General features: G+C 42.7%; 3 protein-coding genes and 12 non-coding genes across 16 annotated transcripts; 3 read left to right on the top strand and 12 right to left on the bottom strand.

The window, feature by feature from the left end:
• Positions 1-406: 406 nt before the first annotated feature.
• ABT1 (activator of basal transcription 1) lies at positions 407-4882 on the bottom strand. The gene is made up of 3 exons (XM_032649297.1): positions 4506-4882; positions 3620-3825; positions 407-3465 (listed from the first exon to the last, which is right to left on the bottom strand). Exons 1-3 carry the CDS (start codon positions 4744-4746, stop codon positions 3085-3087), a joined length of 828 nt encoding a protein of 275 aa, XP_032505188.1. The 5' UTR covers positions 4747-4882; the 3' UTR covers positions 407-3084.
• Positions 4883-5890: 1008 nt separating this feature from the next.
• On the bottom strand, positions 5891-5980 carry TRNAY-GUA. Its single transcript is given in 2 exon segments — positions 5891-5926; positions 5944-5980. It is a non-coding gene; the product is annotated as a tRNA-Tyr (tRNA).
• Positions 5981-6428: 448 nt separating this feature from the next.
• Positions 6429-6516, bottom strand: TRNAY-GUA. The gene is given in 2 exon segments: positions 6429-6464; positions 6480-6516. It is a non-coding gene; the product is annotated as a tRNA-Tyr (tRNA).
• Positions 6517-9857: 3341 nt separating this feature from the next.
• On the top strand, positions 9858-9930 carry TRNAA-AGC. The gene has a single exon. It is a non-coding gene; the product is annotated as a tRNA-Ala (tRNA).
• A 1408-nt stretch (positions 9931-11338) lies between these two features.
• On the bottom strand, positions 11339-11433 carry TRNAY-GUA. The gene is made up of 2 exons: positions 11397-11433; positions 11339-11374 (listed from the first exon to the last, which is right to left on the bottom strand). It is a non-coding gene; the product is annotated as a tRNA-Tyr (tRNA).
• Positions 11434-17229: 5796 nt separating this feature from the next.
• On the bottom strand, positions 17230-17302 carry TRNAK-CUU. Its single transcript has one exon. It is a non-coding gene; the product is annotated as a tRNA-Lys (tRNA).
• Positions 17303-18581: 1279 nt separating this feature from the next.
• On the bottom strand, positions 18582-18653 carry TRNAP-AGG. The gene has a single exon. It is a non-coding gene; the product is annotated as a tRNA-Pro (tRNA).
• Positions 18654-19774: 1121 nt separating this feature from the next.
• On the bottom strand, positions 19775-19848 carry TRNAI-AAU. Its single transcript has one exon. It is a non-coding gene; the product is annotated as a tRNA-Ile (tRNA).
• Positions 19849-20323: 475 nt separating this feature from the next.
• Positions 20324-20395, bottom strand: TRNAA-CGC. The gene has a single exon. It is a non-coding gene; the product is annotated as a tRNA-Ala (tRNA).
• An 832-nt stretch (positions 20396-21227) lies between these two features.
• TRNAK-UUU lies at positions 21228-21300 on the top strand. Its single transcript has one exon. It is a non-coding gene; the product is annotated as a tRNA-Lys (tRNA).
• Positions 21301-29501: 8201 nt separating this feature from the next.
• HMGN4 (high mobility group nucleosomal binding domain 4) lies at positions 29502-38117 on the bottom strand. 2 transcript variants are annotated; one of them, XM_032649354.1, is made up of 3 exons: positions 37979-38116; positions 31832-31924; positions 29502-31289 (listed from the first exon to the last, which is right to left on the bottom strand). In XM_032649354.1, exon 3 carries the CDS (start codon positions 31209-31211, stop codon positions 30939-30941), a length of 273 nt encoding a protein of 90 aa, XP_032505245.1. In that variant the 5' UTR covers positions 31212-31289; positions 31832-31924; positions 37979-38116; the 3' UTR covers positions 29502-30938. The 2 variants fall into 2 exon arrangements, with proteins under 2 accessions (XP_032505245.1, XP_032505246.1); XM_032649355.1 differs by lacking the exon at positions 31832-31924 and having other exon boundaries at positions 37979-38117.
• Positions 38118-38384: 267 nt separating this feature from the next.
• Positions 38385-38457, bottom strand: TRNAV-CAC. The gene has a single exon. It is a non-coding gene; the product is annotated as a tRNA-Val (tRNA).
• A 622-nt stretch (positions 38458-39079) lies between these two features.
• TRNAR-ACG lies at positions 39080-39152 on the bottom strand. The gene has a single exon. It is a non-coding gene; the product is annotated as a tRNA-Arg (tRNA).
• A 4603-nt stretch (positions 39153-43755) lies between these two features.
• On the top strand, positions 43756-43829 carry TRNAT-AGU. Its single transcript has one exon. It is a non-coding gene; the product is annotated as a tRNA-Thr (tRNA).
• A 9109-nt stretch (positions 43830-52938) lies between these two features.
• Positions 52939-58789, bottom strand: BTN1A1 (butyrophilin subfamily 1 member A1). Its single transcript, XM_032649264.1, has 7 exons — positions 58519-58789; positions 57913-58260; positions 55802-56083; positions 54824-54973; positions 54308-54328; positions 54183-54209; positions 52939-53761 (listed from the first exon to the last, which is right to left on the bottom strand). Exons 1-7 carry the CDS (start codon positions 58595-58597, stop codon positions 53088-53090), a joined length of 1581 nt encoding a protein of 526 aa, XP_032505155.1. The 5' UTR covers positions 58598-58789; the 3' UTR covers positions 52939-53087.
• Positions 58790-69680: the final 10891 nt, after the last annotated feature.

The raw sequence follows: 69680 nt of genomic DNA on the forward strand, positions 1-69680 counted from the left end.
CTTTTAAAAAATAAAAGTTAAAACAGATAATATGGGAGAATAGCAGAAAACTCTAGAGATAGTTGAAATACCCTGATTAATAAAAACCAAGAATCTGAAATTTGTATCTTCATTGATTGTATTAAGATGAGAACTCCATATTTTTGGTAACACTTATAAAACACAAGTTTTATAAACTTGTCTTTTTCTAATAACTTATTTAGAAAATAATTTTGCATAGATATCTGAAAAGTAAAACTTGTTAGCTAATGCTATCATTAGTAAATAGGGATATTGATTATTTGATGTTTCCAAAATAATTTTCTGAACATGGTAACAGTTTTATTAAGTATTAGCTGAGTGAATACTGATTGAATTAATTTAATCAAGACATATTTGTGTATTTTTATTGAAATAATCTGCACAGTTGATTTTATTTGAATTTTATTCAGCATAAAATACTACAGTAAAATTGAAGTGTTATTAGGTTAAAAGTAAATATACCATCACGTTATTATCATGAAGGCTCTGGATCTAAAACCTAGTGTATTCCAGAAAAAGCAAAAGGCTAAATATGGATTTGATCAGTGTTCTTAATTAGTACTAGTATCCAAGTAGACTAGATCAAAGCACATTATAGCCCTCATAGTCTCCTCCCACAAACCACACACACAGATGCTAATTTCACCACAAAATTTGGAGGAAGGGCAGTCTAGAGTGGACATGAATCTCCAGAGCAGGGAGGACGAGAGTAGGAGAAAACAGGAAAGATACTGTTTGCAAACGATACCCACAGTGCAATGATGGGTCACTTGCCACAGCCCAACATTAAGGCAGGAGATGCAGTCTCTGGATGGTAGAATCGCATAGGCCTTCTACCAGTAAAGGGATGAGAGCAAGGATAGGCCAGTTCTGGCTGGGCTTGAAACTTCTAAAACATTGAGGGGCCCTCTTTAAGAAAAAAAGAATATACAATGGTGAATAAAAAACTGCTGGGTCCTTCTAATGGACTTAAGCTTCAGTTAAATCCTCCTCTGGGTAGGGAAATCTCAAGAACTGCCCTTTCAGACTGAAATAATAATTTTGATTTTTTTACTTCCTCATCCACAATTAAATCATCTCTTCATGACGTATAAATTACGTGCAGTTATTTACCAATTATTCTGAACTGGAAGTTCATCATCTATGTAATTGTATAAGTAGTAGTCCTGTTTAGTCTCTAAGTTTGGTGCACAGATAAGATTACATAAATGCAAAAGTTAGTATCTCTTGGAAACAACAGAATATTAGTTATTTTACTTTACTATATAGGCAATGACATTCAAAATGCTCTCTTCATCTGTTACAGAATTCACTACATACTGACATATGATAAATTTATGGATATAATCCTAATAAGAGGTTATATGTTTCTTGAGAAGTCAGATGCCCTGTCCTGATGCTGTGGTTTGCATTGATATCTTGTTTAATAATCACAACTTAAAAAGTTATTTCTACTATGTAAAGGAAATAAAATGAAGCACGTAGAAATAACTTGTCAGAGGACATGCACGTTGGTAGTGGTAGAGCTTGAGTGTGATTAATGCCACCTGACTGCAAAGTCTCTGCTCATCCTTTTCCAGTCCTGACCGTATCGTGTATGTTGGTTTACCAGGGTACCACACATAGAGTGGACAGTGAATAAGTAACTGTCCCAGATATTTAACATTTATAACTTATTGTACTTCTAGATAAAGAAAATACTTATCATGGAAACTGTTTCAAATACAGGTTAACCCTTTCTCTTGTGGCCAATTTCTTGAGAAAGAGATTTTTCTCTTTTGGTATTTTGAGTCTAGTCACCCTGAGGCAGGAGACAGATGGGCCCCCAGGGCAAACGGTTTGAGTTCGTTCCTTGTGGACGGATACTCCAGCCGGGAGTAACAGGACAATTGAGAGAGGAGTCTGGGCCCTGCCCAGATAGACAATAAGAGTCCACATATTCCTCATTCTTGAAGTCAGGAGACCTCCCCGACTACACATGCAGATGGAGTCACCCGTGTCTTCCCATGGCCCCACTCTACCCCTTAGACACATCTACCATGATGCCTGTAGTACTTCTGTGCATTTATTTCTTAAACATTTATCTTTTTTTAAGTGGTCTGTAACAGCGGTCCCCAACCCTTTTGGCATCAGGGACCGGTTCCGTGAAAGACAATTTTCCCATGGACAGGGGCCGGGTGGGGTGCAGGAATGGTTCAGGCGGCAATGCGCGTGATGGGGAGCGCCAGATGAAGCTCTGCTCTCTTGCCCACCGCTCACCTCCTGCTGTGCTGCCAATACCAGTCCGAGGCCCAAGGGTTGGGGACCCCTGGTCTATAAGACTTACACCAAGGGCCATGTGAACCACTGTCACTCTATGTCCTCATACAGCGACTTAGTAAATGCTGCATTAGATAACTATTAATAACATGGCCTAAGAAATTGATTAGATACATAGAAAAGGGTCCAGGTTGAATTCGGGGGGAGTGGGAGGGTCTGAGACCAGGAGATGGAATGAAGGTGAGTGAATGGGACACAGACAGAAGTTGGAACTTATCCAATGACCATCCCCACCCCCCATAAACTACAAAGGCATATAAAATATATATATATATTTTTTCTTTTCTATAAATACATTTGGAAGGTGGCTCCCAAGCCACTCTAACCCATTAAGCCCTGTCCTTATTAATCTTTTCTAAATAAAAAGGATGTTGCTGATGCCCAGTAATGTGGTGGGTAAACAGCTGTCTGGACTAGCCATTATCAGTCTAGTTCAAAATAAAGGCTCTTCCTGGGGCCAGAAAGCAGGACTTTTAGAGGGCCCCAGTGGGCAGGAGGCAGGTCGCCAAGAATCAAACAAGGCAAAACAGACATGTGCAGTAGTCATAATCATGCTAGTAAGAACTAAGTGCCTCAGCGAGGCATGTACAGGAATTGGAGGGGGAAGGAGAGGCCTTCAAAACTTTTATGTCTGAGCACTCACTCCTGGTTTGAGAAACACAATAAAATGTCTGCCTGGGTAGTCATTATCAGGTAGATAGGACGCTGGGCTGGGCTAGGAGGTGGAAGGGGCCTCCCTGCCCCTCAAGAGTTCCTGACCAGTGAGGAGTCCTCCATGCTCTCTGAGGGGGTGGGGGATCCAAAGATCTTGGCAAGAAGCCCTCTGTTGGAGCGGGCCTGGTCCTGAGCGTTGGCCAGGCGAGCCCGTTCACGTCCTCCTGGCCGAGCTGCCTTCCGGGCCCTCAGCTCCTGTTCAGTAGGACGCTGGGCAAAGGCCCAGGAGACGTTCGGGCGGGTAGAGTCCCCATCAGCGGCAAGGAAACGCTGTCCGCGCTCCACGCTTCGAAGATAGAAGTCAGTCTCACGCTTTGCCTGGGCAACCTCAGCCCTCAGGCGCTGCCTGCGTACCTGGCGCTCAAAAGCAAGATGCTCGCTGAGGTGGGACCAGGTAAAACGGTGCAGGTACTGCGGAAGGGAAAACAAGAAAAGATCTGAGGAGGGCAGATCTGGGATGGAGAGGAGATGGGGGGCGGGGCCAACAAGAGGTGACAGGGGTGTGCCGGCTGGGGCTGGGTAGACGGAAGGCTGAGCGGTGCGGCAGACAAGCCGATCCCCTCACCCTGAGGTTCCACAGGTCATAACGGAAGGGGCTGCGCCTGCGGGAGCCCATGGGCGTGTTGTGAAGACTGGCCGCCACACGCTTGGCTACTCGCTTGTCCCGGAACTCCACCCAGCCCTCGGTGTAGTCCTTGCTGTACTTGGACCGCTTTTTTCCTCCCGCAGCGGAGGCTGCCGCTGCCTTCTTCTTGCGCCTCACGAACCCGTCTGCGAAGCAAAGAACAGTGGTCAACGAGGCCAATACAGCACCCGCTCAACTGCACCTCCCATTCGCCGAATTCTCCAAACCTTCCCTCAGGCCAGAGTCCCACCTCAACGTCTTTGCCCGGAAGCGGATAACTGCGAAGTCCACCCTTTTCCCCTTGTCTAACTCAATCCTTTCCTCAAATGTTAACTCCTTTATCAGGTCTGCCCTAAACGCTCTCTTTAAAACCCGCACAGGCCCCCAACCCCAATTCCAATTAGTGTCTGTCTGTATGCGAGCTGGGGACGGCCGATCATAAACCTTCTCTTGACCTGGGCCGCGATGACAAAGAGATACGTTCAGTTTTGTGGGAAAACCACTGAGATTTAAATTCAGGCTGTACCCATTTAACAAACTGGTAAATTCGGCTCAGGAAAGATGGGCGGGCGGAGCCGAAGTTAAAATCCAAAAATTAGCTATCCGAGAACTAAGGCTCAGCGAGGTATATACTGCGCTATCCACATCCCATCGCCGCCTCCTAAAAGACATGCGCGCTACCGATTTACCAAAGAAGCCGGACGCGGGTCCCCGGCTCCGTCAGCGCCTCGGACCAGGGCAAGCTGAGGCAACAGGACCTGCATTGCGTGCTCACTGCCAGCGAGCATCACCCTCCTACCCTCACCGCCAAGGCCTGAGCACTTACCTTCCGGCTGGAAAAAAACGCGCCCGACCTCGCCGTAGGCGCTGAGAAGGTTCCGTACGTGCAAAGGCCTAAAGCGGGGCGGTATGTGGCCCAGGTAGACAATACCTGGTACTACCCGTTTCTTGCTGCCGCCAGCCGCCCCTTCGGATTCCTCCTGTTCCTCCTCTGCCTCTGATTTCTGATCACTCCCTTCCAGAGGTTCCAGCTCAGCGCCTCCCTTCTCGGATTCCTCTGCCTCCATGCTTGCGGGTAGGTAAAGCAGGGCAGCCGTAAAGCGCCGCGCCTCTGACGCACACCTTGTGCGACTGCCTGTGTCGAGGGGGCGGGGTCGGTCCGGGTGACGACAAAGGAAAGGACAAGATTGGGCGGTGCCCGCAAGTCTAGGCCTAGAGGAGAGAGCGGAAGTGGGTCCCGGGTCCGCCGGGAGATTCAAAGCGTGAGAGAACTTGAGCTGTTGAGGCAGAACCGGAGAGGTAGAGCTCCAAGTGTAACTTACCCTATGGCACTCCTCGGTGAGATGCAAAAGGACGGGATGAAGCAGGCTCTTCCGGAAATTTTGGAGAACTATTTTGGGAGTGAGGGGAGGTTTCTTTGTATTCTGCAGGTCAAAATAGCATTTTACCCAAGGGACTCGGGTGAGACTCAAGGTTGGGGGATGGCTCAACTTTTAAAGGTTACTTAAATTTCAATTTTTAAATTAAGTTTGAAATTTTAATTATTTTTCAAAATTTAACTTAGAGATTTGAATATTTTAAATCTAAGTTTTGAAAATGTAATTTAACTTTGCAAACATAAGTGTTGGAAATTTAGTTGAGATTTAATTTTTGAAAATTTCATCTGTAACCTTTTCATTTAGTTAAAAAAATTTTAGTTTAAAATATTAATTTAAAATTTGATTTTGTGAATAAAATGTCTAAAAAATTTTAATGTTTGACAATTATTTCTTTTAAAAACTTATTTGGCGCCTGTTTTACATTTGTGTTGATGCATGGATTCGTATTTATACTTATGTTACAAATACCTATTGTCAAATGTATACGTGGCCCTGCTTTAGGCGACTGCCTGTACCGCGAGCTTTATTCTCTCCAGGACTTGTTTTCACAGTGTTGGGGTCCAGGGTAGGCCACCCAAAAATATGCCTCAATGGCGTACTCGTTATTTTGAATTAAAGGTACCGAAGAAATGGTCACCACAAGAGGACACTCTGACTCACCTTCTGTCTCGCTGAAGCAACCTTTGTTGACAGGCTCTTGGGCGTACCTGAGGATCGCTTGTGTGTTTATACACTCATTCCTGCAAGATCTGAGCACAAATGACTGTTCACTGTTCAATTTTTCTATCGTGTTCAGGCCTGCAGTGTCAATGACAACCTTTCAAAAACGGACTCCTTCGAGCCGGATTCGAACCAGCGACCTAAGGATAACCAACGATCGAACACCTACAGTCCTCCGCTCTACCAACTGAGCTATCGAAGGGCCTTTGAGGGAAAGGTCTTAGAATACTTTAAATAATCTTTACCTCAATCTTGTAGTTTTGTTTTGACTATAAGTTTATTTCAAAAGTAGAAGCAAACATGAAGGGTGCTAGAAATATTCTAAAACTGATATGGGTAGTGATTATAGGAGTATACTAAAAAATTAATGCCCTTGAACAATAAAGAGTTGTGCTTTAATTCATTATCTTGCGCTCTTCGATACATGACAGGACCATCACCCTTGACACTCCTGCTGTCTCATCAGCTTAGCGCCTCCTCTCTCAATCAGAAATGAGCCATAAATGAAAGGGTTTTCCTAAATAGGTTGAAGAGGGAACTATTATCTTGAAGCGGAGTTACTGTCCAGTTTATTCTTTTGGACCGGAAGGAGTTCACTCACTTTATGTGTATGTTTGATTTGTTTCGGCCTACAATTTTCAAAATTCTTATCCTTCGAGCCGGATTCGAACCAGCGACCTGAGGATATCTAAGTGTTGTATCTACAGTCCCCCGCTCTACCAGCTGAGCTATCGAAGGACCACTTATAGCTATTATTTTAGAATCCCAATCCTAATGTCTATCCAGATGGTTTCCGCTTTGATAATATTCATATTCACTTTTGAAAGTATAATCAAATTTAAGCAGTTTTAAGGCACTGAACGGGTTCTATGTCATGATCTGAGTAGTTGGTTTCCTGGGTTTAATAAACATGCAAAATCCATTGAGTTGTACATTTAAGACGTTAGGATATTGTTCTGTGTATATCTCAAAACAAAAACCCTACCGGTATCGCATGCCCTCCTCCCTAAGTATTATATACCTAGGGTGAATTCCCTGGATTACGCCCTATTTCCTGCTGTCCCCTCTAATTACTTTCTCCTTTTTCTCTCAAAAGTGTCTAGGTTGGCTCGATAAATGATATAATTACGTAAACACAGACATTTGGGTTGAAGAGGATCCCAAAGTTGTGAGCAGAGCAATATCCAGTGCATTTTGGTATCATTGTGATTCTCCTTTCTGAAAATCTAATGGGAAATCGTGTGTATTCATAGCTCTAATGATGAAATGTGTGGAGTGTGTGTGTGAGTTTTCTTACTTGGACAAATAATTTGGGTGGTTCATATTATATTGCATAATTATTGTGGAGCAATTAAAATGAAACAAAAACCCCTAAAAAATTTAAATGCAAATATATTCTTTTTTCAAAGAAAATCATCAAACATCGAGGTTCAACAGAGATTGCCTTACACTTGTGCCTAAAGCAGAAATAGACACAAATGGAGAATACACTAAATTATCTGGAGAGAAAAGGCTTTCTTTGGAAATATGCTTAAGGAAAAGATTAAGTGTATTTCTCTATAAAATATCTGTGCTTATTTCTACAAATTTATACAAAACTATTATTTCTACAAAATGATATTATTAAAAAGAATTCCAAAAATTTTTTTTCAAATGGCAATTGCCAATGCATTCTATTAGGGGTACTGAGAGGACGTAGTCCATATTGAACTCAGTAATTAAATCCCTTTCCATGACAAACCAAGAAAATATCATTTAGCAACTTTCAGTGTTCCTGACCTAATAGAGAATTAGCAGCGGGAGAAGAGAGACTGTAGGACGTGGAGTTTCTCTTTCATTGTCAAGTGTCCTCCTATCTGTGCCTTGAATACAAGGTGGAAAATAGCAGAGATGCCAACAAGTGTAAAATTTCAGCATGGTGCTGGATTCAGTTGCTGCTACAGAATTGTCGTCTCTTGGGATGCAGAAGTCTTCCTGGGATGATACTTAGAGGAACAGGAAGCTCTCCGAAAGGAAACAGAAAAGACAAGTCCACCTTTCCTCTTCCTCCTCCAACCTTGCATTCTCCCTCTAGCTTCCGTTTTGGCAAAGCCTAATATGGAGCCATGTAGTAAGTCAGCAGTGTGGTTTACCTCCTTTATCACAAGGCAGATTAAAGAAGGATGAGTGTCTTAGTCTGCCCTGGCTGATGTGACAAAATACCACAGACTAGGTGGCTTAAATAACAGAAATTTATTTTCTCACAGTTCTGGAGGCTGGGATGTCCAAGATCAAGATGACAGCCTTTTAATTCCCAGTGAGAGCTCTCTTCCTGACTTGAGAGAACTCTCTGGTGTTTCCCATTATGAGAATAGTAATCCTATGGGATCAGGACCCCACCCTAAGGACTGCATTAACCTTAATTACTTTCCAATTTTGAATACAGTCACATTTGGATTTTGGAAGAACACAGTGCAGTCCAGAACAGTGAGCTTAAAGTTGAGTCAGTAGTTTAACAACTGGGAAAACTTCCATGTGAATTTTAAGATATTATTTTTGATCTTCATTTTACCTCTGTGCAAGCTAAGCTGTTGAAATTTTAATACCTAATCCAATGTATTGGAAACTAGAACTCCCAGCTCATGGTTGAAAGCCCCCAGTTGCTCCCAGTTCACAGTCAGTCATCCCAAAGCTTAATCCATGGATCTGAGCTATGGAATTAGTCCACTTTCTTTCACTCCAGTTCCACACTTGCACCCCTAATAGAATCATGGAAAATAAATGGAGAAAAAAAATGAGTGGAGGCCAAATTGACTTCTGTAACTGGGTAAATTCTGTCCAAGGAGAAGTGAGGAGAGAATACCCAGATGGTGGAGCGAATCAAGGCAAGGCTGACCTTGAGCCAAGTTTTGAGATGAATGGTGGGTTTCTACACACCCACTTAGAACATCTGAGTTTTGAACTCTTTTGTCTCAAATGGAGGGGGTGCAGGAAGGTGGAGGATTTCTTCCCACAGAAAGTTATTCACTTTTTTTGTCAGCCCTGACCGCAATGAAAAAGAAAAGAGAAGAGCAAGCATTAAGGGCATTAAAAGGGTCCTGGAAAGGCCTGTGCAGCGTGCCTGCACAGCATAGGGACATAGAGTCACTTTCTTAAGTAAAATGTTTCATCTCCATTTCATCACTTTTTCCCAATTTCATTGAGACTAGAAAATAACATTAAACCAAAAAGAAAAAATGTTTCTAATGATGGAATTTCAGACAAAGAACCAGTTGACGGGAAGGGTCTTCACGTGGCTTTCCTGCAAGTGATGGGTCTCCGGCAATGCTCAAGAGTTCTCCTCTGAAGAACTAGCTCTGTGAAGTACCGAGCACCTAAGCACAGTACCTGGTACCTAGTACTCCACAGGCCCAGAAGAAAAAGAGGCAACTACTACTTTCGGTTTTTTGCAAGGAATCCAGATCTAAGCATGCAGCCATGATTATATTCACTTCTATTAGTGTTTACCTTAGAAAAATAACTTGTACACCCTTGATCGAAATCGGGACTACGAAGCCAGAATGAAGGGAGAAAATAACTGGGACGCACACCCCCTCGTGACCTTGTGTCCACCGACGGTGATTTTTATCTATAAAAAAAGCCATACAGAAAGCAGATTAGGGGACATTTGTAGGAACTCTGCAGAATCGGTTTCTGGTACTAGCAGAATCAATTGGTGGAAAATTTAGGAGTGCGGGGATTGGCAGGAACTATTGGGATGGCCAAAAGCCTAGTCTCATTGCCTGAGAAACTTGATTTGCCCTCCTGGATGTACCTACAATTTCCTTCCGGTCCCCGGAGATATGATTCCAGTGTTAAACTCTTGCCCAATTTCGAAGACAGGTGTTTCTATGGATTCCACGCCCTGGTCCACCTGCACCCTGCAGTCTTCTCTCAACAGGATCCAGTACCGTAGAACAGATTATAGGTGGCGCCCCAGGGGCTGTTTGATAACCCGTACTTTGTCCTATTGTCTAACGCCAACTAGATACCAAGGTGGCCACGCGTTCTGAATTACATTCGGATATTAAAGTATGGGAGGCAGGAGAGCGTAATGGGGAGGGGAATTAGCTCAAGTGGTAGAGCGCTCGCTTAGCATGCGAGAGGTAGCGGGATCGATGCCCGCATTCTCCAGCTTTATGTTCCGCCTACTCTTTGGCCTTTATTTCCATGCTTCTGTAAATAAACACCTCGCTACAACGTTACCACGTAAGGGCCCAACTCCTAATTGATGGCCTCTCCCTTCTCTCCAGTGACAGGATAGGGAAGGTTGGATTCTTTGAGATTTCTCTCGCCTTTCGAAGATTTGAATATTGGTCTCTGCCAGGTGGATTTACAAGTCTACACTTAAATTATTTATGCATTAATATTACATTTTTATTCTCAGAATCTATTTCCCACATGTATGACCTATTGAGGGCCACCTCAAGTTCTTACAACTGGAACAAATAATTTCTATTTCTTAATGAAATTTTGAAGAGCCAAAAATATGTAGGTATGTTTGAGGTTTGGTTTTTTTACATTCACTCGTCCTCTTTTGGAGTCATCTGGCTGTTTCTACGGGGGTGGTGGGGCCACTACTGCCAATTGATACTGGAATATTGCAGAATATGGCCCAATTATGGGAGGGAAATTGCGGTGGAGAACTTGTTTGGGTTGGAATCTATGGTGCGTTGATGAGACGCTCAGTCCAGGACTATCTAATAAAATTTGCAACCAAGGCCCATGTTATCTTTGAAAACTGGACAATTTTTCTTGTTTACTCTTTTGCCCTCGAGTCGCTTTCAAAGAGCAAGGGAGCTACCAGTTTAGACCAAAGTGGGTAGAAAATTCTATCAATTTTCCCCTTGTCTATTATTTTTAATTCTAAAATTTTTCTCTTCTGCAGTGGTTCTCAAACCTTGCAACACATTAAAATCACCTGGGAGCTTTTAAAACTACCAATGCCTGGGTCCCACCTTCAAAGTGCCGCAACTAAAGGCGCTTTGTAAAATAGTCCCAGGTGATACTGACATCCACCCACTTTTCTGCGCCAGGGTTGAGAATCACTTTTACATAATTAAACGGAGAAGTGGGAGTAGTGCCCCAGGGTCTGTGGGCGACTGCCAGTAGTTGAGCGTCCACCTGGGAAAAAAACAAACAAAACCTTCGGAGAGACTCAGGACTCTAATACCACGAGAGGGCGCCCGTGCCCAACCAGTTACTAACCTTTGGTCAGCTATGTTCCTAGCAGGCCGCCCCTCCCCTAGTCTTGGGATGCCGGGTAGGGTGGCGGAGACTTGTCACTGGATCCTTTGCTTAGGGGGCCCACCTCTGATCCGCCTGGTTGGGGCTCGGGACTTTTTTGCGGCACGGGCCCTTTATGAACTATGAGCCTGAAGTTTGATCGCGTATTAGTAATTATTACGGAGAATAATAATTAAACAAATTAGATTCGTTGCACACTGAGATTACTCTTAAAAAGATGCACAGCAAGGATATATATAGCTGAGATAAACCTTTTTAAGGGTGAGGGTGAAAAAAGCAGACGCAAAACGTGAACTCCTTCGAGCCGGATTCGAACCAGCGACCTAAGGATGCCCGGTTAGAAATACACTCAACTACAGTCCTCCGCTCTACCAACTGAGCTATCGAAGGAAGCACAGTAACTGTCTTCCCCGCAGAGCATGCCATCTCTGCATGAGGTTGGAGAGCCATTGGTGCTTATTGTTTTACTCACCAGTGCGGTTGATTAGGTCTGCTCTAGTGGCCTCCACGTTTTTTTTGTAACCCAGCACTCCTTCACAGGACCGCTGCCCTGGACCAAGGAGAAAACGCTAGCACCCACTGGTTTGCAAGAAGAAAATAAAATAATGAGGTATGAGGAACTGACAAAAATTTAGCAATGAGTGTCTTTTACTATGATAAATGAATTTAAATAACCAATCTTAGAATTTGAAGTACTTTAATCTGCAATTTTAACAGATAATTAACAGAAGGAGGAGGAGGAAGAAAACAAGCACAGGGTTAAACTCTTCAAAACCATACTAAGACGTTCTTAATTGACATTAACTCCCTGTAGATAAACCGGACGAACACACTAATTCTAAACTCAGAAAAAACCTGTCGATGGGAAGCTAAAATATTTTTAAAATTATCTTAACAAGGTAGAAAGTAATGTCATTCAAACACTAATTTTACAAAGTGTGAGTCTAGTCTAATTTTCTGTGACAGTCTGAAGCTCAGAATGGCTATTACTCTCATGTAAGTGAAATCCACATGAGGTGGCAACAGATATCAGGAATCTTTGTTCTTCACGTTCCACTAAAAATCATTACATTGTCATACAGTGGAGCCATACACATAGGACAAACGATGCCCCTTGTGAAAGTGGAACATTGAGACCAGTGTTCACTCCTCTATGGCTCAAGATTTTTTTTTTTCTGAATTGGAATTAAAAGCAAGTTGCTAATCACTTAATTTAGCCATTTAGCTCAAGTCTTCATGAAACATCTGTTTTGAGGGGGCTAGTCTGAATAAATTAAATATAAAATTTTATCTCCTCTCCAACCCCAATTGACTGAATAAGTTATCCTATTTTATAAATGTATTTAGTACTATCCATTTTGTAAAAATACGCTTTTACAAAAAGGATCCATTCCTTCCTTCCTTTTCTCCCACTCCACATTATAGAAGATTCAGACAGAGAAAGCTAGACAGGCCTTTAAGGAGCCTTGAGAAAAGAACAAGCAGATTTGAGGGATTCTGAGGAGTGTCTGTGTGTATGTAAATAACTTGAATTCTCATAGGTCAAGAATCACGTCTGGTTCTTCCATATATATCTAGCCTTCTTTTCCATATATTTACACAATAAAATATAACTGAAAATATAAGAAGCAGGAAAGTTTTGGTGTTCCTTTCTTTTTCGCCTTCCTCAGTATTCTTAGAGGCAGGTGGGAGATGAATTTCGAATCCCACCACAATAGGGAAGAACAAATATGACTCTATACTGGATATGTTTCTTTTTCTTTAACCTTTGCATTCTATTAGTTTTGCTATAAATTAATCACTAGAGGGACGTTGCCTAAGGCTTAAAGTATACATAATGGCCCGTCTCAAGGAACCCTGCCTCCCATGCCTGAGGGGTTAAGCTAAAAATACCTTTGCTTAGCTCCCAGGGAAACATCCTGACCTAGCCTCCCTGTGAATGGCTGCAGGAAAGAAGAAATTAACATATCCCCTCCCGAGTCTAGCCAGAACCAGGAAATATTTGCAACAACTTATCGCCTTTTTTACTTTATCTCCTCACCTCCCCCTCTTTTTTCCATAAAAGGAACTAGCATCCAAAGCCAGGCAAGATGGTTCTTGAGGACGTTTGTCTTCTATCTTCTCGGTCCGCCGCCCTTGCCCCAGTACTGCAACAGGGAAGAGCAAAATCTGACTGCAATGTTGGATCTGTTTCTTTTACTTTGACCTGTGCTTTCCATTGCTTTTGTTCGGTCTATAGCTGCAGGCATACATAATGGCCTGCCTCCGGGAACCCTGCCCCTCTGCCTGAATGTTAAATTAAAGTGCCTTTGTTCAGCCCACAGGGAAACACCCTGACCCTGCCCACCTGTGAATGGCTGCAGAAAAGCAGAAATTAACGCATCCCCCTCCCCGAGGATGGCCAAAACCAGGAGGTCTTTTGTAAGACTTAAGGCCTTTTTACTTCACTTCCTCATCCCCTCCCTCTCTCTGTTCTATAAAAGAAACTAGCGTCCAGCCCCTGATAAGATGGTACTCCGGGACGCTAGATCACTAAGTTATCTGACGCCTGGCTTTCCGAATAAAGTCACTATTCCGTGCCCCCAAAACTTGTCTCTCAATTTATTGACCTGTCATGCGGCAAGCAGTGTGAACTTGAACTAGGTAACTATACACAACAGTAACCTTTAATATTCACAAACATGCAATGAGCACTGACTATTCCAGGTACCATGCTAAGTGCTGGGAACACACAGAGGCAAATAAGATAAACTCTGTCCCCAAAAGGTGTCAAATTGAAAAGCTCAAACAGTAAGTTTGAGTCAATCATGGAGGTAAAGATTTTCAGCTTTGAAGGCTCTGACTCAAAACGCTTGGTAGTTAAGTTAGTGGGACCTCTCTTGTTGGTAGTTTAGACCATATATATAATAAAAGTGTATTCTGCTGATGTAAACATTTATCTTTTAGAAAAAGTCCTAGGACTCTGAACTCTGGAATCCAGCTGATTATGAAAATATGTTCTGGCATACATATATTTTCCTCTTTATTTCATGTTCAAAAAATAATACTGGCTTGTTTCTGGAATGCCTGAGATATTGTCACCTTGGGCTGCTGGCTCAGATAATACTCTTGTGTAGAATACTTCCTTTTCCCTTTACCTATGACCCCAGCTTTCCAAGTCTGCTCTGGAACAGGATTAAGGCCCTGACTTCTGTCTCTTGTTTACTCTTCTCAACTACCAAGACTTCCTGAAGCACACCTGACTATACAATTTGCTGTTGATAACCTTCTCTGAACAGACCTGTGTATTCACAAAATTGTAGATGTGTCTGCCTTTGCTTTTCTTCCAGAGACTGTCCTCCCAAGTTCAGACCTAACTGTAGGCTAACATGTTCTTGTAGGCAGCCTCCAAATTACTGACCTCTGGCTTTTCTTTCATATCTGGCTCAGGCCAGTATCAGTCAAGCTCTAGTTAGGAATAGAGAGTCTGTGGACTCTGCTTTCAGATTATCTGTCCTAAGGAAAAGCCACTATGTTTTTTTTTAGTTAATTTGATAAGATTTATTAAACAATGTTATCTATATAAAAGATTAAGTATCCTAAAGGCAATGCAACTAAGTTATTCTTTCAACAAATATGTGAGAGGTTACTGTGTGTCAAATTCCTGAATTCCAAAATGTCATAGTGTGATTTGCTTTTTTTGTCCCCCCTACTGTAGACTGAATATTGTCCCCCACCAAACTTATATGTTGAAACCTTAACACCCACCCTCCAGTGTGGCAGTATTTGGAATAAGGAAGTAATTAAGGTTGGATTGGTGTTCTTAAAAGAAGAGACATCTGGAAGCTCACTCCCTCTTTCTTCCACTGAGGATGTGGCAGGAATGCAGCCCTCTATAAGCCAAGAAGAAAGCTCTCACCAGAAACTGAATCAGTTAGTGCCTTAATCATGGATTCTTCAGCCTCTAGAACTGCAAGAAAATTAAAATTTTTCAGTTTAAGCCACCCAGTCTGTGGTATTTTGTTCTGGTAGCCCAAGCAGACTAAGACACTAGCCCCCAACCTGTGCCCTTTTTAACCACCTTTAATCAAGGACTCCTTTGCAGTTGAAGTGTTATGTCTAAGGAGTTAGGTTAGCTTGTGCTCACGACCAAGCTCAGGATGGCCTTGGCCTTGGAGATGTTGGCACAGGCCTTGAGTTCAGAAATGCAATTTTGAAGTATGTCAACTCAATTTTAACAATATAGCCAAAGGGCCATAAGAATGGGAAAAAGCAGTCTGTTCCAAGCAACTCAAAAAATGTTTATAAACAAGAAATCCATTAAGTTAATTGACAACAGGACATGTGGCTTATTAACACCAGCAATACTTGTTCCTCTGTCTAGGACATCCCTTTATAGTTTTCATCATACCAGGAAACCGAAACATTAAGTTGATGCTGCTGGGTGATCAAGAGTTCAGGCTTTACAATAAGACTTAGGGCTTAATACCCACAACATGGAGTCTGTAAATCTTCAATGATTGTTCTCTCTAGTAAGTAGAATGTTCATATGAGTCAAATACAGGGCCTCTGTTCCCTTGATTTTACTGGATAAACGCTGGTAATTTCTTAACTCCGTTTCTGTCACCATCACCTATTTTTTAAAACAGTCACTCCGAGCACCTTCATTTCCTAATGCTAAACAGTTAAAATACAACTGAGAATTTAATTTTCACTTGAGTCAGTTACATTCACCCAGTAAGTAAATGATAGCCTTCTTGAAGGCACGGCCCATGTTATATGCATGTTTTCATGTTAAGTATCCAACAGGGAAAAGGCGCTTAATAAAAATACGTTCATCAATTAATTTGAAAGATGTCTTGAGACCTGGAGAACAGTCAAGGCTCAGTGAACTCTTCCAGGAAAGTTGTTTCTCGTCCATCCATTTTAAGTTGACTCATGATTCTCGGTTTCATCGTGTATATACTGACAATACTTCCAAACTGTAGGGAGTCTACCTAGTTTAAAACATGTGATTCCATGTGCCCAACCACAGGTGCTATTCATCTAAATAGGTAAAATACGGAATAGTTTTAAAACGGAATATAACATCACATGGAGCAAGGGATATATTAACAATATTCAGGTTCCTGAGTAAAGAAAAAAGGAAGGTTTGGATGGGGGAGGATGGAGAGTGGTAAATTGTCCTGTCTCCAGCATGCTCAGAAGTGGGCATTCTTTCAATACAATATTGATAGTACTGGGGCTCTTGGTCTCAATGGGTGTAGACAGCATTACCAGGTTTTCAAAGCGACATAAATATTTTTAACATCTAACTCGTTTTACTCTGATTATACACTAGGCAACCTTTCGTATGAGTTTTGCCTTCCCAAATTTGAGGGCCAATAAAAACACACTGGGCCACTTAGTTTTTTTTTCTTAGTATAAATTTATAAAGCTGGTGTTCTGATTTTAAGTTATTCTTGACTATCCTTCACACTCCCATTCAAGAGAGAATGGCAGAAATGCAATTTGGACTATAAAAACCAGGCTTAAGTCTTTAGATTTTATTTTGCAGGCAGTTGCAACCTGTTGTGGGTTGGTTGGTTCTTTTACTTGCCGAAGGAAGGGAAGAAAGGTTGGAAACAGCACTATCTAAAAGGAGGTCCATTGTGCTGTTTAGGTGTAGTTGATCAGGAGCTGAAAGGGTGTATGAGGTAGTGGTAATAGAAAATCTGTCTCCCGTTATTACATAATGACACTTGCTTGGGCCAGAAAGTTGTCACCATTCTCAAAACTCTCCATGGACATTGCTGCTTCTGAGCCTCTGCTCATCAAACTGTTTCCTTTGTTTGGATCGTCTCCACCTTCATACTACGTTTTCCAACATTCCTGCAACCTAAACCCTTTTCGGTGGGGATAGTGCTTCAGAATCATCCCAGGAGCCTAAATGCCCTACCAGAGACCATGTTATCTCTAGTTACCCAAACAAAAGCGCTAATAAGCCAGAGAAGTGCGTTGCCGCCAGGGGGCGATGAGGCTTAACGCTGCTGGAGTCATAGAGCTGGCCGAATAGTTCAACAGAGCCAGTAAACCACAGCTGGTCGCCGGGATTCCGCAATTCAATACTTTCTAAAATTTCTCGTTTGACAACGGTGAGGCACTTTGTTTTGGAGATTAGGGGAAGGTGCAGAAATGTAGCTGAGAGCAAAAGGTACAAAGATTATTCGCCCAACGTGGGGCTCGAACCCACGACCCTGAGATTAAGAGTCTCATGCTCTACCGACTGAGCTAGCCGGGCACTTCGCACGCGAGCTTCCTTCAGTAAATTAAGAGACTATAAAATTCTTCCTGGACTGACAGGGATTAATAGGATTCTAGATTTTTTTTACTGTTTTTGTTATATAAGATGACGTGAAACGCAAAGAATGTAAGCATTGTCTGAAATTATTGGCATGCATTCCATTCGCTTTCACGACATCTTCCCTCTTCGCCTCATTCTCACCAACATGTCTTGATAGACCACAAAATCCTTCCGGAATCCAAGAGTCGGAATCTCTGAACGCTCTAAGGGTGAGCCCAGCTCTGGCATTCCCAGAGCTCCAGGCCTGGTTGCCAATGTGGCTCCAAGCTCAGTCCCAAAGGTCAGGTCCTCGAACCAAAACACTGCACTGGGCCTTCTCCGTAACCCACTGAGACATTCCTCTCCTGTTTCTATCACCAGTCAACTCTGGCCCCTCTTGCCACGCTGTGTAAATGTAGTCCTAAAGGAATTCCCTGCGGTTTTCTCCCTCCTTTTCAGGCCGCTTGTTCTTGTTCATTTGTTGTCCTTCTCCACAATCAGGGCTTGCACACACAAAAAAGGGAGGCGGGAAGGGGTGTTGCAATTGCGTTTTAATATAAAATATTTGACAACCACTGGAATATAGGATCCAGTGATTTTTGTGTATTTTGTTTACCACAGACTGCAAAAGCTCATTGATTATAATAGATGCTAAACAAATATCTGTTTAAAGAGTGTACCAACAGTACGCTCCGGGAAAAGAGAAAAAGTGCCCCTTCTCAATAATGAAGCAGAGCCCCTATTCCTGAATGATGGAAGAATACGCAACAAGGAAAGCCGAAATAACTTGTACAAAGGTTTCCAGCATCCCAACTCTATAGGTCAATATTTGATTTTTCCATTTGAACCCATTTCTTTGATGTGATGAATGAATGATGGGTGACATTGAATTGAGATATGACCATCGTCTTCCTATACTATTTTTTTAATTTTAAAAATATAATGTTTATTACCTGGATTTTTTAAAATTAACTTTTACTGGAGTATAGTTGCTTTACAATGTTGTTTCCTATACACTTCATATGACCACAACCGTGGAGTCGAACTTCTAGAATAACCAGAAACCTTGGCCTTTGCAAGAGTCAATTTAGAGCTGATGCAAAACTGAGTAAGAGCCAAAGCTGAAAAGTACTTGTCTCTCTTAACTAGAAGAGTTATCTAGTTACTTATTTGATGTACCAATTTCTTTTGAGTGAGTTAATAAAGCATTCAATAGCGGGTGTAGGCCGCAAAACCTGGGCTCGTCCGGGATTTGAACCCGGGACCTCTCGCACCCTAAGCGAGAATCATACCCCTAGACCAACGAGCCACCTGCAAGAACAATTTTTCTAGATAGATTAAATATTTACTTCTCCTAAATATTTACTCCGTTTTTCTTTCCTACTTGGATATATAACATTTTTTTCCGTCTCTGTTTCTCTTTGTTTCTGTCTCCCTGCTACCCTCCCTTCCTAGTTTTAAAACCAGATCGACTTGGCTCAGAAGTTCCCTGGATTTCCCCGCAACTGAATCCTTCGAAGATTGGTCTGTATAAAGCCTTATTTCTCAGAGATCGCTGATCCACCCTTTGTAAGAAACAACGGTGGCGTTTATTTAAAATAAAGAAACCTGTAGTCTTCCTCAAATCTACTGAGTCAAAGTCCCTGGGGGTGAGGCCCAATAAGCTGCATTTCTGACAAGCTCCCTAACTCCTCTTGGCTTGATCTCAGTATTTTCCACGGAAAATAGTGAAAATTCACTCAACGGGATATAAAGTTCTGAGGTCGTGAATGAATAAAGAAAATTCGTTGTACAAGGATCAAGGGGATACATAATTAGTGTTCAGAAAGTCGGTTTTGGTGGGAAATGAGACTGATTCAAGAGGCGTAACATCGAGAAGTGGACGAAAGAGGGTCTGCTTGTGTCGGTCAACGTGGACCAACTGGTTGGTGACAGACGGCAAAGTAGATTCTGGAAAAGGGCTTAGTCCTTTCTTACCTAAAAAAATAAAAGTAACAAGAAAACACTTTCCCCAATATGGGAGTCCTCCCTTCATGTGAGGGATGATCTAACCGAATAGAAATCCTCAACTGAGCAATCGGATATCATGAACACTGTCTTCTCACACTTGCCCCGCATCTCAGTATGTTTTCAGACTATTTCGAGGGCAGTGTTTGGCCACTAAACAAACTGGTGACAGTTTTTCCTTCTAATGAACTTAATAACTCCTAAGGTGTCTTGCTGCTTTTCAGCAGCAAGACAAAATTCTGAGCAATCTGTCTTGCTCAAAGACGTGTGCTCTGGACTCCCTAGGATGGTTTGGACTTGTGGCAAAATGTCTTTTGTGGAGATACCACAGGTTGTCTCGTAGGACAGTCGTTGGGCAGTTTGGCTGGAAAGTAATCAAAACTATTTCACGGTTAAATCACAGTGGTGGTTAAAAGGTGATTCTGGCCCGTACGGGGATCGAACCCGCGACCTTGGCGTTATTAGCACCACGCTCTAACCAACTGAGCTAACCGGCCACGCATTATCCCACTTCTTTGGAAGCCTTTACAAGAAACTTTTCTCGTTCTTGATGTTTTGATAATAGGAACAGTATTGTGTATCTGAGCTGCTGGATTCGCCTACACCAAACAAGGATTCGTCCGTTTCCCAACATTTGTCCTTCTTTTCAGTACCATGACTCAGCAACAATACCTCCTCCTCCCCTTTGAGTGTTTTCAGGCCAGTTACCACAGCTAGCCGTTCACTAATGGATCCTGGGCAAGTTTCCAAGTTGCTCCTCTTCGGCCATCTGTCCATTGGGTGTGCTTTTCTGCGTTTTCAATTTCATTCATTACAGATATCCTAAAAAACTTCAAAGGTATCCTGTTTTCCTCTCTACGTATACAGTTCTATACGCCGTGGCTAAAAAAGTACCGAGAAAATTAGAGAAGGATACAAAGTAAGCATTGATGTTTTTAAAGGGCAATTTCTGATTATGCAGGTAAAAGGACCTGGAGATGCCGGGGATCGAACCCGGGGCCTCATACATGCGAAGCATGCGCTCTACCACTGAGCTACATCCCCATCCTGCAGCAAAAGCGTTTGTAGCACTTCCCAATTCTTTGAATCTGAATTTTTTCCCCCCCTCTGCAACTCTAAGATTTTCTGAACGCTTAAATTAAATTCTCCTTTGCTTATTCAGCAAAATCTTGAAATGGTTAATGGGGCAACGTTCATGGGTATTTCGAGTGGAGAAAGCCTTCCAGTCATTGGACCCTTGTCAAGCACTTAACTTAGAGACGGAACGAAACCTGACGAGAAAAAAGAGAGTGGGACTCTCCTTTAAAAGCTTCTTTCCTTTTTTCTTTTTCCTTTTTTCCCCTCTCCAAAGACAGCTGAGACCCAGCACGAAATCAAATCGCTCCCTCAGTCCCTAGACCTATATTCAGGTATCCAAAGAGCGACCGAAAGGTGATTTAATTATCCCTTAAAAGCATCAGCATTGGATTGGCTTCCTTTTGAAAGTGTTTGGGCCCAAATGTAGAATATTTGACTTCTCTGGGAAGCCTAGGAACTAAAGGCCAACCTGCAGTTTTTGACTGCACTGAATTCTATATGGTACTATAGAATATATCTCTATATGCTACATAGAGGTATAGTGTTTATATACATATAGTATGTATATAAACTAGAGTGAGCGAGAAAGATACAATTTGGGGAGACATTATAATTAATGCAATATGGTTTTATCGCGGCCTTAAAGACCTTCACTGTGGCTGAATTTCTATGCCAAGCATTTTCTGAATAGCCAGCTCTTAACTGGAATCACAGGCGAAATGCCTAAAATCGTTCTTCTGAATGTATGCATAAATTGACTATAGTTGATGTGGAAGGCGTTTTTTTTTTTCTTGTGTGAGCCTGGATAGCTCAGTTGGCAGAACATCAGACTTTTAATCTGAGAGTCTAGGGTTCAAGACCCTCTTTGGGCGTTGTCGTTTTCTTTTCCTATTCCTGTATATTCATCTCTAAAGAATAGTAACAGAAAGGGAGGTAAACTCAAATCACAAGCCGATTTCCCTAAAGAAAAAAAGAGGGGACCCTGAGCATGGCATAGTTATCACAACCTAGGACCTTTTCAGAAAATAGAAGGGCCTTTTAGCCGGAAGCCACAGCACAAAACATTTCATCTAGAGCTCGAGTAAAAGTTTCATTAACAATGGTAACAAATTATCAAAGGCCAAACTCTTTCTTGAAAAGCAACCAATGTGCAGAACTGCTCACTCTTCTCTACATTGGTGTGCTCCTCTCAGAGCTCAGCTCTGGGGATGCCCAGCCCAGGTAAACTGGATAGAGGAGGTGGTGCCATACTCAGAATTCATGGCCTAGGGGCAGTGCTTTCCAAACATTTTTGGCCATGACCAGTTTGTAGTTTAGTTTACATCTGGACCCATACACACATGTGTAACAGGAACAAAAGTTGCCTGAATTACCACTTACCACATGCATTGCATTCTATTTCAGATTCCATGTTATTCTCGAAAATGCTGGGTGATACCCATGCTTAAATTCATTTTATATCTCCCTCATTGAGAAACACTGGGCTGTAGGGTGATCATAAAGATGAAACGTAACATATAGTACAGAACAATGGGTACTGTGCTTGTTGCCGAGTCCAAGCTCAGACCGCTAGCAGAATCACAGGCCAATAAATTGAGAAACGAGTTGCTGGGGCAAGGAATAGCGACATTATTCAGAAAGCCAGTAGAAGGAGAAGATGGTGGACTAGTGTCCCAAAGGACCATCTCCCTGAGTTAGAATTCAGGCTTCTTTTACACTAAAAGGGGAGGGAGCAAAGTCCTGGTTCTAGGATACGTTAATTTCTTCCTTCCTGCAGCCATTCACAGGTGGGCCTGGTCAGGAGGTTTCCTGTGAGCTAAACAAAGGTATTTTAGCTTAACGCTCATTACATGGGAGGAAGGGTTCCCAGAGATGAGCCATAATGTATAAGCTAAGCTTATAGGCAACATCCCTTTAGTGACTAACTTGTAGCCAAAGCGATAGAATACAAAGGTTAAAGTAAATTATTCTTCCCCATTACATGCTGAGTAACCTGCCTATACCACCTTTTCCTCTAAATCCAAGTTCACTCTTCTAGAGGACGCAAAGCCTCAAGTCACCTGAGCACAGGGGCACCAACACCATCTCTGCCCTGCTAGGAACTACTAAAGCAGCATAACTTGGCAGCCCTTGATTGAGACCTCGTTTGGTAACTCCCCAAAGCAGAAATTTCATCCCAATGGATCCAGCAGATAACAGACAAATAAGATTTTACTTTGCTATTAAAAATTATCAAACAAGTTATAAAACCTCTAGAAAAGAATAACAGAACACTCCTGTCATTTGCCTTGTTGGCATGGTAGGCAGCATATGAGCCTCATAATGTGAGAGCCTCGAGGCCAATCCTCAGAGAGCGTAGCATTTTGCAGCAAGAAAATACTGCAGAAGAAGTAACCCAATGTGATCATCATTATTATTGCTATTAGAGTCACACAAGAAATCTTTTCTTTCAGCGTTTGTCACCTTGTAACTTTGAGAAGGCCACACACCTGTAGATGAAAGATTTTTCTGTCTGTAAGGAAGCCCATTTGGGCTGTGACCCCACAAGTTTTTTTCGTTTTGTTTTTTACAATGCTCCGAGCTTTTTGAAAAGAAAAGAAACTTCCTCGAACTTTAATTAAACTTTCCTCTTTCTCACAACATTTTAAAAATGTTTCTCACAACATTTTTAAAATAAGCGGTGAGGGGGGGTGATCACAAAATTGAATAATTCCAGATGATTCCGACCTGGTCTCAGAAAGTGTGCCAAGCAGTAAGATCATAAATGTTGAGCTGCTACACTTCTTGAGAAGATGAAGGACTTACCGATATGTCAGTATGTATACTTAGCTGAGAGTCAAAAGATTCTATTTGCAGCCTTTGGGGGAGGTTTGAGATAGAAAGAGAAGACAATCATTTGAGCTTTTACATTTTGCAGCTTGGATCTTAGTGGGCTGAAACACCAGCCTTCCTGAGCTGACTGCTATCTGTGCGCCAACGACAACTGATTGTTATCTGTGTGCAACCTGGATGCCATTGGCTGACTGACAGACTTGCCAAGAATGTTACTCCAATTCCAGGAGTCAAGCTGCTTATATAGTAGGTAGTTACAAAATGGCACTGGATTAAATTAACAGATAAATTATATCTCCAACCTACACTATTCTCTCGATCTCTAAACCTGTCCCCATTAGCCTAGATATCTTCAAACACTTAAAATCAATGAGTTCTGGGTAGGGGATTAAGAGGTGCAAACTACTACGTATAAAATAAATAAGCTACAAGGATATATTGTACAGCACAGGGAATATAACCAATGTTTTATAATAACTATAAATGGAGTGTCATCTTTAAAAATTATGAATCACTATGTTGTACACCTGAAACTTATATACTATTGTAAGTCAACTATACCTCAATTTAAAAACAAATTAAAAAAAAAGCAACTAATTCTAATAATTTGCTTTACCAGTCAAAACCTGCATCCTCCATTCAAGAAGCCTAGGTACCTTGAGGTAGTGCCTAGAGGGAAAAGCTACTAGAAGATTCCATGGGTCATTTACCCTTTTATTAGGCAGGTGACTTTAGGTAAACCTTCAGATTCCCAAGCTACACTGTCAACCACACTTCTTTTCTACTGTTTATTATAATATATATACATTAAAAAAAACAGAAAAAGCATACAAATAACTAATTAGATGTCAACAGTTCTGTGGAGGTTCTTTGGAGCTTCTGGTCTGTTAAGGTAAACTGGCCTCACTCTTTTTCACTTTTGAAATCTCACGTACCCTCCACCCAACTCATCTAGTCTTGGAAGACTTTGTTTAAAAAACAAAACTCAGCTAGTGAAAACAACTCATTGTTAGGAGGTAATTCATCATGGATCGCTCACATTTCTGCATGTATTGCTAGTGGGGCACTGACTGTCCTTTGTTCTGGATTATGTTTTCAAGGATGCTTATATAGCAAACACCGTTGGAAGACAGAGATAGTGTTTCTCTCCAGAGCAACAGGCAGGCATGTTTACTCCTCATTATTAAAGAATTGGGATCCCCAGGTTTAGGGTTTCCATCCTGTAACACAATCCACTGAATGTACAGATGTCATGTGTTGCCCTCTGGAAATTGGAGGCGGGGAATCAGAGAAAATATGCTGATAATCTGGTTATTGCTATTCCTGGAATAATAAACTGTGCATTGTCTCTGACCCAGGAGTCTCGTGAATTGAACCAGCATCCATGAAACTGTGTGTGGTAGGCTAACTTAACAAGCTGAGCTCGCAAGTTGGGTAAATTTCAGAACTTTCACGTTTCTTTACACTCATCAATCTCTCCCCTCTCCTCTTCTCTCTTGTATATTCCTTATCTCAGTTAGTTTTACAACTGTCCACATAAATGCCAAAGCTAGGAATTAGGGTCCCTTCTCAGACTCCTTTCCCTCCCTTACCTCACTCTTTCATATCCAATCCCTAACTAAGTCTACCTTTTAAATACTTAAGAGGGAGGATGCAGGGAATTTTGTGAAAATTTTTCCATTTCGGCTCCCAACCTACCACCCAAATTCAAGTTCTTGCCATCTCGTGTGAGGAGTATGGCAACTGTCTTATAACTATCTTTTTTAGCAAGGGAGGCATGTGTTCTGCCTCATCCTCCTGAAAGTCCTTTTTTTAGGCCTGAATAAAGCAGTATACTTTACAGGCGGGAAACCTCCACTTCCAATATCCTCCTTCTAATTCAACCATACAAAAGCCAAGGACACAGAGGTTTTTGTAAAATGCAAATCTGATCTGGCTTTTCCCCAGGGCTAAAACTTTCAAGATCAGCAGGATAAAATCTGAACTCCTTTGTAAGGGAAAGACCTTTCTGAACTGCTTTGTCTCTGGTGTTATTTCTCCCCACAACCTACTTCTTCGTTCTTACGCTTCATCTTACCTCAACTTAACCTGTGGCTGCAGGGTTGTGGAAGTATATGGGCACTTTCTAGGTCTTCTTATCAAAGGTCATGCCTAGAGCTAAATCCTTTGGGCAAAGCAGCCTTTGAGTCTTTCCTTGCAAGGATGGATGGTTTAGAAACGATGGAGTCAAACTTTGGAGCTGTTCACTTTTGCTTTTTTCTACTCTTCCTTCAGATGGGAGAGCTTTTTCTCAGTCTCCGGGAGCTGAGTATCATCACTCGCTGGTGAAGGCAAGGCCCTTGGGCCTGCCTTGTAGTCTTGGCGCATAATCGAAGCTCTAAAAATATTTGCTGGATAAATCAAGGAATTAATCCTTAAAAACATGTCATCCTCTCTTTCTCTTCGAGTTGCCAACCCCCCACTCCCTACAACCACCAAATTCACATTTTCCTTTCCTTTATACTTCAGCAGGAGTGTGCAGACAGCACTCTTTTAGAACTCACATATAAATAACTGAATATATATATGTATGTATATAAACAGAATGTTATATATATGTAACCTATATATAACATATTTAGTTATATATGTTATGTTATTAACTGAAATTAATATAGTTAATAATGCTGCATTACATCTTTGAAAGTTGCTAAGAAAGTAAATCTTAAAAGGTGTCATAAGAAAAATAAATTTTTGTAACTATGTAAGGTGATGGATGTTAACTAGATTTATTGTAGTGATCGTTTCACAATGTATACAAACATCGAATCATTATGTTGTACATCTGAAACGAATACAATATTATATGTCAGTTATACCTCAATAAAAAATAATTTAAAAAAAAAGAATTAATGGGTTGAACTCGATTTATCTTTGTGCTCTTTCAAGATTTCATTTGATTAACTTCATCATGGTCACCTAAAAGAAATTTGAACAGATGCGAGAAAAGTTATAATAAAATTACTAATATCTACATGTTAAGAGGGGACTTTGTGCCGGGCACCGTGTTAAGCACTTTTGGAGGTTTTCTTAACTTGGGGACTGGTGAACTTGGATAGGAAAAAGAAATGACATCTTTAATATCTCTAACCTCTAACTGAAATTTAGCATGTCCTTCACGGATGAATGTTGGCAACAAATTACAGTCAGAAGATAAGTACCCGCGGCTTTGTCACTGAGAAAAGTTACATTTTCATACCCCATATTTGAGATATGAAGTATGTTACAAATATCTCATACTTAACTGTTTCGAAGTTACAGTAGTTATAACACGGGTCTTGATGTTTAATATTTAATATATTAATGAAGAAGCACACGTGTTACTATACCGCAAATTATTTTAATTGTTTGATAACTGTTTCTGTAGTATAATTGGTTTTCTTTGTTATCCTATTTTAATGCTTTTTAAAATATAATTTCAGAAGGGCTCCATTGGCTTCGTCACGAAGCCAGAGGGCTCCCAGGCACCGAAAAGGTTAAGAAGCCCCGCGCCCGCAGCGACCGCCGGGTGCTGGCAATGACCTTGGCCCAGACTTCACTGAAGGGGACGCGGGGTTGGAGCCCGGGACCGGAAGCCCGAGCAAGGTCTGCGAAAGGTCTGAGGAGCAACCCAGGGAAAGAACTTCGTGGTCCCAGCCTCCAGCCGGGCCGGCGCGAGGCGACTCCTAGCAGCACGGACTTCGGGGCGACCTAGAAGGGCTCGGAAGTGTGTCCTGGCGCCGTGCGGCCGCAGGGGCGGGGCGTCGGGGTGCGCGTCTGGCCACGTCTGCTGACAGTTCAAGTACGGCGTTTGTAGGTCATTTGCATGACCCCGGGTGGAAGCTATCGCAGGGTCTGCAAGGGTATGACGTACATTTCCCAAGGAGCACAGTGACCACTGTTGAGACTAGAACGAAGAGGGGACAAGGGCAGATACGAAAAATGTTTCCCTCCCTCTTCTTTCCAACTCTTAGGGGACCAATGCCTCAATTCTGATGGTCAGAAATTTGATTACTGAAAACTCTGGATCACTCAGGCTGTTTCATGTCAGACACCCAAATTCTCAGAGTATTAATAAACCAGGAATGTTAATTTATGAATTTACAAATAGGAATGTAAATGCCAAATGGATCAGAAGAGTGGGCAAGAGAGATTTAAAGGCTAATTTATAATTTCCTAATTTGTTCTTGTCCACTTCATAAGTATTTGTCTAAAAAATTATCATCCTTGTACAGAAATAATATCCCTTCTAGCTTTATGTTGCTAGAGATACACTAAAATTCTAAATTCCATATGACCACTTTTCCCCTGGAATTCATTTACCTTGCATTACTAACCTTCTTCATTGGAAGTTACAACTGTTTAGCTAGTAGAATATTATTACTTACATTTGACTGTTTCCTAGTGGTATCTTGGGAAATTCCTTAATTTACTCAGAAACACCATATATATTTTTGGATGGATTACCTTTGAGGTTATACCAATGATCTTTTTAACAATGAGGAGCCTTCTTGGCCTTGGAGTTCTGGACATGGGTCTTAATCTGAATTTTACTCTCACTGTATGACCTCAGGGCAAATTATTTAATCTGTCTCAGTTTCACTAAATATAAAAATGGGAACAGTAATATGATTCAATTCATAGGGTCATGGAAATAAAATTATGCACGTATTATAAATCACTGAGCAGTGTTTGGCAAACAAATAAGCACTTAATGAGAAATACCTTATTATTTTAAAAAGCCCAATATAACTTAGTTGGTTACACATTCAAACTTTTTTTGATTCAAGAATGCTTTATGGAACACCTACTATGCACAATATTCTCTTAACATCTTTGCAAATGTTACTACTCTTACTAGAAGTCTTTTACCCACCCCTTGCTTGACCAACTTCTGTTTTCATTTTGCTGCTTAGGTGTCAATTATGCCTCAGAAAGTGCTTCCTAATACCCTTTCATGCTCTGGCATCAGAGTCAGGGCCTCCTGCAGTATTATCGCAACACCAAGCACACAGGGCTGACTTTCCTGAATTTGACTTTGGATTCTTGACAACAGGGAATGTTTATCTTTGATCCTGTTCTGTTGTTTGGCAAAGAGAAAGCACAGATAATATTTGTAATTTACCAATTAAAATGGGGTGGGAATAGTTGAGCAGAGGAAGGATGGAAACATAACAGGACAAAGTAGAATTTCCAGCAGTTCAGTTGTGACAGCCATCTAACTGGTCTTTCTCCTTCAACTCTCCCCCCCCTTACACCCTATTGCCCATGCATCAGCCATACACACACACACACACACACACACACACTGATAACTCAGATTGTGTGGTTTCTCTATTCAAAACTCTAATGGCATCCCATCATTTTCAGGAGCCACTTCTGCCTCCTTGTTCTTCCTCAGTATGCCAAACATTTTTTTTTTTTTTTTTTTTTGCGGTACGCAGGCCTCTCACTGTTGCGGCCTCTCCTGTTGCCGAGCACAGGCTCCAGCCGCGCAGGCTCAGCGGCCACGGCTCACGGGCCCAGCCGCTCCGTGGCACGTGGGATCCTCCCGGACCGGGGCACGAACCCGTATCCCCTGTATCGGCAGGCGGACTCTCAACCACTGAGCCACCAGGGAAGCCCTGCCAAACATATTTTTACCTCATCTCTGCATTTGCTTTTTCCTCTGCTGGAATGTTTTCCCCTCAGAGTCAGTCTCTTATTCCTTTACTTCATTAAGAGCTTATTCTTTTACTTCATTAAGAGCTCTGCTCAAATGTCATCTCATCAGAGAGGACTCCTCTAATCACCCTATCTAAATAGCACCCACTTATACTTGTTTATTTAAAGCACCCTGTCACATACATTTGTGCATCTTCTACACCCTCCCCCACTAGAGTATAAGCTTGGTGAAAGCAGAGACTTTGTTTTGTTCACTGTTGTACCTCCAGCACTTAGACAATGCCTAGAACTAGAAAAAGGAAAAGAAGGTTAAAAAAAAAAAGAAAAGAAGGTATAATGACTGTGAAGAAACAAAACAAAACACAAAGAATATATAGTTATCTATGTAGAAAGCCCCAAAGAATACACAGACATAAGAATTAATGAGTTTTAGCAAGGTTGTTGAATATAAAAATCAGCTGAAAACAGAAAATGTAGCAACTAAAAACATACCATATAAAGTAGCATCCAAAAGTGTACAGTCCCTCAGAAATATTAACAAAAGAAAACGTTTATGGAGAAAATTATAAAACTTTATTGAAAGACATTTAGAAAGCCTAAATAAATGGAGAATTATACCATGTTCATGGATTGGAAGACTCAATAGTATAATTAATTTATAAATTTAATACAAATCCAATAAAAATTCCACCTTTTGTTAGTTTGATTTGGAACTTGTCAATCTAATTCTAGAAGTTATATGGAAAAGCAGTTGGCTAAGAATATAGCCAAGATACTCCAACGAAGAAAAGTTTGGTGGTGATGTTAAAGGTGGAGGTGGTATTTGTCCTGAGATATCAAGACCTTTTTCTAAAGTTGTAGTACTCAGGATTGTATAGTATTGCCACAAGGTTAGACAAATTGACCAGTGAGTCAGAATCGAAACCATCAACAGACCTCTCCCAGCTCACCCCCCACCCCCCGCCCCGCGCAAAAGAAACTTGATTTATGAAAAAAGCCACTATTACAGATCAGTGGGGAAAGGATGAACTTTTCAGAAAAGTTGGGGCAACCAAGTGGTTGGGACAGCCACTTACCATATGGAAAAAATATTATATTGAATTACTATCTCATATTTTTGCAAAAATCAGTTCAGGGAAGACTAAAGACAAATGTGAAAAGCAAAACTATAAAACTTTTACAAGGCAGTAAAGGATATCTTTATGACTTGGAGTAGGAAATGATCCCTCCCCTCCCATGAAGCCAACTTGTATCCAGCTTTATAAGATACTTTTCAAAAATAGTTACTTCCAGCAGGACATGGGTGACAATCCATAACATCTTACAACTTTCAAACTCCCCTCTCCAAAAAGTCAACAAAGTCTGTTGCTGCAATGAACAGGAAAAGTTTTCAGAAAGGGTGAATATTTCACATGAGGCATATAAGAGCTTTTCACAGGTCACCTCTGACATGGAGGAAAGGAACTAAAAACTCCAGGACTATTAATGAGATGATCCACAAACTACAAACAGGAATCCTGGCTCTTTTGAGCAATACCATCTTGATGTCATCACTAGAAATCCTGAGTATTGTTACCTGACGCAGCTGATTCTAGGGGTGCCAAGGCCGCATCATGACTCTTGGTTTCAGGAAGTCAAGGATGTGTTTTTGATGGCATCAGGAAAGGAGAAGACATGAAGTTTTGCTTCCCCACATGGTAAGGCTTCTGAGCCATAGTGGCTGTCATGTGTGAATGTCGGAGAATCTCTCCTGGGAACCAAGAATAATCTTCAAATACGATAGAAAATTCTGTTTTCCCCCATTTCAATCCAGCTTCTGAAACGTTCTACTAGTGGTTATTTTGCCCTTTCCACAAAAGATAACAACAAAGCGTCTTGTGTGCTAACAACATAACTTAAAAAAAAAAACCTACGTTTTTACAAAATTTGATTTAAAAAAAATAGTATTTCAAACAGTAGAGTCACTAGAAGTACAGAGCTATCAAAAAAGTATACTTCACTTGGCATCCCCGGTGCCTTCTGCTTTCTGTGACTGGACTGTGGAGGCGTCTCGGTTTTTTGCAGGGTTGTTCCCATCTTTGTTGCCTTCTGCTTTCCCCTTTCTCCCTTTGGCCAGCTTCTCTCCCTTCTTTGCAGGGGCCTTTTTTGCCCTGGGCTCTGGTTTTGGAGGGGCAGGTTTAGCAGACAACCGTGCCGATCTCCTCTGTGGCTCATCCTTCACCTTTGCTTTGTCACCTTTAGCATCTCCTTTTGCCTTTCTCTTGGGCATGGTGGCAGTAGTGCCTGGCAGATGGTTTTACCAGCCCAAGTGGTTCTTCTGTCTTCCTCACTGCTCCTATAAAGATTTCTTTAACAAGACACAAAAAGTATAAACCGTAAAGGAAAAGTCTGACAAATTTAACTACATTAAAATTCAAATTTGACTATATTAAAATTAGTAATTTTTATATAGCAAAAATATGCATAAAAAGAAGATAAGTTACAAGCTGGGGAAAAGATATTCATAATACATATAACTGACAAACTGACAAAGGATCAGAGTCCAGAATATGTAAAGAATTCCTACAGATCTATGAGAAAAGGACAAAATGAAAATTTAAAAACAATGGGCAAAAGTGTTAATACGTACTTCTTAGAAAAAGCATGAATGGTGAATAAGCAAAAAAAAAAAAGTCAACTTCATTAGTAATATGGGAATGAATACGAAAACCACAGGATATAACATTTCACATCCATCAAATTGGTGAAAACTATATTGTCTGACAATATTAAGGGCTCAGCAGATGTGGAACAATTAAAACACATACACTGCTAGTGTATGTGTGTGTTTATATGTGTGTAAATTAGTGTGTGGCATTATTTAAAGCAATTTCACTTCTAGGTGTTTACCCGGAGGAATTCTTGGGGCTGTGCACAGGAGACCCCTACAAGAATGTTTCTATCAACCCTGTAATTTCAAAAACCTGGAAACCATTCAGTGTCCTGCAATAGAATAGATAAATACATTTTGGTAATATCTATGCAAGGGGATACTATGCAGTAGCAGAAATGAATAGATTACAGCTATATGCAAAACCATGGACGAATCTCAAGAACATAATGTTGAGCAAAAAAGAGCGAGTTACAAAATGGATCTACAGTATGGATCCATTTATAAGTGTAAAACTAAACGACTTGTTTAGGCTGCAAGTAGGTAGTCAAAAAAGCAAGAGATAAATTTAAAAATCAGGACAGTAGTCACCTCAGGGAGTTAAGAAAAGGATGGTGGTTGGACAGGGCACGGGAGTTCTCTTCCTTAAACTGGAGGCGGGTGGGGAACAACACAGGGGTAATACACCATTATTCTCTATATTTTACAGAGAGTGATTTTATGTGTCTGCTCAAGAATAAAAGCCACTTTAAGAAGGTGCGCAGCCCCGAGCACAGATTCAAGGCCACACAAATAGACGTGATTTATTTCGATTTGGGGCAATTAGGACCCACGTCCATGGCTGGCATTCAAACACTGTGGGACTTTTTTAAAGCTCTGGGACAAAACTAGCCACTCACACCTTCTGCCCTACCCCTGAAAATGTTTCCTAGGGAATTCTGTAACCCTATGCCCTGCCCTACTCCACAATGTTTTATTTTAAGAAAAAAAAATTATTATCTTTTCTCTAAATTGCTCCAGAGTTTTGTTTTGTGTTTTTGCTCGACCTCACTCACCATCTAGATAGAATGGGCAAACATGGTCCTTGAGCAAACTTAGATTTTTTTTTTTTTGAGCAAACTTAGATTTGATTTTTATGTTCTTTGGATAACAAAGGCAACCACCTGTAAATGGTGCAAAAACATCAAATTATCACTTGGTAATTTGATTATATGATAATTTCATTATCTATTTTTCTATTTTCTATCTACTTTCATTATCTATTCTTCCCCCATTTTTCCACTATGACTAGAATTTCTGGAATTTTTGCAGTTTTCCTTTCTTCTCATGGAACAGAGGGAGATGTGAGAGTTAGTATAAAGAAGAGGGAAGAAGCCAAAGTGGGAGTGCGCCTTGAATCAGTCATTATTTCCCTTGGTACCTTGTAAGGAACTTTGGGAACAGAGATTAAAAATTGAGAGGAGAAACAGTTCTAATCTCATGTTGAACAGCAGTTCACTGAAAAGCTAATAAGGAATTAGCTGGGCCCTTCTCTTCCCTTACTGTGCTCTTGCCTTGCCTCTTAATATTCTAAATTACTGGTGGGTCCAAAAGTCCCGGTTGCCACAGAGACACCCTGCAATTCTGCTGACCCAGCCAGACCCAACCTGCTCGCTCCCGAGGACATCTTTCCCTAGACATCACATGAATTTATGCCTAGTTTACTCTCTCCCAAATGCACCACTAAAGAAATGTTTGGACAATTCTTAAAGAACAAAAGTGGTTTTTTTTGTTGTTGTTGTTTTATCCAAAATCGAACACAATGAAGAAAAAAATGTGCAAAGAAAATAATTGAGAAGGATGCCAGAGATCACAAAGGTCAACTCTGGGTATGGTAATGGTGTGCCCAGAAAGGAACAGGGAGGAAAAGACAGCTGTTCTTACCATGAAGAAAGCAATATTGAGAGATTTTTTACGGCATGAAAATCATTTGGTCTAATATTGGGTGACTTGTTTTGCGCCTGTTGCCCTAGTATATTATTAATAATGCTCCCTTTTACTCTCAAAAGTGTGCCAACTTGGACAATAAATAAGGTCACCCTAAATAATCTGCATATATTCTTAAAGGTCTTTTTGTTACCAGAGAATGAGAGAGGAAACCAAAGTGAGAGCTTCTGTTCTACGATACACCTCCCTAAACAATGGACACTCCATACCATTCTCCTTCCATCTCACTCCAAAATTGTGTTTCTTAGCCCATGTCCTGTCCTGGGAATGCTCACAGTCTGTTTCCTAGGCTCAGTCTTCATGTTGGATCCCTTGCAGTCCATCCCAAGCAGGGGAACCATGATCGGCACGTGTCAAAGGCCCAAACACAGCAGGTGACAATAAAGATAAACTCAAGGAAAAGAGGCCACTAGCTGGATTCTGGATCTGAGTATATGAATATAGATTAGTTCCTTGACACTCACATTTAGGAAGCTTATCAGGAGAACAGGTGGCTGACCTTACAAATATAGGAGACAGATGCACAAATAATGAAAAAGGGCTGGTGGGATAAAAGGTTATTTCATTTTCACGAAGGCCAAGGAGGTCGGGGAGGGAGAGGCTCTCACCACACAGTGGTGTTAATTTAAAAGAAATTATTTGAGATGGAGTACAGAGAAGATTTTTAGGGCAATGAAATTATTCTGTATGCTACTGACTGTAATGGTGGATACATGACATTACGCACTGGACAAAACCCATAGAACTGTATACAAAGCATGGAACCCTAATGTAAATAATAATAATAATTAGTTAACAATAATAATTTGCTAATAATAATGTATAAATATTGGCTCTTCTATTGTAACAAAAGTACCACACCAATGCAAGTAGTTAATAATGGAGAAAATGAGGTAGAGGGAGGAGAAATATATGAGAACTCTGTACTTTCTGCTCAATTTTTCTGTAAACCTGAAACTGTTCTAAAAAAATAAGGTCTACTAACTAAAAACAAACAAATACATTTTAAGAATTAAAAAAAGAAAAAATAATTTGTTAGGTAATAAAATATATAAGTCATAGGATTACAAATATTCCATCATGCATGTGAATGAAAAGAAAAATTATTAACTGGCAGATAAATCTTTTTTTTAAAGACTTTTTTTTATTTTAAAAATTTTATAGTTTTTAAAATTGAAATATAGTTGATGTGCAATATTATTTTAGTTTCAGGAGTGGCAGATAAATCTTTTAAGTAATATAACTTTTGGGAATACAGAGATTTATCAATGAGGCAAGAAATTATCAAGATAGATACTGAGGTTATTTTCCCGAGACATGGCAACAATTTTAAAAGTTTTAGGAATCTAACAATTCCCTTTTGTTAAAATAACACTTTCCAGGGCAAAACTATATTAACAGACAATAGAACAAGTTAGTGAAGTTTTTGAATAACATGTCTTCATATTGTAAAGAACTGGACTGAAATTCTTGTGAAAGTCTCAGTTTAACTCTTCATTTAATGAACTTGCTGGTTTTAGGACGTGGAAAGGTATCCCTCTTAACAGCCTCAAGGGGAGAGGGAACACCCATTTCTTAAAGTCCTTTTCTTACCTATGAAGACTTGAATTTTTTTAATTTTAGAAAAAGACCTATATATTTAAATGTGCTGACAGAAATAGCCTAAAAAAAAAGACTAATAGAGAAATAAAAAGCAAATGATGCATTTCTTCTGCAATAAAAATATGCAAATGATTAGTAAGTTGAGGAGACGCAGGTATGCTAAAATCTTCTGCAAAGTTAACCTCTGGGAATTCCCCAAACTGCTTCAATAATATACAAAAAACACCAATCTCTGTTCCCAGAAATGGGCTGAATTTGTGTCCGTGCCCGCTCCCCCCACAAATTCATAAGTTGAAGTCCTAACCCTCAGTACCTCAGACTGTGACTGTACTGGGAGATGGGGCCTTTAAAGAGGTGATTAAGGTAAAATGAAGTCTTATGGGTAGGTTTTAATCCAATATGACTAATGTTATACTGGAGATTAGGACACAGACAACACAAAGAGAGAGAGGACCATGTAAGGATACAGCAAGAAAACCAAACCTGCCACCACCTTGATCTTGGACTTCCAGCCTCCAGGACTGTGAGAATATAAATTTCTGTTATTTAAGATATTCAGTCTGTGACATTTTGTTATGGCAGTCCTAGCAAACTAATACAGAAGGAAAGAGTATAAAGATCCCAATGACCTATGACGCATCTCGGATTAGATTAATTTTGATGTTTTGCCCAGCTCTCAGAATATTTTTTCCATGTTTTTTTTTTCTCTTTCATCATGAGTCTCTCCAGTATCCAAGGACCAAATCCCACCTCATCCAATACACACTCCCATGCCATCCCCAGCAGAGACACATTTTAGCAACGTCCTTTCGCTCCCTTGACTGTTACTGAACTGGGTTCCAAGGAGTTTGTTCTAACTTGGGGTCTAGTCTCAATCCCACCCCAAAGCCAGGAGGCCACCCCCTTCTCTCTGCCTCTTATTTATGGCAAGATAGTGCCTTGGGGCTGGAGTGAAGACCTGGAAGAAGTTTACAACACCAAGCTTAAGAAGGAGAGAATAGAGGATATAGTAAAAACAAACAAACAAACAAAAGACCCTATTCAAGGTGCAGCGCTATACAGGAGCAAGAGGTCACACAGTGTCAGCCACTCCCCAGGGCCTATTTGTTCTCCACCTTTCAAAGGAAATATCAGATAAGGTGAGCAGCCCGGAGCTTCCATTTGAGGTTAAATGAGGGAGACCGGGGGAGGGAGGGAGGGATAGTGGGAGAAGGTGAGAAAGGGCAGAGTGTCTAAAATGGTAGGACTGCTGCTTCATCTTGTCAGAACACACCTGGTTTAAAGAGAAGGAGAGAGCCATAAGCTTCAAACAGTCACCCATCTGCAACAGGTTGGCATGGGGCACACTCAGCTTCCCAACTAAAGTATTCCTGCCCCTTGGCATCATAGAAAGATGGAGAGGACAAATCCCCATCACCTCCTAGGCCCAAGACCCTTGCTCCTCGCAGGGCACCACATTAACTCAACTGTATTTCTGAGTGGTATAGAGGGAATTTTATTATTTAAAAAAAAATTTTTAACATCTTTATTGGAGTATAATTGCTTTACAATGGTGTGTTAGTTTCTGCTTTATAACAAAGTGAATCAGCTAGACATATATATATGTCTCCATATCTCCTCCCTCTTGCGTCTCCCTATAGAGGGAATTTTAAATGAAAATGTATTAGACAAATTTGCACTGAGCACCTGCCAAACTTATTGTCTTGCTAACAAGGGAAACTACAAGATGATAAAAGCATGGGTGTTTCAGAGAAGGTATGAAAATGGAGGAATAATAGGGCTGGGGAAGGGATGCCTATACAAGTTGCCTGTAAAAAAAAAAAAGGAAAGGAAGGGAGGGAGGGAGGGAGGAAGCGTAAACAGTTTATTCTTGTCTTATGGCCATAAAAACATCACATTCCTGTCAGTCATTTGAGGGAATCTGGAGCAATGCGATCTGAGACTAGGCCTTGGCTAACTCTTAGAAACAGTAATAATAATAATAATACATCTAAGAAGAAGATCCTGAGAATATACCTGAGGCTGTTTGGTGTTATATCAAGAGTTCTTTCCCAGAAAAGCATTTGATAGATCCAATTAACATGGAAGCAGGCCATGTCAGAAACAGCGGTAAGAGGCCAGACACCAGGGCACAAGTCCTGATTTTGAGCAAGTGCTGCCGGTGACCTTTCTCGAGCTTTAAGGCAATACGCAAATCCACAGTTGCCCCGTTTCTTAACTGCTTCAAGGCAATACGCAAATCCACAGTTGCCCCGTTGCTTAACTGCTTCAAGGCAATACGCAAAATCCACAGTTGCCCCGTTTCTTAACTTTGGGATCTTTTTTTTCTTTTTGACAGGAAGAACAGAAGGCCAAAGCGGAGGAAGACTCGGCCCTTCGGTGTCCCCTCGGGAGGGGGCACCTCGTAAGCTGGGGAGGGGAGGCGAGAAAGAACCCAGGCCAGGGCAGCCCAGCCCACCCGCCACGACCTCTTCCAGGCCACGGCCCTGCTGGCCCAAAGCTTTCAAATCCCCTCCTCGCCTCCCTTTTTTCTGCGCTAGAGTCTCTGTGGGGACTTATCCCAGAAGGGCCTGCGATCTTCACCTCCCGGCTTCCGCTTTTCCCGGAGATTCACACTCGAAGCCCAGGAGAGCCACTGCAGTTGTTCTGGAGAGTGGAAAGCAAGGTGGAAATGTCGGGGGTCCGAGGTCACCTAATCACGACGAGGGCCAGATTGCAGGAGGGTCCCAAATCTATGGAGGGCGGCGGGACTACCCCCATTTTCCGGAGACGCACGCTAAGGCCCCCAAGGTACTCACCCGAGTCTCGCGGCCGTGTGAGGGGCGCGAGGCTGCCAGCTGCGGGCCTGCCGCGCAGGTGCTCTCGGCTGGGGCAGGGCCGGCGCGGACAGTGGGCCAGCGAAGAGACGACGCCCGGAGCCGGGCGCTGCCGGGAACAGGAAGGCAAGGCGAGGATGCGCTTCCGGGGCTGCGGGCGTCGGGCCGCCGTGCAGAGCCGGGGACAGCCCGGTTCTCTCCCTCGCGATGCTTGTGTCCGCCTCCGGGGCCGCGGGCTCCGGACCCACCTTGAGCAGCGTCGCTTCAGCACCACAGCCTGGGGCAAGAGAGACAAGAAAAGGAGGCGTGAAGAGTTTTTAAATAAATGGAGTTTTAAAGGAGATCCACACAGGTAGGGGGGGTAAAAAAGAAGAAAACAAAACAACACTGTTTCCGCCCGGTTTCGAACCGGGGACCTTTCGCGTGTGAGGCGAACGTGATAACCACTACACTACGGAAACTCGGTAGAAACTAGTCACCCCTGCTGATAGTTCTCCCGACAGAGCACGCCCCTCCCTCCCTCCCTCCCTTCCTTCTTCCCACCCGCCCCGCCCGCCCGCCCCCCGCCGCTTCGTCCCAGCAAATGTGCGTGGTTAATATGCGCGTGCGTCTTGTACCACTCTCCCAAATCAGAGAGGCCAATTAGATGCGCAAATCAAGCCCCTGCAGCGTACAGATCTGAAGCGAAATTCTTAATAATTTATTCTGGAAATGACCGGATGGGGGAGAACAAAAGAGACTTCAATCCCTTCACTATTACTTCTCAATTTGAACTTCTGGATCTTAATTTCTTCCTCACTGCTTACCAGGTTACCTCAAACCCATCCTCCCGCAGGAATGAGTTGGGGCTGGGCGTGACACGGGGCCCACGCACATTTCTCAGTCTGGCTTTGGCTAGCGCCACCGCATGGCCGGACGCGGAATTTACTCTGCAAAGGAATGATGACCCTGGCTGTGGTTCAAAAGCGGGGCCTTCTCGCTCCTGAGACTTCCAGGCAAACTTCACCTTGTAATGGATTTTCTAACTGCATTGGGTTCCTCAGTGGTCGGCAGAGGAAAGAAGTAAAACGGGGATGTGTACTCCGAGCCAGCCAGGAGTCGAACCTGGAATCTTCTGATCCGTAGTCAGACGCGTTATCCATTGCGCCACTGGCCCTGCACCTGAGGAGCTAGCAGGCGGGCATGCCTTCATCAGAAACCAGGCGGCGGCAACCGGTCCACCTTGTGGGGTCTGCGCCTGGCCCTGAAAGCCCCGTCCTCCTGGCTAACTCAGACTGCAGCGCGTGGACTCCCCAGGCGGCCAGTTCGCCTGCCCGGGCCCTAGCGTCTATGCTGCTTTCTCAGTCTGTCTGTATAAGTCTGTATAAGTCTTCGTTCATGCATTCATTCATTCAACCAATATGGCACCGGAAATACAACTGTGAAGAAAACAGGTGATCCTTGATCTCAAGAAGATTGCATGGACGTAGCGAAGACGATAATAAAGCACTAAATAAATAAAATAATGGTGATAAGCACTTAGAGGAAAAAAGACAAACGGGAAAGAGAATGGAAAAGCCCAGCAGGAAAGGTTATGAACAATAAATACGGGTATCAGGGAAAAGAGCGACCTGGAACTGGGGAAATCTCCAGGGCAAAGGCGTGGAGGTGGGAGCGTGCATGGGATGTTCCAGCAATGTCGAAGAGGCCAGTGCTGAGCGGAAAGGGCTAGGAGACCTCCGGGAGATGACCTCTGGCCTTGTACACCCTTGTATGGGCTTTGGCTGTTACTGTGTAGGAAATTGGAAGCCGTTGTAGGGTGACAATATATCTGACATTCTTTCTTGTCTCTCCTTGGGTCGTTGAAAACATTTTGTTTTCAATATTTACTTAAGCAAGACTCTATGCTAAGCACCCTCACCATATGCTGCTCCTACCTCAGGACATACATTTCAGAATTTAACACCTTTAAAAGGAGCATTTGTTTGCTTTCTCAGGAAGCATCTCTTATGTGTGCCTTTCAGCCTGTCTATATTTCTGAGAAGGAATCATTATCTCCATGCCTGGTGAGCATCGTAAATAAGTTGAGGGCTGGGGACACACAGTTTTGAGAGCATTAGCCCTCTGTGGCCCCCTTTGCCTGGCAAAGCAATAAAGCTATTCATTTCTACTTCACGCCCCCCAAAAAGAACTAAGTTGAGGGCTACTAAACAGAGTAAAACTGCCTGACATTGAGAATGTACACATTGTGTTTAGAAAATCTTTGTTTTCAGTTCATAAGGTTGCAACAGCCCTTAAGAAAAATGTACATGTTCCTGTTTCTGCATAAACATTAAGGTAGACCTAGTTAGGGATTTCTCCCTAGATAGTAAATAGGGGTCTTCTGCCCAGATTTGGTATTATGTACCCCTAGGAACTTTGGTGGTTATGGACTCCATCACAGAATAATACTTTAAAATATAAATTAAAAAGATAAATACATAAGATTTCAAGGGGAAAACAATTATATTGAAATATGTTATCAAACTATTAAAAATTTATGTTATAATATTTATGCTCCTTTATTAATGCACCAAATGATAATATCCAGCAGGAGTTCTAATAAATACCATAATTTCAAAGCAGTAATGAGCATAAATAATATTTTAAGAAACTTGCAACAACTGTAATTTTCTGTGAAAATATTTGTGATTGCCAATAGCGATAAAGTCAAAAGGACTGAAATATACTGTGCTTTGTTGCCTACATTCATAATGGAAGAAAATACAAAATTTCAGTAAGAAGTTAGTCAAAATAAAAATTTATTTTCCCATCCGAGCTTACAGACTATCCCCTCCTTATCAGAAGAAAAAGAGATTTCTGTTCTAAAGAGGAGTTTGGAAACATGAACAATTGCGCCTGAATTTTCAGAAATGAAGCTGTATGATTAGGCAACTCAAGCTGGCTGTTCTCTGCTCTCTGTACATCCCCTGCTCTACCAGTGCCTGCTTTCACCTACACCCTACTTACATGACTGACCTTCCCTCTTAATTGTAGAGCCAAATCAGTAAATGCCTACATACTCACCCCGGGCCCCAGCTACTGATTGTTCTAATTTTTAGATCAGAACATCTCCACCAAGATAGCTTATCAAAGGGGTGGTGAGGGGTATGCTCCTCAGCTGGTTTCCCTGGTAACCGATGAGCCAACCCGATGTCAATTCCCCATATAACTGGTAACCTCCCTCTTCCCCTGGGAGCGAAGGCTACTGCCAAATACCGAACACGGTGGGGTGTCACTCCAGGACCTGGCTTCAGATGTGTAAGATCCCCCATCCATTAAACCACTGATGTCTCTGTAGCTGACTCTGAGCTCTTTCTTCCGGTCTTGAGGTGGGGCAAGTATAGCGCTTGCAGGCCTGTGGGGTGCAGCTCAACAGAAGCAAACTGAGGTACCTCTTGATTCTATTTTATCCTCATCACATACCCAGGATGGGAAGGCCAGATTCCAGGGCATCCCTGGAAGTCACAGGTCCCATCTTGCACCTCTAAAATGGGTTTCAACCCAGCTAGCTGGAGGCCATGCTCACATCTGCTCTCCTCATGTCTGCAAATTTGTTCTCCTCCCTTTGTTTTGAAGGGTTTTTTTTGTTTTTGTTTTGCCTTGAAGGTTTTGAAAGCTTCTTTTGGCTGCCTCAGATTTCTCTGCTGATGCTCTGACATGAGCTGAGGCGTGCTTTCGTTTTGTTTTTAGATATCTTTCTACTGGGACTTCTTTTCTGAGAGTTCCAGTTTCCAGCTTCCAGTCTTTTCTTCAGTAGTTGTTCCAGTCAGAGAAAGAGAAACAGAGTCCAGAAAAAACAGAACAAGTAGGAAAATATACATGTATTTCTAGGAGTTGGCTTATGTGATTGTGGGGCCTGGGAAGTCTGAAATCTGTAGTGTAGGCTGGCAGTCTAGAAAATCTCAGACAGGAGCTGATGCTACAGTCTTGAGACAGAATTTCTTCTTTCTTAGGAAAACCTCCATTTTGCTCTTAAAGTCTTTAACTTGTTGGATAAGGCTCACCCACATTACTGAGGATAATCTCTTTTACTTATAGTCAACTAATTGTAGAAGTTAACCACATGTGCAAAAATGCCTTCACAGCAACATCTAGATTAATGTTTAATTGAATAACTGGGCTCTATAGACTAGCCAAGTTGACATGTAAAACCAGCCATTACTGCGGTGGACTCTCCTCCTCCTCTGGGTCACAGTGCACTATTCTTCCAGTTTCTCTCCCAAGCCTTCGGAAAATAGTAGCACTGCCAGCCATTTCCACTGTCAGCAGTCTATGACACCACGATCTGCACCTTCTCCAATTTCAGTTGTGTGGAACAGAGCCATTGTGAGGGGCCTTTCCATGGTCTTTGCAGGTCACACCCAGATTTCTGGAAGTGATTGCTCTGAGTCTTAATTTTTCTCCCAAGACTTGTCTCTGGCTTGTTAAAAAACTCCTTTGACTTCCCAGAATTTCTGTGCAAATTTTGACAGCTGCCAGTCTAAGGAAAAACCCAGACCAAATATTGTTGGCTCTGTTGTCTCTCTGAATGTCTACCACAGTTTGGTCAAAGTCATGTTAGGTGTGACTCTGCTGTTTATGATTATCTTGGCTCCAAGCACATTAATAATACAATGGTTAATCTTATACTATTAAAGAAATCGGTGCTTATTTCATGGAGTGAATCAGACTGTGTGTTGAGTTCATAGACTTTCAATCGTTTTATGAAAAAGAAATCTAGCAGAGTCATGGGCTTTTTAACCTCTCCCCCAAATCATGTTTGTAGGCAGAGATTAGTGCCAATGGCTGGTTTAAAGTGAGACAGAGAAATCCTTCAATATTGATACAGTTCAGAAATACTGAAATGTTCATTTCAACGTTTTCAGAACGGCAACAGATTTCAAGCAAGCAGCCAATCATAATTACAGGTTTCATTTGGGAAGTTACTTTCACAGCTATGGCAACGACTTGTAAACTCTTCCGAATTCCACTAAAGCCCTTTGCCTAAGGACGGATCTATTTCACAGAGAACAGAATGAATTTGGAACAGTTACAAATACACAAGTCCCCATGAAAATATAGAAATATTTGTGAATGCTTTCAATTTGACAGCTTGTCAAGCAGATCCTTTGGACAAGTTTTCGGACAAGAAAGCGTCTCTCTTCCTCTAGCTGCAGAGGACAGGAGACTGCTCCTTTGTCTCTTTCCAAACAAGGTTTTAATGATGAAGTCTTGAATTTTTTAAAGATGCAACTTAGTTAAGCAAGAAGCATGCAGGTGGAACCCAATTTTACGGAAACAAATGGGGTAAGAAAGAGCTGGAATTTTAATTAAAATCCGTGAAATAAGGAACACATAGCTTGCTTCCTGCAGGGACCAGTTCTTGATGTTGGAAGTGTTCTGGTCTAAATGTGGCCAATTTCCTCTCCTCCAGGGGCGCCAGGTCATAATTCGCCCAAGGAAGCTGCAGCTGCTGAACTCTTGCCCTTCCTGGCAGTTCCGGGAAGACTCCTCTGGCGCCGCCTGAGGGTTCAGGCTCGCGCCAGAGTTTCCCTCACCCCACCCCCGCGCGGAGGGTCTCAGTTTTCCTATGGCTGCGCGGTCTCTTAGGTCTTTGGGGGCGAAGCAGAGGTTCAACTTTAGGGTCTGAGAGACCATCTTGGGGGGCTCGTGAACCTCAATAATGAAGAAACAGATGCTCAGAACAAAAGCTAAGATCATTCCTTTTCCATGTCTATTTGCAACGTCGTGAACGTGTTGGCTCCGTGGCTTAGCTGGTTAAAGCGCCTGTCTAGTAAACAGGAGATCCTGGGTTCGAATCCCAGCGGGGCCTTTTGTGGTTTTCCTGCCTTGGAAAATGGTAGGGGGGATTAAAATGTAATCAATCTGAAGGGTAAATTTTCCCTACGGAGTTTCACGGAACTGTGTTATATGAGTCTGAGGGTGGGGAGAGTTTTATCGTTTACAAAAAAGAAAAAGAAGAGACAAAGATGAATTTGTTTTTCTTTCAGAAGAATTTCTATCTTTCTTGACGTTCTTGCATTTTTATGTAGTGTTTTTTCAGCAAGCAAAAAGGGAACCAGGGAAAGCAGAAGGCAAAGTCGCCAGATTTAAACTATAAGCAACGTCATAATCTCTGGTCATTCTATTATTTTTCCTGGGGAAATCCCAAGTGGATGCACTTTCATAATCTACAGGCATTATTTTTTTAGCAGAATCAGCCTCTGGAATGACTGATAAATGCGTTGTTGGGAAGGTTGCAGCATCTCAGTTCATAGCAGCCACTAAAATCCAACTATACAATACAAGTTGTAAATAACTATTTTAAAAGGTGGTCTTGTGGTCAGAGTTTTTTGGAAAGGAAAATCAAAGAGAAAAATATTTGTCCCCGTGATTTCAGAAAAGAAGCTGTGAGGGAGAAGCATCCTTTTGATTGCATATCCACGGAGTGGATAGCCCACTAGAACACACAGACCTGAAGCTGTTAGCATGCAGGCTGACTTGAAGAAGCAGTCCAGAAAGGGCTGAGGTGCCTTCTTCCAAACTCTCTGAAAGAGAGAGGAAGGAAACATGAGAGGTGGAAGAGAAGTCTGGAGTTTTAATCATTACTGGGCCCCTTTACATAGAAACTCAAGACCAGGGAAATGAAGTTCACTGTAACTGTTACCCTCTTACTCATCTCCCAAGACCAAGCCCCCCTCCACCTGGCCCAGAAAGTCCCACCAACCTGGCTTTTACCTTCAGAGCACATTATTTTATGTAGATGGTCAAGGGTTGAAATGTGATCTCCTGTTCTGTCTGCAGAAACACAATGTCCCAACACTTTGAAGAATAGTTCAGGAAACAATTCTGCTTTTATGGAGACTTTCTGCACTCACTCTGAAGCTTGATTCCCTACTTTTCTTTATAGGCATCACACAGCAATGGAGAGTACCAATGAAAATTCAATTAATAATCAAGCTGAGAAGAAAAAAAAGCGGATTTTATTTGAGCTAAACTGAGGATTATAACCAGGAGACAGATTCTCAGAAAGCTCTGAGAAATGCTCCACCTGTTCGAAGTCAAATGCACAGTCATATACATTTTCGAGACAAAGGATAGTACATCAAAAAGTACGGATAGGGCTTCCCTGGTGGCGCAGTGATTGAGAGTCCACCTTGACGATGCAGGGGACACGGGTTCGTGCCCCGGTCCGGGAGGATCCCACATGCCATGGAGCGGCTGGGCCCGTGAGCCATGGCTGCTGAGCATGCGTGTCCGGAGCCTGTGCTCCGCAACAGGAGAGGCCAAAACAGTGAGAGGCCCGCATACCGCAAAAAAAAAATTATTCACAAAAAAAAAAAAAAGTACGGATATGTTTACTGACATTTTACATAAAGTTCACCAAGGCTATACATAGTCCATGTAAGCACGTACAAAGGGAGCAGCAAGTCACCATGACCCCCTACAAATTTGGTAAAGAATGCTATTCTTTTAAGAAGTTACATCGCTAGCATCAGCAGAAAGGGGGAAAATATGATCTTTATGGTGGAGCAGTCACTCCCATCTTTGAAGTGCTCTGTTTAACGTGTAATGCAAATGCACACTGCACATGAGGGAGGAGGTCCAAACAAACACAGACAGAGAATATTATGTTTAATTTTTCTTGCCCTGCCTTAAAATATAAATTTTATTTCATCAAAAGACAGACCCTCTTTTTCACATTCTCCTATCTTCTCTTCAAAAAAGTCTTTTTCCCAGGCCCGGATCACACACCTCCCTCAAATGGTGAGGCCAGCTGCGTCCCAGTATAGACGTCAACACTAGACCACTCCTTCATCCTGTCACCAAACCTGCCTTAACCTTCACCCTTCTACTCCATCAGGCTCTAGGAATATCTTTACAAGGATGCTTCCAGCCAAGTGGCCCTCAATAGATTGCCTGATCTGTACCAGTGAGGTAGTGTTGCTGGCTACTGAAGTTATAGAATATTCCAGGTGAGGAATCTAACCATCTCTCCCAAAAACCTAAAAATCTTCCGAACTCTCCATGTACCAATCGTGAAAATGATTTATGCGTACAAGTGGAAATGGTTTACAATCAGATGCTACAATCAGTGCCTATCACGTGGCAGGCACCATGCTAATCTCACATGGCTCATGAGTTCCGTCCTAAAGAGGCTGGTGGGAGGATGAGTCAAACAGTTCAACAGCAATTACAGTAGAGTGGGATATAACACCATTGGGAGTGGAGGGTACTGTAGGCCACGCTTTGATACTTAACTCAGACTGGGTGGAGATAGAAGGAGGTGGGGAAGACGTCATGGAAGAAGTGACACCCAAACTGAGCATGGAGGAGATGTAGGCAAGATCGAGGCAAGAGAGTGGGCTGGAGAGAGAAGTGGAAGAGGTGCTCCAAGCAAAGGGAACAGTGTGTGCCTAGAGGTGAGAAAGAGGACGCTCAGTTCAGGTAAGCGGAAGCAACTAGACAATGGGGTGTACAGATCTTGATATTCTTCTTTGTCTGGCGATGACCACAGGCCCACAGGCATCCTCATAATTTGTGGCAGGGCTCCCCAACCCCCGGGCCACGGACCAGTACCGGTCGTGGCCTGTTAGGAACTGGGCTGCACAGCAAGAGGTGAGTGGCGGGCGAGCAAGTAAAGTTCATCTGTGTTTACAGCAGCTCCCCATCGCTCACATTACTGCCTGAGCTCCGCCTCCTGTCAGATCAGCAGCGGCATTAGATTCTCATAGGAGCGTGAACCCTACTGTGAACTGCACATGGGAGGGATCTAGGTTGGGCACTCCTTATGAGAATCTAACGCCTGTTGGTCTGAGGAGGAGCTGAGGCGGTGATGCCAGCGCTGGGGAACGGCTGCAAATACAGATCATCATTAGCAGAGAGGTCTGCCTGCACAGACACCATAATAAGTCAATTGCTTGCAGACTCATATCAAAACCCTATCAGTGAGTGACAAGTGAAAACAAGCTCAGGGCTCCCACTGATTCTGCATTATGGTGAGTTGTATAATTATTTCATTATATATTACAATGTAATAATAATAGAAATACAGTGCACAATAAAGGTAATGCACTCGAATCATCCCGAAAACATCCCGCGCCCCCCTCCTTGGAAAAACTGTCTTCCACGAAACCAGTCCCTGGTGCCAAAAAGGTTGGGAACTGCTGATTTATGGCATCAAGAAAACCACAGCTGGACTTGGTTTGACAGTTGATAAGTCTCAAGTGTTTCATGTTTTCTTTTGAAAAGACCATACATTACCAAAGCAGTATGGATGGAACTTGAATTTACAAGTTGTGGATTAAGTGGGACCTCTAGCTGGGCTGCTGAGATTCTCCTATGGAGATGTACAGCTAAAAGGGTCTTTATTTCCCATTTCTTCCTGGGTAGCAACACTCATCTACTTGCTCCATACCTGTTTTTGCTGCCGACATGTCTATTCCTCGGGGTAGGAGCTGCACCTGTCCTGTTCACAGGCGTTGGCAAACAGTGGGTGCTCAATTACAGCAACAAAAAGATTTATTAGGCATTTATGCCTGGGATTTATCAGGCCTTTATTATTTGCTAAGCACTTTGTATATACCACATCATGCAATCTCACAGCATACATATGGGGTAAGTTTCAATTATTTCCTCCATTTTAAAGAGGAAGTCACCAAGGCAAGGGATACAAAGTCATTTGCCTGGAAGGTCCTACAGCTCGTAAGTGGCAGAGCCCAGGTAGCCTGAATAGTGTTGGACCCACCTAGTGACCCTCCAGGCACTTCTGAGTGCTTCTCCTATTACCCTAGGAGTTGTGCCTATTTTCCATTTCCTCCTTTCTCATGTTTCCAGGGCCCACGTGGGGACCCTAAATGGGCAGAAATGGACAATATGTGGTCACCTAGGCAATAAAGGGAAACTTCATTTGTTTGTTCTTTTCTAGCCTTGCTAATGACCATCTTTCTAAGACATACCAATTCACTTTTCTTTCAGTGTATGTATGAACCTTTCTGTGAGTTCTGAGGAATTTAGAGGAGAGAGAGGGCAGAACAATACTAAGTATCAATAATCATAAGAGATTCACCCTATTTTCTGCCTTTGTAACCTGTTATTAGATTAGATTTCTTTTTTAAAAAAGGAATGGAGAGGAGAAAATTCCAGTCACCTGAGGTTTTTGATTTTGGGGGGCTTTGCAATAAATTATGTAAAAATAATATTCACTATCCAAGTTCTGAGTTCAGAATGGAAACACTGTAGGTTAATATTTGTAACTGTAGTATTAATGCTCAAAATAAGCGGGCTGGACGTCAGGAAAATTGAATTTGAGGGATGTTTCTGGAGATGTCACTAAACATGAATTTGTGTGTGTCTAAATCTCCCTTCCTGGGTCCTGGGTCCTGGGTGCTGTTCTGAACTGCAAAATTTGTAAACTGTCAGACCCTCATGACCTGCAAGTCAATCCTGCAGAAAATCTTACACAGCTTCATAATGTAATACATAGGAAGATGTTCATTGATGGCACCCTTATTTGTGGTGGGAGGGCGTTGGACCTAATCTGGGAGTCATCCCTGGGTGAGGACACACACTGCAGACCTCTGCAATAATTAAAAATAATAGCTCTAGATGGGGTCTAGAGGTACGCACAGCAACACAGATTGAAAAACTGGCACACACACACACACAAAACTGTGGCATGAAAGGGACAAAGTAAAAATAGAATGAGATATATGACACAGTGTCATTTATGTAAATTAAAAACGCATGTACCGAAACCAAAAATACATGTTCTACAAAAACATATAGTAAGAAAGAAAAGGATGATCTTTCCAGTGATTTCTTATGGGGGTGGGAGACGAAAAATGAAATTGAAAGGCAATTAAAAAGGAATCCATAAATAAATAAAACAAATGAAGGGCCCTGTGGACATCAGTGATAAATAATTGAGGAGTAACATTCATTCGACTCCTTGAATGTGAAGGAGAGAGGAACAGACAACCAGAGACAGTGAAAGGAGATGAGATTACAATGACTAGATCTTAAATTGTGTTCTGGGTACAGAGTGCTTTCATTCTTTTTTTTAATATTTTAATTTTTTTATTTCGGATAATTTATTTTTTTTTTAAAAAAAAGGATGAATTCACGAGGTGAACATGGAAGAACGTGATACCCATACAATCGTTGAATAGTTTGAAAAGCGAATTGTCAGGAGTGGGATTCGAACCCACGCCTCCAGAGGAGACTGCGACCTGAACGCCGCTCGGCCATCCTGACTCGCTGTTTTTACTCCCCGCTCGGATTTCATTTCCGTGTCTACTTCAACGCTAGTCAACTTTTTTTTTTTTTTTTTTCCTGAGGATGTGGAAATTCTTCGGTTAAAAAGCGAAACCACAAGTTTGCGAACGGACCCGGACGCCGACCCTGGGTGGAAACGCAGGATAAGTGCCGGGTTGCCGGGGCCGCCGGGGGGCGTCTTCTGCATGAAAGCGGATTCGATTCCATGCTGCCGCGGGCGTGGCGGCGCGGGCTTGGGTACCTAAGAGTAAGGGAACTTTTTCTCCATTCTCGACAGAATTCTTGTTCAAATAATGGCACCCACGTTGCTGAAGTTGCCTTACTTAAATTGACACCTGCTCCCAGGAGGTTTTAGGCTATTTATTCAAGTTTGGTGCTCGCCGAGGCCCAGCCCTCTCGGGCGCTCGCTCATTCCTCCCTCCTGTCCTTTCTGTTGTAAATCTCCCCGCTGGGGTTACCCTGGGGACCGGTGTAAGGGTGTCCGGGTGTCTTGCTTCTTGTTCCGAGTTATCTAGCTGTACACTGAGGATTTGTGGACTTTTCTGTATGGATGTTATACTGTTCTCAAAAGGAGGCCTCAAACTAAGACCAGTTCTGCCTTTCACTTTCTACAAGTGTATCGCTTTATCTTCCGTTAATTCTTATGGCTTTCCTAAATCTCTGTTTATGTCCAGCAAAGCTACCAGATCTGTACCACAAAGAGTTTCTAATTGGTATGGAACACTCCTCAAAGAGAATTTAGTTTAGGTCCTTAGAACTAAACCATGGAGATATAGTTTTTTTGTTTTTTTTTTTTTAAGGAGAGGATAAACCCAAATTTTGACATCGGTTATATTTGAGTGATGAGATTTTGATCATTTTAATTTTTTTAAATGAACTTCCATATGTAGTCAAGGAAAAAGGCTATTTCCATTTAAAATTTTAAAATGAGAGTAAATGTGCATGTAGTTGGGAGTGGACTCAGAGGTTTTGAGAAGGAATTTTGAGGAGACCTGAGTGGGTCTGGAGGCAGAAGGGACAGATAGATAAATTGGGATATGCAGAGAGATGGCGCGGAGCAGTTGTTGTTAAGGGATGATAGACGTTGTACAGTTATTTTTCTCTTAATTTGAATGTCTGAGCTCAACTATCTCACAGAATCTCTGTTAAAGAGAGGCAGGCCCTTTCAAACACGTGATGACCAGAGTTGGCATTTGGTGTGTGAAATGAAGTCTATCACTATCATTTCAGTAGCATTTGCGTTTTGGGGCTGATCTTTAGCTGTGGGGTGAGAGGTTTTTGTTTCTGGTTAAAAAAGAAAATCAGGCCTTGGAAATACTACAATTATTTGCAGTGGTGGAAGAGACGCCTTTTTGGTGCTTCTAAAATCACAGTATCACCAATTCTGCTTCAGGTGATTAAGACGGGCTTTGGCAAAGCATCAGCAAGGCCACCTTTCTTCTCTTTTGGAAGGTTTGAAAATAAAGCCAGAACGACCAAGACTGTTCATTTCTTCCAGGCACTGGTAGCTGGTGCCAGCTGGAAAGAAAGCCTCAGGGCTCATCAGATAAGTGCCTCATGTGAAGAGGCTAAACCTGGGAGGGGGGTGGACACAGATGTTTCCTAAGAATCTACTACCAGCTCAGTACTGTGTTTGGTAACCATTTTCCTTGAAGATCATGAGGAAATAGGAAGGGGAGAGAAGTCGCAGAAGTAATTAAAACCTATGACGAGTTCTCTTTCTACTCTCAGAGAGGGGTTCCTGTGGCAGTCCCATCTATTCGGAGTGAGATTTTACATATACATTTCAGGATACACATTGTACATTAAACTAGCAAAACAACTGCTTGAGGTTCTCAAGTATTTTTAAAGAACTTCGGACTTTGTTTCTTGAACTTGTTTCTTTGTTTTTTGAACTTTTTTACTTTCTAAAAGTACAATTTGAACACAAATGAATACTTTTGTTTTCTTTCCGGTGTGTGGGCCTCTCACTGTTGTAGCCTTTCCCGTTGCGGAGCACAGGCTCGGATGCGCAGGCTCAGCGGCCATGGCTCATGAGCCCAGCCGCTCTGCGGGATGTGGGATGTGGGATCTTCCCGGACAGGGGCACGAACTTGTGTTTCCTGCATAGGTAGGCGTACTCTCAACCAGTGCACCACCGGGGAAGCCCGTAAACGGCTTGATTTGCATTAAGGTCAGACCCTCTGTGAGGGGGACTATTCCTGATCCTTGCTTGGGGCAAATAGGGAAAAGTGGGCATCTCACTGAACTATCAGGGCCTTCAGAGTAGGAATCCAAAGGGCCTTTCCTCTGGAACGGTGGTTTAAAGATCACCCAAGTTTGTTTGTTTTTCCAATTATGAGGCATCACCACTAAAATTTCCCAAACATTTCCTCCAGAGGCTAAGGGCGGGTAGCCATTGGCACTGTGGCCTTATTGTAAATAGCTGGACAGTCCTGGGACAATAGCCCCTTCCCTGGTGAGCCCACTGCCATCAGGTCTGGGGATGGGTCTTGGATAAACAGAACCACACTGCTTTGGCTCACTGCATTCCCACGCAGGTTTCTTTCCTCTGTTTTTGTTTCAGTTCCACTTGTTGGGATAAAGAAAGGAAGGTGCAGATGCTGTTTTCAGCAATCAGACAGACTTATTTATTAGGTTAAGACCATGGGCGACATCTATCCTGGAAACTGGAAAACCCAGTGGAAATGGAAGGTTGGAGCCTGGGTAAATATGCAGTCTATTGGGAAGACAAGACACACATATATAGGAAAATGCAAATACAGACAACTGCGGTCAATCCAGCTGTGCTGGACACAATGATGCAGCCTTCAGGGAACACTGAGGAGAAGCAGCGTGTAGGAAAGCTGGGTGGGGAGAGAGCGATTGGTGGTGCAGTGTGGAAGTGGGTGGTGGTCGAAGCTAATTAAAGGTATGGTGGAGGGTCTAAACCAAATGTTGGGTTGAGGCTGAGACAATGGCTGATAAAGTGGTGATCTTACTGAACGATGATGCCTGGAAATGCCTCTGAAATGGAGAGATTCTAGATCAAAAAGAAGAAGAGAACCTGAGACTTGTGGAGTCAACAAAGTGAGGTTGAGATGAGCCCCAGGCAAGGGAGAAACGCGGGTGCAGAGAGGGGAACAGGGCCGAGGCATGGCTGTGAACACAACCTTTGAATTTTATATAAAATTCTCCCCTCTATCAAACGTTCTGTCTGATCCCTTAGCCCTGCTCATTTCATCTCTTCTTTACTCTCCTTGCCAATTGCTCAGATCCACCCCAGGGGATATGACTTAAAAAATTTGACATATAGGCCCTAAAACTCTAGGGGCAGGCCAGATGTCCATCAATGGCCTGGGTTCACCTCACTTTCTTCTATCATGACTTCCCCCGCAAGTTCCCTTATGGGATTTCAGCCTCGGATCTTCCCTTCCCAGGATCCTTTGGGTTTTCTGCTTGCCTAAAACCTGTTCCTGTACATATTCGTATTCTGGACACCAAGATGTTTCTGTCACAACCCTAGGCCAGCCTAAGCCCATCTTGATCCCTGAGCTTCAAGTGCCTTCCTATAGGCTTTGGCCTCAAGGGCCAGGAGAACGCGAGAAGCAGTTGGAGTCCCCTCTCTGCCCCCTGAATATTGAAACAGAAACAGAAACAGATCAGGAAGGTCCTACACCCCACACTCTATCAGCAGCAACACAACCTTCTCAAGATTAATTAACCCCTACCCAACAGGAAGAAACAGGGGCTGGGTACAGCTGGCAGCTGAAGCCCCAGGGGGTGATAGAGAAGGGGGTAAGAGTGAAGGGAAGCGGTTGAGCTGGGGTGTTCCTTAAGGTACCCGTTGGCTGGGCTGGGGAAGGATCAGTTTAGAATGGAGGGTGTCTGTATCCCCAGAGGCAGAGTCCTGCCCTATGGGCGAGAGTGGGATGTCCTTAGAAAGGTCCTTGGGATCAGCAACTACTGTGACTCCCTCAAGCCCATTAGTGATTGGGCAGATGGTCAGGGGCTTTTTACCACAGGACCACAGGCAGAAGAAGGGCCGGAGGGGGCCTGAGAAAGAGGCATTAGAGAAAGTATAGATATGGGATCCATCAGTCATGTTATAGAAGCAGATGTCTCCTGACTCACAGTCCAGGAAGATCCCAACTCGGCGGGGGGGTCCCGCCAATGGGAGAGGGGTCCGCAGGGGGGTGAGAGCCCAGTACCCGTTTCCATACAACTCCACAGCCCAGAACCCATTCTCGGGAGTCATGGGGTCAAATCCTTTCTTCATCACGTTCTCCCTACACACCCCGATTGCCCAGTCAGTCCTGTCTCCCACCTCCACCTCCCAGTAATGTCTCCCCGAGGTGAAGGCCTCACGACCCAACACACAAGGCCAGGAGTCAAATCTCTCTGGTTTCTCAGGCAGTTTCTGACGTGAATCTTCCAGTCGGACAGATTTTGAATCTTCATACAGAAAGAGGTGGGGGTGGGCGGTATCTGGATCCAGAGTCACATCAACTAGAGACAGAGAGAAAGTGAGTCTGAACATCAGTGAATGTTAAAGGTTGAGAGAACTATCCTTTCTTCTCCAAAGAAGTGGGACACTGCTCTAGCAGTTGACAGGTCTCCTCCAGAAGAGAGCTGCCTGGCCTGCTCAGCTGTCTCTAGTCCTCTCTTCCATCCACAGCCACAGGGTGATGTATGAACTGACTGTCCCCAGTGCCCCGTGGGACCCTGTCAGAGGGGACTTGTCTTCTAGCCATCTTCCAAGGACCCTCTGTGTGCCTCAAGGAAAATGTTGAGGCCATTTGCCATCATCTATCCCCTCTATATCCTCATCACTAAAATATGTTAGTGGTTTTTATTTCCAAGTACTGTAGGACTTTGAAGTCCTGCAAGGTAGATCCTCGGAGCCCTTGAGATATTTAGAGTCACTGACCTGCATGCAGTGTAGCCTTTTTCCATTCTGCAAGGGGGGAGGGGGGAAAGAGTGTTATTGACATGTTTTATAATAAGAGAGAGAAAACCTTGTGGATGAAATAATTAGAAGAAGATAGAACTTACTGAGCTCTTCCAGGAGTTTCTCTGGAAAACAAACAGAAATACCTTAGTGACCTTCTAGAGTGGGCATGAGGGAGGGGACAAAACAGGTGTAAGAAACACACAAAGGACTAACTGTTTACTTCATGACTACCTGATTGTTGAAGCATTATCAATAAGTGAAGAACAGGGATTATGTTTTGTTTTCTAAGAAACATGCAGGAAGTTCCTACTGGCTTGGGATCAGATCTTTAGTCGTTACTGGGAAACCAAGTTAAAAGTAATGATAGAGTCTGAAGGTGAGTAGTGAATAAACATCAGGTCTATTCTCTCAGTTAGAACTGGTTTTGACTCGTCTTGTACCCCAAACCTCTGTTATTCTTCATATTGGGTGCCACTGACTTCAGAAGCCTTATAATCCCCTCTGACTTTCAGAATTCTGGAATCAATTATCTTCCCATTGGCAGTCATCCTAAAGGACTTGGATCCAACCCCACTTGGAAGCATTCCCAAAAAGAAGACTGGGATTCTATGACTTACCTTTAGAGCTGAATTCATGCCTCTTCTGTCTGGATCTTTCCTTGTATAGTCTCCAAGTGAAGAATATGGACCCAATTGTGAGAAGTCCTAGGACCATCAAGACCACAGCCACAGCCACCATCCAGGGAGTCAGCCTTGGGAAGAAGGGAGCTAAAACAAAATCCCCAAGAAGGACATTTGTTGAGAAGCTCAGAGCAAGTCCAGCTCCTCTCCTGACTCCAAAAGGGGGTGGAAGAGAGGATGACCTGGACCTCTCACATTCCTCCCATGGCAAAATAGTCCCTCCAGTGCCACTCTGAGCTTTTCAGATAAATTTTGATCTTAGGTAACAGAGAGCAGAGAAAGAGAGGAATGAAGATGAACAAGAGTCATTTGGGGACAGGACCTGTGAGATAAAGAATATAATGGACCAATTCCTGTTTTCATGGAAATTTCTCCTTAGCTATCAAGGCAGGATGGGAGCCAAGGGGTTGAGGGAAGTAAATAAGGAAGGGGAAATGTCACATCTGAGTGCAACGGAATGGGACTCAATGACCAAAGAATAAGGAAAAGTTCCTGCCTGAACCAGAGATAGTGTGTAAGGAATAATAAGAAGATTTGCTTCCCTGAGGACCCTGGAAACTTAGCCAGAGCTCTAGCATGGAATGGGGAGGAAGGCAAGGCAAGGGAGGAAACAGGAGAACTAATTTAGTTAGATCCAGAAGACCCCCCCACCCAGAGACAAAGCTTCTCTACCAAGATATATCTCCCAAGATAGAAAATCTGGAATTTGTATGAGATCTAGGTAAAATTTATGCCTTCAGAATCTCTACTCTTCTAGTGAGGCTGGTGGGGCTTGGTGGGCAAGAGTTTAGGTGGGGGAAAGCTTAAGGTGAGGAAAATGGACAAGTCTGCCATGAGGTTACAGCCGGGCAGGTGTCCCATGTGATGTGGCCCTGAAGCTGTGTCAAAAAGGAACCTAGCACTGATTTCACTGACCTGGTATAGAAATCTCTACTTCCTTCTCTTGGCCGAGGAGGAGGTTCCGGATACAGCAGGACACATTCTTCATGGAGGTGTCCCTGATGATCACTGAAGCTGCCACGGTGAACAGACCTTCTTCATCAGGGTTCCTGGACTCTGACACGGATGGAAAGTCCTCTCCCTTGGGAGTTCGCCACTGTACCCGGGGCTCTGGGTACCATCCCACTGAGGTACACTCCAGCCAGATCTCTCCACTCTCTTGAACTTCCATGTGGATGTGAGGATCAGAGCCCAGAGCTATGGAGAGAGGAGACAACTTACTCCTTTAGCGGACATCCTTCTGGGAGGCTTATAACCACAGGACTACATAGTTTGAGAAAGAGAAACCCAAGGGAACTGGGAGTGAGAGGGACTCATCTCCATATTTTATTACACAAGGAAACAGAGGTATCAATAAAAGAATACATCTTATCAGAGAGGGGTGCTGTGTTGGGATTTAGTGTTGGAATTGTGGGCAGGAGTTTGGTGGACAGACAAGGGGTCCGGTCAGCGGGAACAGCAAGCCCGGTGGCTTAGGGGTGGGTTAGTGAGTCTAGGTTGGGAGCTCCAGAGATGGGAGAGAGCTCTGTGGTTGGAAGTATCATGAGAAGGCTTTGGGTAGGAAAAGGGCTAGGATTGAGAATGTAAGGATAAACAGAGAAGGAGTATCCTCGAGGAGAAGGGGGATTGGATGTTCTTTGCACTGAGATTGTAGTAGACAATTTAAGTTTCACTTACCTGTGATACTGATTCAGGCATTTTCTTGAATGATTTCAACCTCATCTACCCCCACCCCCCAATTAAATTGACATAAATCAACATGAAGCTGTTTATTATGTTGACATAAATCAACATGAAGCTGTTTTTCCTTTCTGTTCAGCCTAATTATTTTCTTACAATTCCACAAAGTACAGAAAAACAGCAAGCTTCAGAGAAGAGTTCTTAAACACATATCCACAACTATTGGTTTAAATCCATATACCAAGTTGTGCGTGTACGTGAAAATGTGTATTCTTTTCATGAAAAGGGCCACCACCCTTAGCAGATTCTCAAAGGTGTCTATCACTCAGAAAAGGTAACAACGACAGCTTTACGCTATCAAATCTCTAGGGCTTTATAACCAAACTTTAAGATACTTCCCTAAAAAGGAAATATGAGTTATATATGATGCTGCCACGTGGGGCACTCTGTTATGAGGCAGGGACCCAGATTTCACCCACGTATTTTTCAAACTTTATTTGACTACATACATGAAAAGCAATATAGTTGTATATTATACATTGTAGGGCAGTCGAGGTACAGTAATAGTATCTTACGAGTACATAATGCTTTTAGAATTGACAAAGCAGTTTCTCATATATTGTCTCATTTTATTTCATTTCTGCAAAACCTTGCTTGAGAGGTGGTGCTTTCCCAGTTTTACAGTAGGAGATATAGCTCAGAAAGAGATTTGTTTGATGCCAAGTGGGAAAGTCAGACCTCAATGTATACTTTCCTCCTGAGTGTTTACCATTTTCCTTGTTGTTTTACTCTGAAATTTGGCTTGAAAGGAGAAAGGAAACAAAACCAAAAACTTTTGTAGGTAGATCAAGACCCTTAACAAGCAGCCACGCTCCACGATTTTAGGAAATTGGCCTTTGGGTACTAATCCATAAAGCGGCGTCAAAGTATGCATTGGGGTTGCTCACCACGGCCTTAATGTAATGGTGAAAAATAGACACAACTGAAATGGTTAATTCTGGGCTTTGATCAAGCAAATTATGGTCTATTAATAGAAGAGAATGTTATACAGTCATTGCATCTTACACTTATTTAATTAATAACATGGGGAAATGCTTATGCTATAATTGAGAGAGAAAGGCAGGACATCATTGAAATAAAGCTCCGCCCAGAAAGATAATTCCGTTGCTCCCTTTCCACTCTCAACTCGAACCCCCTTCATACTCATCTCCTACCCTAGGCCTGCCAACCTCTTCCAACCTAAAAGGGATTTGGGGAATGAATGTGATGGCTTCCAAAGTAACAGATCCATAGGAAAATATATCCCTCATGGAGTCACCGGAGAAAGTCAAAACCGGTCTACTCACCAGCCACCTTCAGATGCACGGTGGCCTCTTCGTAGTTTTCGTCCTGCCTGAAAAAGCATCGGTACTCCCCATCATCAGAGGCCTTGACGTCCTGTATCCTCACAGCGACGCGCCCCTCCGCGATGCGGTCCTCCACCAGCGTCACTCTCCCCCGGTACTCGGCCATCTGCTCTCCGGGCTGCTCTCGCCCTTCCCGGCGCACGAACACCGCGGGAGAGACCTTCTCTCGGAACCACCGCAACTCCATGCGCTCGGCGCTCACGTTGGGGGAGAGGTGACAGGGCAACTCGGCATCTTCACCCACCACCGCCAGGATGGGCTCCGGGGGTCCAATCACGTCAAAGGGAGCTGCCAAAAAACCAGGAGGGTCAGACAGAATGTGGAGGTGGGAGATGAGGACTGATACAGACCAGGATCCCGCCGAAGGGCGGAGACTCTCCCACCATTTCTCTTATTCCTACGACAGCCCAAGGGAGTCCATCTCGACCCTTATGGAAGTCGCTAAGGAGAACCAAATGGGATTGTTTACAATTGCTGAGAAATTTCAACCTTGTAGGCCAGAGAGAGAGAGAGAGAGAGAGACAGAGAGAGACAGGGGAGACCTACCAGAATCCAGCTTGGGCACCTGGAGGAGAATGAAGACGAGCAGACACCCAGGGAGACAGGAGTTTGGGAAGACTGCCATCTCCAACCTTTGTGGGCAGCAAGATGCTGGTGGACTCGAGTTTGTCAGGAGCTTCAACCTAGGAGACAGATGAAGGGATAGGAGATAGCTATGGGTTGTTGAGACACTGTTCTCCCAGCGTCCTCCCAGCACTTCTTTCCAACTTGGAAAGAGTCATTTGCACCTGAAGCTTCCTCCTTACCTCCCCCCACAGGGCAGACTTTCAGTCCAGGCGGCCCTCAGCACGCTCTCACCGACCACCCTAAGTCTGGTCAATCTTGTCTGTATAAAACAACAAAATGGGCCCTGAATCCCCAAGAGAGACTTAGGAGAAGGGAATTGTGAGGCATAGTACCCATTAATGGGTTTCATATAAATAGAAAAACCTTGGAGCCACTGCCCTAAAAAACCTCTTCTTTCAAATACAATAATTTGGCATTTGCTTTTAGCAATGATAGTGAAGATACAGTGATGGAGGTAGAGATGGAGACCAGGGGAATAAGTTGGAGGAGAAAGGAAGAAAGATTGGGAGCAGATAGAACAAGAAAGGGGAGCTGAAGAGAGCTAAAGGGCTTGAAGAGTAGAGGGCCTAGGACTAGGGAGGAAGGAGCCAGGGGGAGAGAAAATGCCTCCTGGCTGCTGGCTCTCTCAGGGGGTGAGAGTAATCCCAGATACTGACCTCTGATGTTGGAGGAAAAGGCACCAACAAGCTTCTGCTACCAAATGAGAAAGTTGGTTGTGGCCCCAGGGGCAAAAGTTAAAGGAGAAGGAAGGGGGAAGTGCTCTCAGGAAAGCCTGCCCCCAGGTCCCTGATGTATTTACTTTGGGGAAAAAAAAAAGTTTTCTGGAGAGGAAAAGGTCTGTGGATTTGTGGTCTTCAGCTGAGAAATCAGGATATGCATTGATGACCTGGGCTAAACAGAAGGGGACAGGGCAAAAAAGAAAGAGGATTCAAGAAAACACTAAAAGAAAATGTAAAGCCTTGGGCCGTTAATTCACCTCTCCAAGCCTCAGTTCTTTTATCTCTGAAATGGGAGTATTGTTAATAATACCTTCTTTGGAGTGGTGTTGCAAGGATTAAATGAGATTAAGCATGTTAAGTGCTTAGCATATAATAGGGACTTAGAAGAGAGAACGTTGTTATTCTATTATTATTTATGTGAGTTGAAAATTAAAGATAGGCTAGGAATACATTTGTGTGTTTCAGTTTTCAGGGCCCCAAAGTTGTCTCTCTGCCAAAGCTACTTCCCTAAAAACAATTCATGAGGCCTGCAATTTCTTGTTTTGGGTTAAACCCCTTATCGTTATGGAAAATTTTAAAATATGTATATTTTTGAAAGTAGAAATCACTCATAATGTCAGCAAATAACGACAGCCTCTGGCAGAATTGTTGATACTTTTGTAAATATAATTTGAAACATTGTTAATAGCTACATAATATCATATTGAAGGTTCCTATAATTCCCAAGATTGTGGGACATCTTGAGTTTTTTGCCTATTATAAATAGTCTGCTTTATACACAAGTCTTTGTCCACATCTTTGATAGTTTCCTGATAAACTTTCTGATGAATTCCCAGAAATATTGTCATCAGGTCAAACGGTGTGAACATATTGTCAAAGTTTCTTCCTGAAATGTCAAGCCTATCACACCATCAACTGAAATGTCCTTCTCACCTAATTCCTGCCAGCATTGAGGGCTATTATTTCTCATCATCACTAATGGAATGGATGATGTTGACCAAATTATTACTTCACATGTGTTTATATAATGAGGCTGGTCATTTTTCATGTTTATATATTTTAATATATTCCAGAAGTGAATTTTTTGAGCTAATTGCCTTTTTTTTTTCTAGATAGATTCTGGAGCTTTTCTTTTTTCTTTTTTAATCAAAATGTATGAACTTTTTAGAAATTAAAGACATCAACCCTGTATTATATGTGTGGCAAAAAACCTTCACCACCCGTTTGGTCTTTGCCTTTTAATTGGGACTATGATTAAGACCAACAAAAAATAATTCCTCCAGTGGACCCACCTGAGTGCTAGGAGAGTGAATTTTCTCAAATACAAATCTGATCTTGTCACTTTTTGCTTAAAAATCCCTACATGTCTCCTTAGTGACCCCAACACCCAGTTCAGGCACCTTAATCTGGTCAAGAAAATGCTGTAAGATCTAGTGGCCTCCCTCTTTCCTTCCTCTCAGCCTCTTCTCCCCAGAGCCTCTCAGTCTGTCCAACTCACATGAGAAATACTTTTGAAGTCTTTGGTCTTATCTATAATGTTTAAAGTAAATTAAACATTTTGCTGCATTACACATGAAATTAAAAAAAAATATGACTCTAGCTAGACTTTGCCCCGTCCAAGTGAAATCAGCTCTCCAGGAAGATGGGCCAGGTTTATCCTGTGACATGGACAACTTCCTGTTCCCTCTTTGCTGGCACAAATCTGACCTGAATCCTACTGAGTGATGCAGATATGTTTATTTTTGTCTTTTGTTTCCAAGTCTTTCTTCCCCTCCTAACCTGAGCTCTTTGAGGTCTCTGACCTCTTATCAGCACATAGACCGAAGTAGAATTTGCAGCTTCAATCACACCCACCAGTCCTTGGCTTTCCTAGTTTGAAATGTGCCTGCCTCATTCTCAGCTCCCATCTGTGCTTAACTTTCAAAAATATCACCGATAATGAGTTTCCTCTCCTCAACACATTCTGATTAGACTTCTATCCCTTGCTCTACATTGTCAAAATATCTTAGAGGAAAATTTGGGGCAGGAGGAAGAGCTTTTACTTGTACCCAAGAGAGCTAGACTGAAAGAAAGGAGCTGGGGAAATAGAGAGCAAATGGTATTCAAGGTATTATGTGGCAGCCAAGGTTCTGATGGATAATATCTGAGTCATTTCGACAGAAACTAGCAGTTTTGGACAATCAGTGGCAGGATCTCTGAATCGTCCAGGCTCAATCAGGGAACAGACATTCTAGGTGCCCCCAGTTTTCATGGCTCCCATTGTTTTTTAGGTGCCTTTGTGATGTGGGGCTACTATGAGCAAGTTCCTGTTATTCTGGGGCCCTAGAAACATAAACTGTTTCCTCTTAGACATGAAACCATTTGGGCTGAGGAGTGTGATGTGCTCCTCCGATGACAAGATGTCAGGCCTTCTCCCCCTACACTCCCCTTCTCACCACACACGATTCAAATTTCCTAATATTATAAATTAGATCCAATGATTATTCTCTTCCTCGTCTTACTTGACATCCAACAGCATTTGACCGAGGCAACCACTTACTCCTTTTTTTTAAGAAGTAGTTTTTATTCTGTCAAAGTAATTCATGCAAAGCATTTTTTTTTTTTTTTTTTTTTTTTTTTTTTTTTTTTGCGGTACGCGGGCCTCTCACTGCTGTGGCCTCTCCCGTTGCGGAGCACAGGCTCCGGACGCGCAGGCTCAGCGGCCATGGCTCACGGGCCCAGCCGCTCCGCAGCATGTGGGATCTTCCCAGACCGGGGCACGTTACCTGTGTTCCCTGAATCGGTAGGCTGACTCTCAACCAGTGCGCCACCAGGGAAGCCCATGCAAAGCATTTAAAAAAAAAAAAAGTATAAAGAGCTTTTAAGAAAAGCACTATTCCCACTTCCACCCTATCCTTCCTCATTCCCTAGGAACAGCCTCTTCAAATGCTTTGTTATTTTGTCTGGTATTTATCTAGATATGTCTCAGGAGTAACATTTATGTTGCTATTTCTTGATGAATCCATTTTTAGATATTACTTTTCGATGCTCTATCATGAGCAGTGATGATTTCGTTCTTGTGGTGGCTGAGTTTATGTGTCAACTTGACTGCGCTAAGGACTACCCAGGTAACTGGGAAAAGGTCATTTCTGGGTGTGTTTGTGAGGCTGTTTCCAGAAGAGAGAAGCATTTGAATCCGTAAGTGAAGAGACCGTCCTCACCAATGCAAGGTGGGAATCATCCAATCCTTTGAGGGCCTGAATAGAATAAAAAGATGCAGGGAGGGTGAATTTGCTCTGTGCTTGAGCTGGGACTTCCAGCTCCTGCCCTCAGACATTAGCACTTCTTGTTCTCTGGCATTTGGACTCTGACCTGGACTTACATCATTGGCTCCCCTGGTTCACAGTTCTTCGAGTTTGGACTGGAACTACACCACCAGTTTTCCTGGGCCTCCAGGTTACAGAGGGCAGATTGTGGGATTTCTTTGTCTCTATAATCACGTGAGCCTATCCCTCATAATAAATCTCTTTCTATATATCTGTATACTGTATATCCTGTTGGTCCTGTCTCTCTGGAGAACTCTGACTAATACCATTCTTTTATATTACCAATAGAAATATATCATTTTTGTTCAGTGTTTCCAATACCATGGTTTTGTGGCTATATTTTTATGGAGCTGAGGATCACATATGATTACCTTTACTTTCCTGTACAACTTTTTGTGTTTGAGGGGGATGGGGGAGGGAGGGAGTTAAATGATTCACCTTATTTCCTTTGTTTAGTGTTCTGTGTTCCCATCACAGATTTTCCCCAGCCCTTAACAGTCTCTAAGTACAGTCTCCGTAGTCAAACATCTCAGGTAATTTATTAGTGCTATTACAATCCCTCCCTAGCCCCATTCCCATCCCTCCCAGAGCAGCACTTCTCTAACTTAAATGAGCATATACTTCACTGGAGGGTCTTATTAAAAATACGTTCTGATTTAGGTCTGGACTGCTACCAGGATTCTCCCTGCTGGCTGCTGCCGTTCCACAGGAGTTTTTTTCTCTTCCTTATTCAGAATCCGCAGCTGACGAGGCAGCTGCTGGCTCTACACGAATTGTGGAGATGACCCTGGGGGATGGTTCTGGCTGAGTCTTGGGCTTATTTCTTTTGCACGTGGCTAAACCGAGCTAAGACAAAGGGCTGGGTGCGAATGGGCACATCACGCACAGCACCGTATCCTGTGGCTTGTAGTGAGCTTTGTGGTCAGCTGCTGTTTCTCGCTACTGGCATACTGGTAATAACTAGATGTGACCTCACGATATGTTGACATTATAATACTGACATAACCCCCCTATTTACCAAGCCTGTATTAAATTTATGTGTATCGTGTAGCGATCGCTTTGTAATGTATAGAGATATTGAACCACTGTGGCGTGCGGCATGGACTAACATAGCGCTGTAGGTCAATTATACTTCAAACAAACAAACAAACAAACTCATAGAAAAAGAGATCAGATTTGTGGTTATCAGAAGTGGAGGGTGGGGAGAGGGGGAATTGGATGAAGGTGGTCAAAATGTACAAACTTCCAGTTATAAGATAAATAAGTACTAGGGATGTAATGTACAACATGATAAATATAATTAACACTTGTATAATATATATGAAAGTTGTTAAGAGAATAAATCCTGAGTTCTCCACACAAGGAAAAAATTTGTCTTTTATTTTGTATCTATATACGATGGTGGGTGTTCACTAAACTTATCGTGGTAATCATCTTACGATATACATAAGTGAAATCATTATGCTGTACACCTTAAACATATACAGTGCTGTATGTGAACTATGTCTCAATAAAACTGGAAGAAAAGAAATTATGCGCATTGTAGCCCAACAGAGTTTGCATATGTGAATGGGGACTGGAAAGAAATTGAAGAGGTCTGAAGAAGATGCGATGGGATTCTGTGTAGAAGCGGGGTTCGTGGGGGTGGAGTGAGGTTAAATGTATTCCCTGGGAGCAAGAGGCTGAGGTCTGGTTGAGTGGTGACATCTCTGAGTCATATTCCTGGAAACGCTTTTGAAATGGAGAGTTCCTAGAACAAAGAAGAGGGTCAGGAAAGGAACATATGGGAGTCAATAAAATGAATTTGGAGTGTGCAAGGGAAAAATTAGAAGATTTAGGGAAGGGAGCAGTTGTATGGACCACTCTGAGTTCTTCTTAGAATCTACCCCGTTGCACCCTCTTTTCCCATTACCTGGTGGGGCAAATTCCTCCAAAGCAGGGCTCTATCCACCCTCTGGAGGACAGGCTATAGAAAACATGAAAATACAGAGTTTAGTATTTTAGAAGCAGGCCATGAATTCATTATTGGTCTGACTTCACCTTGTTTTCCTCTTATCACAGATGTCACTCCATGTTTCCTGATCAGACCTTGTCTTAGTTTGAGTTCTCCCTGAAACAGGCCCTCAGACACAGATATGGATGCAAGTAATTTATTTGGGAGGTGATCCTAGAAAACACGGTGGGGAAGGGAAGAAATGAGACAGGGAAGAGCTAATAAAGAGTGTGATAACACCCGGATTACTGTTACGGGTCCCTGGGACTCAATCTTGCTAGGGACTCTCTGAGAGATTGTGTGGAACTGGAAACTACCCAATTCAGAGTTGTCACCGAGGGATGAGAAAGCAGAAGGATTTATCCATAATCCCCTCATTGGCTGAGGATTTTCTAGATGAACACCAGTAGGAAGGGTATGCTGGTGACCACCAAGGGGAGAGAGAGACAGACAGAGAGAGGGGAGACTGAGAATCAGTGAACGTGAGAGATTCAGAGGGCATCTCTTTTTCTCCAAAGAAATGAGACACCGTGGTAGGAATTGGCAGGTATCCCCAGGAGACATTTTTCCGCCTGGCCCCTGGTCTCCATTCCCAGCCTTCCCCGCCCCAGCCCCACACCAACTTCTTTCCTGATTATCAACCACCGGTTAGTGTGCCTGAACTTCAAGTTTCTTGGCTTAGCTAATCTTATGGTCATATTCCAAGGGACCTGTATGTCTCCTAAGGAGAATGTTGAGGCAGTTTACCACCATCTCTGTTCTCTCCACCCTCATCAGTGAAATGCTGTCAGTATTTTTCATTTTGTGTGCCCTGAGGCTTTGAATCCCTGGGAGATATGAGCTCTGAGTCCCAGAGAAATGAAAAGCCATTGACCTGCACACGATTGTCCTTTTTTCTATTCTGTAGTAACAGAGAGGTTTCATAAGAGATACAAAGCCTCGTTTATAGAACAATGGAGGGAACACCAGAATTTTCTAAGCTCTTTTATGAGTTTCTTTGGAAAATAAACAGTTAATAAACCAGTTAAGATTTGAGTTAAAGATGGGGGAAGGAGGATGGAATGTGAGCATGAAACACACAATGGAGTGACTGTTCCCTTCTGTGAATACTTGATTATTGAAAAATTATCAATAAATCATGAACAAAGAATACTTTTTGTTTCAATTTTTGTTCTGAGAAATCTGCAGGAAGTTCCTCTTGGCTTTAGATACTGAGAGATTTTGTTGTATCTGGAGAACTGAAAGTCTGGGGCCAAATTTGGGGTGGATGGGAGTGAACGCTGGAGGCTGATAGTGGGGTTCTGCTTGCCTATGACCATGTTGAAGGCCACCAGCCAAAGCCCAACTGCAGTTGAATGAAATTGGATTTGTCGCTACTTATTACAGCAGCGAGGATTCAACACACCATGGGGGCTTGGGGGTGTGTGTCTCAGTGAGAGCGTGTGGGAGAACTTATTACAGGATTTAGGTTTTTGTTGGGTGATTTGGGGGAGGTTCAAAGAATGAAGGGTTTGTTCTGGATGACTGCTGTAAGAAAGCAGCGGACTGATGTATGATTGAATATTCCAATTTTTATTAGGAAGTGGAGGAAAAGAGTGGGCTGGAATTTCCTGGTGGTCCAATGGTTAGGACTCCATGCTTCCACTGCAGGGGGCGGGGTTCAATCCCTGGTCGGGGAAATAAGATCCCACAAGTCGCAGGACACGGCCAAAAAAAAAAAAAAAAAAAAAGATTTAAGTGGTAAAGAAACAGCAATTACTGCAGTCAGCCGACAGAGGGAAGTGTATGGTCGTTTTTGTAGCTTGCACGGTGTTCTTGTTTTTTGGTCTGTGCTCTGATATGACTGCAGAGTGGATTTGTTTTTGTCTCACTCCATCACAATCACAGAATGGTGTTGCCTGATGTTGGTGTCTGTGAAATGTTTAAGTGGAGAACGCTGGAGCCACTGCCAAGCTTGTTTCTTTCTTCCTCAGTCAGAGGCTGCCTTTTCCTTCAGATCTAAAGGTATTTGGGGCTTTATAACCTTTAGAGTCCCTTCCGACTTTGAAAAATCTAGAATCATATTTCTAAATTTCTAAACTAGGATGACTTTTGAGTGGAAGTCATCTCAGAGGGTATGGCATCCCAGCACATGTCTACAGATGGGAGGAGTCCTGTGGATGGAAACACTAAGAGAAGGCTTTGAGGAGGACATAGATATTTGGTTGCATCTTGAACAATGGTGTGAAAGATTGAATTACTGACCTCAAACCTTCAGTCCTCCCTGAATCCTCATCCTTGGTATGGCCCATCCTGGGCAAGTCACCCCTTGACTTTGCCTTTGCCCACATGATTTGTTTTGGCCAATGGCACGTGGTTGAAAGTGACAATGTGTCTGTTCCAAGACCTCTTAAGAGGTCTTGCGTGTTTCTACTCACTGGTGAACACCGTAAGGAACTGTTTATCGTAAGAAGAAACTGCTCTGATCAGCCCTCTAGTCTTAGGAGGGTAGGAGACAAGTGGAATAGTTGCCCCAGCCAACTCATAGAGCTGTTTAGACACTGCAGCTTGAAGCAGAGCTGAGGAGTAGATTAGCTACACTCATCTGACACGCAGACGTAGGAACAATAACAAATGAGTGTTATTTTAAGACAGTTAAGTTGTGGGGTGATTTGTTGCTCAGTAATAAGTACCCAATGTAGAAACTGCTTCCTAGAAGTGCAGTGCTATCATATTAAAAAACAACCTTCTAGGGGAGAGGAGCAATATAGAGGTTGGGGTATGCTGTTAGGTGTAAAATGAACTACAAGGATATATTGTACAACATGAGGGATATAGCCAATATTTTATGAAAACTATAAATGGAGTATAACCTTTAAACATTGTGAATCACTATATTGTACACCTGTAACTTATATAATATTGTACAGCAACTATACTTCAACAAAAAAATTTTTTAATAAAAAATAGAAAACAACCCTCTGAGGGTCTTTGGCTGGGTGTGAAAATTAGACTGATAAAGACAGATGAACAGGAGAAAAGCATCCACATTTGATTGAATTTTTACATGTACAAGAGAGCCCTCACAAGAGGATGAAGACCTGAAGAAATGACCAGAGCAGGAAGCTTTAATACATTTTAGGCAAAGAAACAATAAATTTGTGAAAAATTGACATGGCAAAGGGGCTTGGGCTAGGGGTAGTAAATGGTGAAGAAGTAGCAAGGTTTGTTTATATAGCCTTCTCTCTGGTGATAAGGATATCTCCCTTCCTCCTGGTACAGGGAGGGTACCTTTCATATGCGAGATTTATTTCCTGCTTTCAGGGAAAAAAGGCAAGAGTGGGAAGCCTTTCTCCTGCAGTTTTCTCAGACTTTTTGGAGGAGCGTGGCCAATACCAGCTTCTAGAGGCTACCCATTTCTCCAACTTCAAGTCTAGTAGCATAGCATCTTCAAATCTTTCTATCTCTATCCTCTGCTTCTGTTGTTCTGTCTCCTCTGACTCTCTCTTAGAAGGAAATCATTAGGTGTTTTTTTGTTTTGTTTTGTTTTCTTGTTTTTGGCTGCGGCACAACCAGGAATTGAACCCGCTCCCTCGGCAGTGAAAGCGCGGAGTTCTAACCACTGGACCGCCAGGGAATTACCGGAAATCATTATGTTTCTTCTTTGTTTAAAATCATAGAGTGGCTTCCCATTATATTTAGAAGAAAACAGAAACTTCTTTCGCTGCCCCAAGTCTCCACTGATCTGGCTCTCCCTATTTCTCTGGTCTGCCCACTCTTTCTCCTACCAACCTTTGGCTGCTCTCACATTTTTGTTCAGGTGGTACCCCAGATCCAATCACACCCTAGTCCTTTGCCCTTGACATTCTTTCTCAAACTGTGTAGTAAGAGGTCTGGCCTTTGTCCAGGCTCCTGGGAAATAACCTAAACCCTTGGAATTTCCTCAGTGTTGTGTCATTCCTGGTGAGCTCTCTGGATTGTACCTGATCATTTACTCTATTGAGATGACTCATGGGGAATCACCAAGCCAGAAAGTCCAATCATGTGATTAGGGGGTTGGGGCTTTGGGCTGTGTGCTGTCAGCTTGACTCAGCAAGAGAGAAGGGCTGGGGATGGAGTTCAATCACTATGTGGTCAATGATTCAGTCAATCAAGCCTACGTAATGAAGCCTCAGTAGAAAGTGTGGCCATCGAAGCTTGAGTGTACTTCCTGGGCTGGCAATACTCCACGCATGTCACCTGTCCTAGTCACTGTTATTTTCCTCGGTGCCTAGACAGTGCTTGGCTCATGGCCAACAGCCAGCAATTGTTGCATGGATGTAAGAATAAGCTGCAGGTGTGTTGACTCATACCAGAAATTGCTTGGATATAAATGTTAGCTTATTTACTGATCATTTTACATGTACCTTATCTGTGTCAGATTACTTCTGTCTCTGATACCAAAGTCCTCTAAGTTTGATTAGTAACTGTAATTGAAAGGTCTGGGATAATTATACATGTGCCTTGTGTTTTGTGGTACAAAAGGGTTGGTTTGGGGCCAAGCATGGGGGAGGCTGGGGAGAAAATGAAATGATCCTGTGAACCAGCCTGGCAGCAATGTGCCAGGCTGTTTCATATATGATTAAGGAAAGCTCTTCATGAGTCCAGGGGTATGTAAGTTTCACTTTCCCAGAAGTTGGGAAAACTTCTAATTATGGTAGGATATGCCTAGAAAACCTGACTTCCAATATCCCCACCCCATCTCCCTCCTTGGCCCAGCCTACTCTCTCCCACACAGGGATCAAAGGGTAACAAGATTAACTGTTGCCCAGTAATAACCACTGACGATAACTCCCAGCCCATCTGAGGTAAAAGATTAAAGTCTCTCTTTAATCCAACATGGCAAAATCTGAAAAACTTCCACTGGAAGGTCTTGATTCAGAATTCTTTTTTTCCCCCTCCTCTTGGGGTTGATCTAAGTTACAGAGCCAAGAGGGCAGGTGGGATCACAGATGCCGTGGATCTCAGCCACTGAGGGTGCTGGGATCACTACGCCAGGCCTGAGCCGTGACACCCAAAGAAGGGGAAGAGTCCCTGGGGGGCGTT

This window comes from Phocoena sinus, chromosome 11 (assembly GCF_008692025.1).
Source record: "Phocoena sinus isolate mPhoSin1 chromosome 11, mPhoSin1.pri, whole genome shotgun sequence".
In the NCBI taxonomy this organism is placed as follows: Eukaryota; Metazoa; Chordata; class Mammalia; order Artiodactyla; family Phocoenidae; genus Phocoena; species Phocoena sinus.

What these genes read in the sequence shown, in the direction of transcription:
- ABT1 (XM_032649297.1), bottom strand. Translation starts at nt 4,746, where the DNA reads ATGGAGGCAGAGGAATCCGAGAAGGGAGGCGCTGAGCTGGAACCTCTG. An exon ending in CGTTTTTTTCCAGCCGGAAG is followed by an intron (nt 3,826 to 4,505) that starts GTAAGTGCTCAG and finishes TTTGCTTCGCAG; the next exon opens with ACGGGTTCGTGAGGCGCAAG. An exon ending in ATGACCTGTGGAACCTCAGG is followed by an intron (nt 3,466 to 3,619) that starts GTGAGGGGATCG and finishes TCCCTTCCGCAG; the next exon opens with TACCTGCACCGTTTTACCTG.
- HMGN4 (XM_032649355.1), bottom strand. Translation starts at nt 31,211, where the DNA reads ATGCCCAAGAGAAAGGCAAAAGGAGATGCTAAAGGTGACAAAGCAAAG.
- BTN1A1 (XM_032649264.1), bottom strand. Translation starts at nt 58,597, where the DNA reads ATGGCAGTCTTCCCAAACTCCTGTCTCCCTGGGTGTCTGCTCGTCTTC. An exon ending in GGTGCCCAAGCTGGATTCTG is followed by an intron (nt 58,261 to 58,518) that starts GTAGGTCTCCCC and finishes GTTTTTTGGCAG; the next exon opens with CTCCCTTTGACGTGATTGGA. An exon ending in GCATGAATTCAGCTCTAAAG is followed by an intron (nt 54,329 to 54,823) that starts GTAAGTCATAGA and finishes TTTGTTTTCCAG; the next exon opens with AGAAACTCCTGGAAGAGCTC.